The sequence below is a fragment of the Hibiscus syriacus genome, unplaced genomic scaffold (assembly GCF_006381635.1).
Source record: "Hibiscus syriacus cultivar Baekdansim isolate YM2019G1 unplaced genomic scaffold, ASM638163v2 tig00002840_pilon, whole genome shotgun sequence".
Lineage (NCBI taxonomy): Eukaryota > Viridiplantae > Streptophyta > Magnoliopsida > Malvales > Malvaceae > Hibiscus > Hibiscus syriacus.
In genome coordinates this window covers 7,624,826-7,696,914 of record NW_024061947.1, presented here as the reverse complement: position 1 = coordinate 7,696,914, position 72,089 = coordinate 7,624,826, and the positions used below count along the sequence as shown (strand labels likewise).

Here is a 72,089-nt window from a genome sequence, read left to right as displayed (position 1 = left end):
TAATCATCGGCAATTGAGAATTAACACTAAGATTGATATCATCTTCAACTGAATAATATTAAAAATAAAAAATGAAACAAGACAAAAAAATATTAAGAGAAAACCTATATTAATTAACTTTGTCAGAGCAAAGACATAAAATGCTTGAATTAAGTTTATTATTAAATTTAGTATTATATTTAACCATTCAATTACCTTCCCATAAATATGTATTTAAACACTCATTTATAATACATTACATAAATTTAACATATTAATAATTCGTATCATATATTTATACTATCATGTTTTATGTTATGTTTAATTATTCTTAAGGTCTCGAATTCGAACATCAACGATTGTCATAAAATTTAAACATGTATTAACAAATGGTTGAGACTCTTTAAAACATATACTGTCATTAATCACCTTAAATTATATAAAATTTATTTTTGGTTCAGCATGCGTACTTTCTCCAAAAAAAAAAATTAGAATCGAACAAAATGAAGGAAAAAAATAAAGCAAAATTTGCAGGCTTTTTTTTTCAATATACTGGTTCCTTAATTCAAGTGAGTCCTTGAACAAAATTGGTTGGGGACATTTCCATGTACCCCTAGGGATAGGTAGGATTATTACATACAAATACATGTGATTGTAGGCTCATTATTATTTTCTTATATTTCCTCTGTTTTATTGTCCTTTCCTGCAATCATGCCCAAATTTAATGCCTTAATCTTCTCATACAATTTTGACTTTCTTCCCTCAATTATCACCAGGAAGATTGTACCTCACAAACTCATAATTCCCATTAAATTTCAATTATTTGGTTTGTATTTTTAAATTTTGAGAATTTTGACTAGGTTAATTGTCCATGAATTATTTACCATATACTTATTTTTATTTATATATATTATTTTTTTGTCAAATCATATATGTATATATATATATCATTTGGTTTATGGTTTAAGCCCGCTTAATATGTATTATTCTTAGTTGTGCAAATAAACAAGAGTATTTTATAAATTGGTCGCTAATCGTTTGTATAACGTTTGTTTATTAAGTTAAATAAATGAGTATGAACAAAATTTCTATGCTCATTTAATAAATGAACAAACAATAAAATAAGTGTGTTGAATTTGTTTATGTTGACGAATAAACTAGTTTATTGGGTCGTTTATAAGCTAGTTTATCGACTCATCTATCAGTTCTCATTTTTCTTTTCTTTTTTATATTTTAAATATCGATGAAGGAAATGATTAACTTGAATACATGATAAACTTTAGAGTTCAAATTATGAAATCTAAGGAGCATAATGAATAATAGCATAATTTCCTCATTTTTTTCGTTGGTAAGTATAAGAGTAGAAAGAGAGAGTTGTGTGTTGGTTGCCAAATATTAAACAAGCATGAATGGACATTAAATGAATCAAGCACGAACATCTTCAAAAATAAATAAATGAACATAAACAAAAAAATTAAAAAAATTAAATAAATAAAATCAGACATGAACAACTTATTAGTTCAAACCTAATTATTTATATCCTTAATTATTTTTTAATCCACGTGTAAGAAAAGATCTGAATAATTTAAATGTTTTATTATAAATATTTTTTGAATCGATGAACAAATTTAGTTGAGGGTTTAAGGTTAGCTCGATTTAATTCTCTGACTATGATTAAAAGAAAATGACTTCTAACATATTTAAAATTTATAACCTGCAATTTATTTTGTCGTCCACCTGCTAAATGTTGAATTCTTTTGTATAAAAGATACACTTTAAAAATCAGAATTAATTATATCATATGTCTTCAAAAAAATGATTTTTATTTTAAATTGATCTTTAAACTTTTAAATATTTTAACTTCATCCATAAATTATGACTATAATTCTAAATTATTCCTCAAACTTTTGAACATTTCAATTTCTTCCTCAAACTATGATCTTCATCCTAAATTGGTTCCCAAACTTTTTGAACATTCCAATTTCATCTTAAACTATATGTATATATTAATTATATCCCTTGTTAATAAAATCGTTTGGTAAATTTATATTTTTATATGTTTGAAAAAAAAACAAAATTTAGGCCAAACTACGGGTGAAAATATTTATATATTTGGATGAATTTAGGGATAAAATTAGTTTACGGATTAATTTAGATTTATAGTCATAGTTTAGGGATAAAATTGAAACATTCAAAAGTTTAAGAATCAATTTAAAATGAGAGTTATAGCTTGAAGACATATGATACAATTAACTCATAAAATCAAAACATCAAAATATTAATATTTTTCATTTTTATGAGAGGATTTTCCAAATATTAATAATTCATAATAAAATATTATAACAATTTAACAGTGTGTAGGTGAAAAAGAAAAAAAAAAGAAAAAACCCGACTGCCCAGTGCCGATAATATTTTAAAAAAGTAACTTTTTTCCCTTAAATGACGAAACAACAATATAGGGGATTGTCTCAGGAAAGGCGGGTTAATATACGGCTAATATACAGCATTACCGGATACATTAAAATGTATTTAATAAATTCGGTTTAGCGGTACCTATTATGTTGACAACTAATAATGTTTTAGGTAGAAAATATGAAAAACTATTAAAAAATTTGGTAACCGGTAAACTTTGGTTATCGGTAAGTATCTATCCTTTTTATAAAAGTGTCCATACGTTTAACATATCAAGTAAATTTTACCGGTTTTGTCATAATGAATCTGGTTTTGTCATATTTTTACCTGTTATATTGTAAATTATCTATCCTTTTTATAAAAGTGTCCATACTTATTTCACTGTGAAAATATATTTATTATTATCTTTAGTTAATATTGTTAAATTTAAAATCTAAATAATATTTTATAAAATATCAAAACAATCAAATAATTTTTTGTGTAAATGAAATTATTAAATTAATATTGTAGGTGGAAAACATGAAACACTATTAAAAAAATTGAAACATAAATTACATAACTTTCAAAAAAGTATATATCATTTTTATAAAAGTGTCCATACTTATTTCACTGTTGAAAACATATTTATTATTATATTTGGTTAATATTGTTAAATTTAAATTCTAAATAATATTTTATAAACTATCAAAACAATCAAATATAATTTTGTGTAAATTAAATTATTAAATTAATATTGTAGGTGGAAAACATGAAACACTATTAAATAAATTGAAACATAAATTACATAACTTTAAAAGCAGTTTTAAATCCTAAAAAGTGTCGATACTTTTAAAAAATATATCGATCCAAAACGATATACCAGGTAAAAATATGATAAAACCGGTAACAAAATGATAAAACCGGTAAATTTAAAAGTGTCGATACGTTATATAAGGATCGACACTTTGTGAATTTAAAAGAGAAGCAGTTATAGCGCCTATAATGTGTCGATACTTTAAAAAAATATATCGATCCACAACGATATAACAGGTAAAATTATGATAAAACCGGTAACAAAATGATAAAACCGGTAAAATGATACCGGATATATTGAAAGTGTCGACACTTTCGTAAGTACGTGTAATAAATTATCGACACTTTCAAAGAAATAGGTAATTATCCTTTCGAAAGTATCGACACCTGACATAAAAGTATCGACACTTTTGTATTTGTATCGATTAAATATAAATAACATATCCGATGAAAATATAAAGGCCATAGCTAAATATCCTCTGAAAAAAGATAGAACGGACGAGTTTTTGAAATCGAAGAGTAATTGTTGCTGCATTTCAGAAGGCGTTTCTAAAGCGAAGTTTGTTTGTTTGTTGCTGCAGTCGAATCGAAAAGTATGTTGTCGAAACCCTAATTTTTTATTATTACAGTAATCGCGATAGGGTTTTTATGTGTTGTTTGGGGTTTTGGAGTAAGGAAGCATTTGGGACCGATTGCAGGTAGAAATAGATATTCAAGGAAAAATATAAATGTCGATACTTTTATTAAATATTATAGGTAGAAAATGATATTATAGGTTGTATAAATGTGCCGACACATTTTGGTGTGGCCATTCAAATTCTTTTGAAGAAAACCGTTTTACCACAAGAGTAGTTATCTATATTTGTATATTGAAAAGTGTATGTAACAAAATAATTTGATTTGCGTAAACTGATATATGAAGGAAAAATGGAGTCAATGGGTTGGAAAATTGTTGGTGGAGCAGATGACTTTGAAATTGAGGCCGAGACTCGAAAGCAACCAAAGGGTGGATATATGTACTTCTAGTAAGTATCAATGTCTTTTTGTTATTATTGTTGAAATGATAATTGGATTAAAGTATCGATAAACTTTAAATTGATTACAAATTTTAAATGTTAACAGTATGGCCGAATGCAAAAGGATGAAGGGAGATGGCACACAGAGCGGTTCGGTATGTAAAATGAAATTGACATTGAGTAGTATTAGTATTTAGTGTTAATGTATTGATTAAGAAACGTTTATGTTTAATATTAGGTGAAAAAAGATGTGAGGTCCAAATGGAATTCAATGAGTGATGCTGAAAAGGAACCTTACATCACACAGTCAAGGAATGATAGTAAAGAATACAAAGAACGGAGGAAAGCACATGAAAATAAGGTATTCATTAAACTTGTAAATACGTTGATACAAAATATATAAGAACTATAACATTATATATTGTTAAAAAATGTAGGAAGTGTCGACAAGGTGCAGCATTAAAAGGGTGAATTTATTAATTAAACACCTTAAGGAGAAGGGTCAGTTGAATGTGCTGGGAGAAATAGGTTTTGGATCGTTGATCGGAGTAAGGGATCGACCTATTCGGAGGGAATTGTGTCGATCCTTGATGGCACAATTTGACGTCAGTCAATGTATGGCTAAGTATGGTGATTATTCATTCCCTCTGGGGGTATCGACTGCTGCAGCCGTATTGGGGGTACAAAACAAAGGCAAAAGTGTTATAGAAGTCTGTAGGAGTAAGAACTGGAAAGCACTTGCCTCCAAATATGGTTTGAATCATAAGGTGACATATACTGAAGTTGAAGAGGATATCAAAAGTGGATCTTACTTGGGGGATGAGCTGAAGGCCCGAGTTCTATTGTACCTTGTCGGGATATTTCTTTGTCCAACGGGTGATACGTCAACGAACAAGGAATATATGAAGCTCATTTGCGATGAAGGCTTGAAGGGTGAATTCAATTGGGCTGAATATATCCATTCGAGATTGATTGAATCAATAATCACCTTTAAAAAGGGCAGCCAGAGATACCTCAAAGGGTGCATAGCTATCTTAGAGGTAAATGAGTTGAATCACTTTTTTGTGTTTTTATATAAAAATATAAATTTTATTATAAATGCAGGTTGCACTGTTCGATTTTTGGTCGGGCTGTGAGGCAGTGCCGGCTTATGAAAGAACCGGAGTGGCACGCATCCGTGCATGGGGGAAGGAAGAGGTGGTTAGAGTGATGGTGAAGTTGAAGTTGGATAGAGAGAAGAAGCAAGAAATGGTAATAAATGTAATTAAATAATATTAAGAATATAATCAATGTCTTAATATTGTAATTTAATTTTTTGAAGGTTATTGGCAAGGATGTAGAGGAGGCAGTGGAGGCAGAGGAGAAGAAAGGAGGGATGGTTGTATTGGGGGATGAAGGTGAGTGGGACGACGGTGAAGCAAAACAGAGTAACTTCGACATTTTGATGTCTGAATTGGCTGATATCAAAAAAATCCAATTTGAAATCATGCAAAGACAATCAAGAGTCGAAGAGAAACTTGATCAAGTCGTAGAGAAACTCGAGAGAGTCGAAGATACACTCGAGAGGAATAAGGGGGTAGTGGAAGGAAAAATAGATGGAGTGGTGAAAGAAGTAGAGGTGTTGAGGGGTGAAGTGGTGAAAGAAGTTGGGGTGTTAAGGGGTGATATTAAGATGGTGACACTAATATAGTTTGTGTCGATACTTTTTTCCCAGAATGAATGGAAACAAGGTGCACCCATAAAGTGTCGATCCATATATAAAAAGTGTCGATCCCAAAATCATCGAACCCAAAAGTATAATGTAATATGTAATTTTTCAATCTAACCGGTACAATTATACCGGTTTTATGAGAGAATATGTCTAAATAATGTGTCGACACTAATATAGTTTGTGTCGATACTTTTTTCCCAGAATGAATGGAAACAAGGTGCACCCATAAAGTGTCGATCCATATATAAAAAGTGTCGATCCCAAAATCATCGAACCCAAAAGTATAATGTAATATGTAATTTTTCAATCTAACCGGTACAATTACACCGGTTTTATGAGAGAATATGTCTAAATAATGTGTCGACACTAATATAGTTTGTGTCGATACTTTTTTCCCAGAATGAATGGAAACAAGGTGCACCCATAAAGTGTCGATCCATATATAAAAAGTGTCGATCCCAAAATCATCGAACCCAAAAGTATAATGTAATATGTAATTTTTCAATCTAACCGGTACAATTATACCGGTTTTATGAGAGAATATGTCTAAATAATGTGTCGACACTAATATAGTTTGTGTCGATACTTTTTTCCCAGAATGAATGGAAACAAGGTGCACCCATAAAGTGTCGATCCATATATAAAAAGTGTCGATCCCAAAATCATCGAACCCAAAAGTATAATGTAATATGTAATTTTTCAATCTAACCGGTACAATTATACCGGTTTTATGAGAGAATATGTCTAAATAATGTGTCGACACTAATATAGTTTGTGTCGATACTTTTTTCCCAGAATGAATGGAAAACAAGGTGCACCCATAAAGTGTCGATCCATATATAAAAAGTGTCGATCCCAAAATCATCGAACCCAAAAGTATAATGTAATATGTAATTTTTCAATCTAACCGGTACAATTATACCGGTTTTATGAGAGAATATGTCTAAATAATGTGTCGACACTAATATAGTTTGTGTCGATACTTTTTTCCCAGAATGAATGGAAAACAAGGTGCACCCATAAAGTGTCGATCCATATATAAAAAGTGTCGATCCCAAAATCATCCAACCCAAAAGTATAATGTAATATGTAATTTTTCAATCTAACCGGTACAATTATACCAGTTTTATGAGAGAATATGTCTAAATAATGTGTCGACACTAATATAGTTTGTGTCGATACTTTTTTCCCAGAATGAATGGAAAACAAGGTGCACCCATAAAGTGTCGATCCATATATAAAAAGTGTCGATCCCAAAATCATCCAACCCAAAAGTATAATGTAATATGTAATTTTTCAATCTAACCGGTACAATTATACCGGTTTTATGAGAGAATATGTCTAAATAATGTGTCGACACTAATATAGTTTGTGTCGATACTAATTTAAATATCAAGTGTTTTCCACCGTTTACGATATATAGTACTCTTAATCGAGAAACCCTAAACATAAATGCAAGCAAGCAGATCTTCCTCTTTCTTCTACCGTTATCATAAGTGACGATCAGATATTCAGGTAAATTTATCGATATTCTATGGGTTTGATTGATTTCTATATTGGAGTTTTTATCCTGAATGTGTTTGTGTTCCATTGTAATAGGGGTAGCATCCAACCAAAATGGCTCCAAAACGTCAGCGTCAGAAGCGAGGTCTTTCTCAAAGCTCTTCTCAACCCAGTTCTTCTCAACCACCTCCTTCTGTAACAAACGATTCTTCTGAGGAAATCAGGTCCTTCGAAACTCTGAACTTTAGATCCGACATGGAGAAACAAAGATGGCATACGAGTTTTAAAGTAAGGAAGATTCGTCCCGAACGTGTCATTGACCTGGGTTTCTTGTTTGATGATAAATATGCATTTAGTTTTAAATCCACATTTACATCTTGGGGTTGGCTTGAATTCCTTGGTGTAGAACCAAGATATTATCCCAACCTAGTTAGAGTCTTCTACAACAATGCTTCCTTACAGCACGAGCCTAATAAGACTAATATAATAGGAATTAATACACATGTCATGGGGAAGGATATATATATCTCCAGAAACGATTGCGGAGGGTTTAGGTGTAGCGAATACAGGGGATTCAGATGAAAATGGTGTAGATTGGTCTACAATTAAACGGGTTACTAGAAATAGCCCAATTCACCTCGATGTAGAGTCGAGAGTGTTTCACAAAATACTCACATGGTATATCCGGCCTAGTGGGGGAAAACATTCAACGCTTCGAGACAGCGATTATTGGTGGATAGCAAAGTATAAATCCAAAAAGGCTCCAAACATTGCAAAACTCATATTTAATACAATTGTATATATGGTCACAAAGGGAGCAACAATTTCAACTATACTACCATATGGATGTGTCATCACCCATCTGTTGAAGAAGAAGGAAGTTGATTTTTCGCATGACGCCCCTGTTCGATTAACCCGCAAGATTGACATGGTATTTATTAAAAAAACGGGATATGATTTTGTTGAAAAACTCGGTTGGAAGCGTGTCAAGGAGGTCGGATTAGATCAAGAGAGGGAGAAAATGGACCCCGTTGGCCATGAAGAAGAGCAACCAAGTGGAGACGCAATGATGGAAGAAGCTCCAGTTGCAGAGGATGTCACAATTAAGACCGTGATGGAATACATGATCAATTTTCGGGAGCATATTGATTCCCTTGTGAGTGGAATGCGATCCGATATTTCATCATTGCAACGTGAAGTCTCCATGTTGCGTAACGAATTACGTCAACGACATCAAACGAGTTAGGTAATTCATTATCTATGTTTCTTAACATTTACACGTTCTGAACTTTATTTTATTTTCTTTTAACAGATGATGATGATGACGATGAAGCTGGCGATGAAGATGATGACGATGATGATGATGATGATGAAGATGATGATCCAAACAAGTATATCGTGTCTGCAACGCCGCCTTCAAGAAAACTTTTAATTTTTGATCTCAATGGTGTCCTTGCCTACATCCCAAGACTGCCGGCAGGTTTTAATTCTATTCTTTTGTATCCATTATTTTAACATATAAGCGTAGAACTTTAATCTCATTTTCTTCATGTTGTAGATGTTGTCCTCAGAAGAGGATTATTTGAATTTATGCAATTTTGTGTCGACAATTTTGTTGTTGCCCTTTGGTCTTCAAAGATGAGGTTAGAACATGTTTGAGGCAATTGAATTACTGTAGTCAAAATCGTTAATATACATTTGAATGTTAACATTCAAACTTGATTACAATCTCAGGCATAACGTCGACCGTGTACTTGAGAAACTACCTGTATTTTCCGAGCATTTTCTATTCGTGTGGGTAAGATGAATGTCATTACAGTTTTCTGACTTTTCGTTGTCTATGATTCCTACATATTTATGTTCGACTGTTTGTGAACAGGATCAAAAAAAATGCAAAACATACGATTCTGTTACCTACTGTAAAGATCTCAATGATGTTTGGAACGCGTGTCCAGATTTTAACGAGCTAAATACACTTTTGGTCGATGATTCAGCGGAAAAAATGATTTATAATCCGGTAAGTTGCATTTATGCAATATGTTTTTCCAGTTGAACAGGTGTTCAGACATTGATTATTTTAACAACTTATGTGTTTATATAGAAATACAATTACATATGTCCACATACCTTTGACGCTGCTTCCCATTCGAACGACAAAGCTCTAGGTATGACACAAATTTATTCATGCTTATGCGAATTTAATTTATTGTTAGTAAAATTGCACCTCATTAGTTTGATAATTGAAATTATTTATGTATGTCCTCAGAAAAAGGCGGAAACATACGAGAGTATTTGGAAAATTTGTTGAAGGCCTCTAATGTTCCGGACTTCGTTAGAAACAACCCTTTTTCATCGGATTAATTTTGTTTGTCGGTACATTATTTGAACATTCTTGTGTATTTATAATTTGGTGTGATTATATTGTGTGTATATTTTCATTAATTATTCCATATTCGCTTCTATGTGTACATATACATTTGAGGATTGTTGAAATATCAATACTAATATATTTTACATCTACTTGCAAATGTATCGAAACACATGACTATAGCATTGTTTTCGATATCCACAACAAAGTTTTCACACTTTTTAATATTGTGTCTGTACTTTATGTCCAGAATGAAAGAAAAATGTGTCGATACCATTTAAAAAAGTGTCGATTGAAAAAACATCGGAACCTAGATTTATAATGTAATAGATAATTTTGTAATATAACCGGTATAAATATACCGGTTTTATGAGCGAATAGGTCTACAACCTATATCGACACTTTCTAATATTGTGTCGGTACTTTATGTCCAGATTGGAAGAAAAATGTGTCGATACCATTTAAAAAAGTGTCGACATTTACACATCGGAACCCATATTTATAATGTAATAGATAATTTTGTAATATAACCGGTATAAAAATACCGGTTTTATGAGCGAATAGGTCTACAACCTTTATCGACACTTTCTAATATTGTGTCGGTACTTTATGTTCAGATTGGAAGAAAAATGTGTCGATACCATTTAAAAAAGTGTCGACATTTACACATCGGAACCCAGATTTATAATGTAATAGATAATTTTGTAATATAACCGGTATAAAAATACCGGTTTTATGAGCGAATAGGTCTACAACCTTTATCGACACTTTCTAATATTGTGTCGGTACTTTATGTTCAGATTGGAAGAAAAATGTGTCGATACCATTTAAAAAAGTGTCGACATTTACACATCGGAACCCAGATTTATAATGTAATAGATAATTTTGTAATATAACCGGTATAAAAATGTGTCGATACCTTTTTATAAAAGTGTCGATACTTTTTTCACTGTGGAAAACATTAATTTAAGGTTATCTTTTGAGTGAGTTTTAAGATATTAATTTAGTAATTATAGGCGTCTAATGATTAATTTTTTACGTTACGGTATATATTATTATTAAATTAAAAATTCTTAATATTATTTTATAAAATATAAAAACACTCAACTAATTTTTTGTGCAAATGAAATTATTAAATTAATATTGTAGGTGGAAAACATGAAACATACTTAAAAAATATTGAAACATAAATTACATATCTTTAAAAAAAAGTATCGATCCTTTTTATAAAAAGTATGGACACTTTCAACATATTATAATAAAATAGGTCCATATTGGAAGAAAAATGTGTCAATACGATTTAAAAAAGTGTCGACATTTTACACATCGGAACCCATAATTATAATGTAATAGATAATTTTGTAATATAACCGGTATAAATATACTGGTTTTATGAGAGAATAGGTCTACAACCTATATCGACACTTTATAATGTTGTGTCGGTACTTTATGTCCAGATTGGAATAAAAATATGTCGATACCATTTAAAAAAGTGTCGGTAATTTGAAGTAACGCGGTTTTTCTTCCTTCATTCAAAATATTTATATGTACATACAATAGGAGTGATGTTGATACTTACGATATATTATATGGAGATCGTTGTCATTCCATTCCGTCTTCGAAAAAATCAGTTGATGTAGGCTGTGTGCTTGTCCTCAAACTAAGCTTGACTTGAGGACATGTTAGTTTGTTATGCCCCTCACCGTTGCAGTACCCACATCGCCTAATTTTCTTCTCGACATTGTTCTTCGGCACTTCTTTTCGCTTGCGTTGTTTTCGTTGAGGGTCACGAACATTGTTTACTACAATGCTCTGGTTGACTGAATGATTCAAACCAAACGAGTTTTCTAATTCTTCTATTAGTTTTTTCATCTCATCTCTTGCGGTTTTGAAAGACTCGTCTGTCTTTGATGCAATGTAGCATAACCTACTTGACGTTGAACGTAGAGCAGCGAACCTTGCCATTTGCATCACTTCTGGAGACACATTCAAATCAACATAGCTGGGTGCAGAAGCCTTCGCATCATTAGTCCACCTACTTTGAATCAAACTCCCGGGCAAATATGTGTAGTCCAATTGCTTCAAAATGTGAAGTTGATGGCGACACGGAAGTCCAACGGTCTCGAATTTTTTGCAGGAGCAAATTAGAGTTTTCGTACGAGAATCAAAACTAATTTCAAATTTCCTATTTTTTTCTGCGTACTTTGACAAAATATAATGTTGACATTCATCTGATAAGGACTTAATCTCTGCCTCAATCCGGTACAATGTCTCCCGTATAAGTTCATCTTGGAACACACGAAAAGATTCGCGGGTAAAAATCGCAGCGGCATGGCTTTCAAGGTCGACCAGTTTTGTGATCTGGAAGGGCTTCGTATGGGAACTTAAGTAATCCGCTTTCAACTCGTTCATACGCATTCTACTAATTCCATCTTCAATTGCACGAACAACATCTAAATATGTCTTCTTGTGTTTCAGTGCAATAGCTAGTGAAGCATTCATAGACTCGCACCTTTGTGTTGAGCGAATATTGGCAAAGAAATGACCGGTTAGATATGCTTGTGCCCATAAGTGTCGTGTATTTCCCTTCTCAATCACCCATGGATGCTTTTGGACGTTGAATTCTGAAACAATCGAACGCCATTGAATATCAAATTCCTTGGTTGTCCACCAGGAAGCCATGCATTTTGAGAATGCTGCTGTAAACTTTGGGTCACCAATGTTAGCTTGTGCATTGCGAGAAAGATGCCAAGAACATAATCTGTGCTTAGCATAAGGGATAACAGATTTGATAGCCCTCTGCATTGCCCTATCCCCATCGGTTACAACAGAAATAGGTGATTTATTCATCATGGCTTCTAAAAAATTCTGTAGCACCCACTCGAAAGATTGAGACGTTTCGTCAGCGATTATGGCAGTGGCAAACACAATTGTGTTATGGTGATGATTGACACCAACAATAGGCATAATTGGTCGACCATACAAATTATCTTTGTACGTTGTGTCGAACGCAATTACATCACCGAAGCATGTGTAATCCGATCTCGATGTAGAATCCGACCAAATAAGATTATACAATGCCCCCGATTCGTCTACCGAGTATGTCATAAAAAACCCGGGATCATCATGTTTCTTATAATCAAAGTAGGCAATAAGCGCATTCACATCCCCATCGACGATTTCCTTTGCTTTACCTCTTTGAAGTGCATTGTAGAGGTCTTTATGTGTAAATCCAACATTATGATAGCCCCCTGCCTGCTGCGTTAAATAGTTCATTACTTGTGACGTGCCAACACCGACCTCTTTCAATGTTGTTGCCTCATCGATATCAGCCTTACTTACAGCTCGATTAGAACGCATAAATGGTGTCATAGCAGATGTGCACAATGCATGATTATGTTTCTGATCAGACTTACTTATAACCCACTGATCGTTTGTATTTGTTGCTGTAACTACGACTCTAGCCTTACATCCTGTTCTTGTGACTGGCGTATGAGCACGTTGACGATCAACAGTATTGACTTTTGATACTCGAAACCCTTCTTTGGAACAACAAAATTCTTGTGTCTTCACATTCCCTTCCACGTCAAGCCGTGTTGTTCCCTTACGTGCACTAAACCCATGTTCCCGTGCGAATCCCTTGTAAAAGTGCCAAGCTTGATCACGTGAACAGAAGAGCTGACCAACCAATCTGTCAGATTCATCAACATTATGTACTTCATGGCATTCCTCGGTTGGCTTAACATTGTCTACATCAGTATTATCCATGGCAAAAATTTTGTTGTGCAAGTTCAGTGCTCCAGGAGTTGATGGATATGTAAACGAAGGTTCATTTTGAACATGTTTCTGTCGTGCTGCTTTCAATAGGATGTGGCATTGGTAGTGGTAGTTAAAGGGTGGGTACAACATTAAATTCGCAGTACATATTTAGGTATGTACAATAACTACAAGTATATTATCATTTTAAATTCGCAGTACACTGTTAAAAAAATTGAAACATAAATTACATAAGTTTTAAAAAAAGTATCGATCCTTTTTATAAAAAGTATGGACACTTTCAATATAATAGGTAAACATATGATGTAATAGGTACCCCTTATATAATGTAATAGGTATCGTTTATATAATGTAATAGGTAGTGGTTATATTGTAAAGTGTCTATCCTTTTTATAAAAGTGTCCATACTTTTTTCACTGTGGAAAACATTAATTTAAGGTTATCCTTTGAGTGAGTTTTAAGATATTAATTTAGTAATTATAGGCGTCTAATGATTTATTTCTTACGTTACGATATATATTATTATTAAATTAAAAATTCTAAATAATATTTTATAAAATATAAAAACAATCAAATAATTTTTTGTGCAAATGAAATTATTAAATCAATATTGTAGGTGGAAAACATGAAACACTGTTAAAAAAATTGAAACATGAATTACATAAGTTTTAAAAAAAGTATCGATCATTTTTATAAAAAGTATGGACACTTTCAATATAATAGGTAAACATATGATGTAATAGGTAACCCTTATATAATGTAATAGGTATCGTTTATATAATGTAATAGGTAGTGGTTATATTGTAAAGTGTCTATCCTTTTTATAAAAGTGTCCATACTTTTTTCACTGTGGAAAACATTAATTTAAGGTTATCTTTTGAGTGAGTTTTAAGATATTAATTTAGTAATTATAGGCGTCTAATGATTTATTTTTTACGTTACGATATATATTATTATTAAATTAAAAATTCTAAATATTATTTTATAAAATATCAAAACAATCAAATAATTTTTTGTGCAAATGAAATTATTAAATTAATATTGTAGGTGGAAAATATGAAACACTGTTAAAGTATCAATCCTTTTTATAAAAAGTATGGACACTTTCAATATAATATAATGTAATAGGTAAATTTGCAATGCTATCGGTATAAATATACCGGTTTACTTATAAAATAGGTAAATATAAGCGCTACCTATTACATTATATAAGCGCTACCTAGTATGTTATTGTACTTTATAATATTTCCGGTTAAATAATATAACATAACCGGTCTAAATTTTAACCGGTCACTTGTTTAACCGGTCACGCCGTATATTAACCGTTTTTTAGGCGCCGCACCACAGAACCACCCTATCATTGTGTTCCAGGAGAAAACGAGATCTCTATATTTCATTTTCATTTTCATTTTTAATATATATATATATATATATATATATATATATTAAATACATCTTAATAGAGGAGTATCTCCGCTTTGTTCATCTGTGGCTATAACACCAAAAAGAACTGCAAACCCTAGTCTTGATCTTTTGTCTCATACAGAAACAAAAGTTGTAGATCTGAGCCCAGGTTTGTGGATTCTTTTTTCTCCTTTATAATTATTATTCAGATTTATTTTATATTATTTTTAAACTTGTTAATTAACTTCATAATTTTTATTCTGAACAAAGTCTGGTCGATTTTGTTTATAATCTCAAAATGCTCCAGTTTGGGTTTAAAAAAGTTATCTAGGTTTTAGATAGCATTGTTATCATAAAATAGCAGCCTTCAATGAAATTCCTTTAAAATCTTTGCTGTTTCTGATTTTTGGAATGATGATTTCTCTTCAAGATTTTGATCAAATTATTCGTCTTTGTTGCAGCTGTTTAGATTTTGTTTTGTACGGGGACAAATAAAGACAGTGGATCGTGTACAGAGTTATTAGTGTCTTGTTTTTTTTAATGTGAGGTTGAATTTTTTCTTTTCTGATTGTACGAGAGTCAAAAAGAAAGTAATGTTGTTTTGAGGAGGACCGTGGATTTTGCTACTTCAGTGTGAGAAAAGAAAGAGGGATGCAAGATTTGTTGACATTTGATTACATATGTTACGACGTATTGGGTGGTTAATTGGGTGGAATAATAGAGTTGAACAAGTGAAGAAGTTACCTGATGCAAAACCGCTACCGGCTCAAGTACAGCCGGCTGTCATGTTGGACACTGTCCAAGAGATTGCAGTTTACATCCATAGGTTTCATAACCTTGATCTTTTCCAGCAAGGGTATTGCGATTTTTTGTATTTTCAGTTTAATTTGAATTGTGCATATCATCCTTATGTTTTGTGTTTGTTTAGATGGTATCGACTTAAAATTACTATGAGATGGGAAAATGAACTGTATACTTCTATGGGAGCACCTTCAAGAGTCATGCAATATGAAGGTAATTAGTATAACTTTTAGTGCCTTTTTTCTTTCTAATGTTTGTTATCCTTTTGCCTCCACACTGTTGTAGGAAAAACTATTTCATTATTCTTAAGGTTAGAAAGTTTCTATTTGTGATTCTAGTAACATTGCACATGTTGATACATTCTGACATTTTGTATTTAAAGTGGTCGCTCTAGAGACCCAATCAGGAACCTTGCTGTGTGCTCAATTGGGAAGTCGCACTGCATGATAGCAGAATGTGCATTGTTGTCCAATTATTTGATCAAAATATTTTTGATGCGGTTGAAGCAAATACATTTGATGTCTGTTATATGCTTAATTAAAACTTAACCATTTGTCTTTGCCTTCAGATAGCATTTTTTTTCCTTAATAAGACTACAAATATGTTGCAGCTCCAAATGTTAGTTCTGATGATGTATATGGAGTGTGGAGGATCGATGATAGCGACAACAGTTTTTCAACAAGGCCTTTTCGAATAAAATATGCCAAACAGGATGTTCTTCTATCTATCTTGGTTGCATTTAGTCTACCCCTTACTGTCAATGAGGTAGACAATCTCTACTTTTATCTCTTTGCATATATACTCTATTTGCACCCAACACACTTTTTACTGTGGAGAGAACAACATACATTTCCAGAATTACACAGCTGTAATCCTGCAACCTGCCTGTACCACCGATTCACATATTTTCATTAGTAAATATTTGACTTAATGTTAGTGCGTTAGAGGTTTGATGCTTTGCTCTTTTGGTGTTAAAAGATGGCAAAATCTGTACCCCCAACCACATCTTAAAGAAAAGTGACATTGGATTTTCCTGAAAGTTATGACTTTCTCAAGTTTTCTGTTCATTTTCTTTTCATATTCACAGAGGAAAGGCGTAGATTCTTTCCTACATTGATTGGCCTGGCTATTGCTGAGCCATGAAAGGTCAATTATATAATTTTATATCCTATTATGGTGCTGATGAGGTAATATCTAACAGGGTCCTTTCTCATCGGCTGTCATTTTGAAGTTTGAGCTTCTCTATTCTCCTGTAATGGAGAAAGGGTAAGTTGATAAGTTATCTTTTCATATGACTTCATGATTTAAATTTAAAGTTGCACTTGTATTATTTGTGTGTAGATATTTGCATTTGTGCTTAATTTCTTTCTTTTCTTTTTTCAAGTTAAAAGTGCTCATAAATGTCTGAAAAGCACTGCATTCAGTTCTGAGTTTCAGGCTTCTTCAGATGGTAACCCTGCTGCTGTCCATGAATTTCGGATCCCTCCTAAAGCTCTTTTAGGACTACATTCCTATTGCCCTGTTTATTTTGATTCATTCCATGCTGTTCTTGTGGATGTAAGTGTTCACACCTGTCTTCTAAAAGTTGGTTCTCACAAGGGTGCAAAGAAAATACCCAGGTTTGTCACAGATTCTAGAAAAAGCATTGCTAACTTTGCATGAAACATTCCTTTCATCACCCCTTTTGAATGTTCTTTTGGGGTAGGAGTGATTCTTGGTGGAAATGAAATAGAAAGGGAGGGGTTATTTTGTTTATAAAGTAAATTATGTTATGTAGATATGTTGTAGTAACTTGAACTGTTGAATTATGTCTGGGTTTCTTACAGTGCCCCTGGTGCCATTGCTGGTGGAACTATCTATGGATCTAGTCAGGTTTGTTCCAAACATTGGATATTAATAAGTAGTAACATATCTATAATGACTTAGTCTATTCATTTATGTGGTGGAAATTGTGGGTGTAACACAGTGAGTGGAATTTATGGAAATTATGAGGCTCTATCATCTATGATATGTTAAAGTTTGATATAGCTGGTTTATTTTTAATTCTAAGTTTAAATGTTTGATAAAGGTGTTTTATTGGTTGGGGTTTATAATCATTAGAATTTTCTGATGATTTACTTGAGCAATAGTGTAAATTCATCTTATGATTTTATTGTAGTTTATTATCCTTGATATACAGTATTCTATGCACTGACAGTTCCTTTTACATTATTCACCAGGCACTAGAACGAATGGCATCTATTGACTTGAAACATACCACGCTTGTTAAGGCATTATTAGATGCTCGTGACACGCTACTTGCAGAGCTAAAAAGAATTGGCGATGACATTAACAAAGGGATTGATTTAACTGACTTTACATCCACAATGGATGACACAAAGCTATCTGGTTCTATTCTGCATGCAAATCTGGGTCATGCTGAAGTTTCCGGACAAGGCAAGCCACAAAATGGTCTTGAGGTCCTTGCTTTATTTTAACCTGCAACATACACTTCCTTATTCATTTGTCCTTTTTTTGTGATTTTATAGATTTTATTATTTACTGAAATTATAATACCTGTCACTCTCTAACAGGGAGTCAATAGCAATTTAGATGTTCAATTGCTCCAGAACTTATCCAAGGATGATATAATTAAAATGTTTAATCTGTGGGGTGAACAAGTGTCATATTTGTGGAGCACGTTTCTGAATTTCCACAGGTCAGTTTATACATTTTCACTTGCAGTTCTTGTAAGAATACGTAGTGTATTGAGGTGTGTTTAAACTCAAAAGTATTTTCTTGCAGATAATCTAGTAGAACAAGTTCATATTCTTTATTTATCTTCAAATATTTACTTGGACCTCCTAATATTAACCGTTTCCTAACTACTAATCAACAGGAAAAAATGAGTTGATCCTTTTATCCATTTAATGTAGCTTTCGTCATTTCTGTGCTTGAGGTGTTAAAATTGCATTTTATTCCAGGGATAACAGAACACAGATATTGCAATTCCTTTTTGATGCATGGGCTAAGGATCGAAGAGCTGAATGGTCAATATGGATGGTTTATACCAATGTTGAAATGCCTCATCATTCTATAAATGGTGGTTTTGACGAGCCTTCCCATCATCTTGTGCATAAGAGAGGTCCAAGTTTGTTGAAGTTAACCGATGATGTAAATACTTTTTTTACATTATTGTTGTATGGATATATTGCTGTTGGCTTCAGTATTCAGTTATCAGAGACAATAGTTCTTTCACTTAGTTTCTAATTTGAAATTTTCATCTTGTGCAATGCAGCCTGCAGAGTTAGCAACTATGCGGGCTGAGCTTCATCGGCGAAGTATTGGACAAATGAGGGTATTTTTGTGTTTATGCATTGTCTTTATTTCTGTTTACTTTAGTTTACCGACACAATTGTTTGCTCACAGATTAACAATCGATCGATCCAAGACATGCAATTATTTGGAGATCCTTCAGGAGTTCCTATTGTAATTATGGAACGTGTAATAACTACACCTCGTCGTTCTATCAGTGATAACTCATACTTGAGGAATTTAGATGTAATGAATTTAGCTACCACAAGCACTTTTCCTGAAGCCGGAAAGAACCAATCAAGTACAAGTGCTGGAGAGAGTGGGCATGACTTGAAGATTGTTGTCTTTGTGCATGGTTTTCAGGCAAGTTTTGGTTTCCCACACTTCTTTCTTTGGTTGTAGTTTTGTTGCCTTAATTTGATGTGAATTATTTGACCTGGAGTATCTTTTAGTAAGCAACACCTGAAGTAATTTTTTTGCACCTCAAGGGAAAATATGATTTCTAATCCTGACTTGAATATATAGGGTCATCATCTGGATTTGCGACTTGTTAGGAATCAATGGCTTTTGATAGATTCCAAGATTCATTTTCTTATGTCAGAGGCAAATGAAGAGAAAACATCGGGAGATTTCAGAGATATGGGACTAAGGCTTGCACACGAAGTGATTGCTTATGTTAAAAAGAAAATGGATAAAGCTTCAAGAAATGGAAACTTACGAGATATCAGACTTAGTTTTGTCGGACACTCTATTGGAAACATTATAATAAGAACAGCATTAGCAGGTAGTTGTTATTGTCTAAAGCTTCTTCGGCATTTTTATTAATTTTGAAATTCCTACTTGATATGTGCTTTTGTATGCAGAGACTATCATGGAACCTTACCTTAGGTTCCTCCATACATACGTATCTGTGTCTGGGCCACACTTGGGATATCTATACAGTTCAAATTCTTTGTTTAATTCCGGGCTGTGGCTTCTGAAGAAGCTCAAGGGGTCACAGTGCATTCATCAACTAACTTTCACAGATGACCCAGATATCCGTAACACTTTTTTCTTCAAACTTTCTAAGGTATTGTGAACGAATTTGCAGTGAGGTTTGCATTTGCTGCCATTATTCCTTCCATTACTTACTATTGTTTTGATTTACCATTTATGCTGAAGACATGTCAGAAATATGTAATTGTTTTTATGCTCTGAATTTCTGAAAGTCTATTTTCTTCTATCAGCAAAAAACTCTGGATAGTTTCAAGAATATAATCCTCCTTTCGTCACCCCAGGTATTTGGCGTCTCTTTGAATTCTTACCGTGTTGAGCAGTTTGGCCTTAAAGTTTTGAGTGATAATGCAGTAACTGTATCATTTAAATGTTTTCCCTTCAACTCCTAAGGTCATTAACAGATGACATGCCTCGCAGGATGGTTATGTCCCGTATCATTCTGCCAGAATTGAGTCATGCAGGGCAGCATCATCCGACTACTCCAGAAAGGGAAAAGCTTTTTTGGAAATGTTGAATGAATGCTTAGACCAGATACGTGCACCTACCTCTGAGAATCGGGTGTTTATCCGTTGTGATGTCAACTTTGACACATCCATGTATGGAAAAAACTTAAATACTTTCATTGGACGAGCTGCTCATATAGAGTTTTTGGAGTCGGATATTTTTGCTCGCTTCATAATGTGGTCATTTCCAGAACTATTTCAATAAACATATTACAGGAGTCCGACTTTTATTGATCCGCCTTCTCAAGCCTGGTATCCAGATCAGTCGCTATTTGCGGAGCCTGCAATCAATGTTTCAAGTGTCCAAGCATCACAAATGAGCAAAATTTGCAGGAGGGACAGGTGCGTTGACCGATTGTAGCCCCTGTAAAGTAGCATTGTTGAAGATGCTTCTGTGGAAAGGTTGTATCTTTGATCTAGAACAGTCCTTTTCCACTACCACGGAGTTTTGTTGGCATCAAAAATGCTGAGTTTAGAATGTGGAAGCTCTTTACAGTAGATATTGTTTAGAAAAAAACTAGCAATGTAGAAGAAAAATCGAATAGGCTAGTTTGTTGTTTGGGGTTGTAGTGAATGACCAAGTACTTTCCGATATTGGGGAATGATCATGTTTATGTACGTAAGCATGCAGACGAAGCATTCAGCAGACAGTTGATTTTAGCTTCTCAATATATCGTTTCATGTTTTTGGCTATATGGTATGCGATGAAATAATTGCAATTGTTTTATATTTGTGGAATGGAATGGAGTTCAAAAGTCATCAATTCAACATGAAATAAGCCAAAAGACACATGACGACGAGTTAAATTCACTGTATCAAATTATTACGGGTTTCAATCTTAAAATATTATGATTTTATTTCACTAGTTATAGTCATACGCCGGCATGTCTCTTTACTTACAATTTAGGGTCTGTTCGGAAAGTCAAAAATTTGTCTGAAACAATTTATCTCTTTAATTATTGAAGTCGTTTGATTCGTGTGTGTATAGAGAGATTTTTTTTCCTGTTTTACTGTTTAACCTTTCTTTATTTCCTTTGAAAGATCTTGTTTTTCACCTTTAGTAACTTCTAATCATATATATATATATATATATATATATAAATAAGGTTATTTTTTTATTAATATAAGGGTGATTATAAGGTAGTATATGTTTGAAATATTTTTAATTCATTTGACAATAAATACTCAAACACTCCTAAGATATCATGTGCTCGAACCCGAGATTTTTAAAGACAACAACTATCTTTTTTATCATTGAGATAATTTAATTCGTACAATAAAAGATAAAATTACTACCTTAACATGGGAATAGAAAAACGTAAAAACAAATAATACAGAATCATCTATTTCCATCAACTTTATTTCTCTCAAAACTTGTAATACCTTAACTTAAATAATGAATAATTAGAGGGCTATAATCTTCTTACCTTCAATATCGGTTTCTTCTCTAATAAGCTTTTTTCTAATTTTGCTTGAAATCTCCAAACTCGAAGAAAATAGAGACTAAGTTTTTCAAGTAAAAAGAGAAGATGACAGCGCTCGTCTTTTTGGCTGTTGACTTATATAATTTAAAGATAAAACCCCTTAAACTATAATTCTCATATAAAACAAAATTCACATTTTCATCTCAACACTTCATCCTTACCTTTCTTTCCAATCGGTCCACTTAGATTCAAAAATTACTACTCTCTCTCCCATTAAATCTATCCATTGTTGATTTTTTTAATCAATTTTTTAAATTTTGATATATTATTATTTCAAATTTATTATTGATAAGAATATGAAAAAATATATTTTAAAAATCTTAAATCAAAATGTTTTTAAATACATATTTTATAAATTTTAATTTTTTAAAATATTTAAGATAATTATGGTCAAAATTTAAAATTTTTGACTTATTAAAAATTAATAATAAACACATTTAGTATGACGAAAGTATAAAAAATCCTATACGAAACAATAATCTTCCATCGGTTCAAATTTAGCACTTTATGGAAAATTAACATTTTGCCTCCAATTCTTTGGAACTTTTACAAATTAGTCCGACACTTCCTCATTAAGAGCATACATCATACTTCATTCATCCAAATCTTATCAAGACCATAATCGAGATTAAAATATCAAATTTAAACTGTACACCTTTACGAGTAATACTGAGAAATTTGAAACTTAAACCAGATTGTTTCTACAATAGTTCCCTGTAAAATGGAAATAAAGGCCATAATTGAATGAGAAAATTATTCAGAATGATGGAAACTAAAATGTAATTAATGGCATCCTATACTTGGACCACCTCGCATGAGTAGCCTTTGCAAAGACGATGTTATCAATTTGTATTACCGTTTCAAACTGATGAGCAGCTTGAATATGAATATAGGGACCTGAAGTGTTATTAGACCAGAAAATTAGTCGATGACATTGACAGGCCAGCACATGCAAAAGGAAATCGACAACAATACGAAATACAAGCCGTAAGAAATTAAGAATCATTTTTGTAATTTACCCTATATTTTAATTAAGTGTTGGATCCGAATTAAAAAGCTCGCAAGTCATATGATTGGTGTTATGATGCAGTAAAATATGAAAGTACAACTCAAAATACGCATTTGCTGAGTAAATAAAAGACAAGCTGGAAGTGGAAGACGATGAGTACCCTCTCCTCAATAACATCAAAAATGATTTTCCATCTCTCCCCTCTCCCTTAATCATCCTATTATTTATTTATTTTTTTTAAATTTCTGTCAACTAATCGGATGGCTTCGATCCGTCGATCTCAGTCGCCGGCATTTCACAGCCGTTCGATTCAGAATGGCGCTGGCGGATTCTCCTCTTCTCCGTCTACCAAGCCTTTCCGTATCGGAGACACTAAATATTTCCCCTCTTCCTCTTCCTCCACTCCGTCAACGCTGTTGCTCACCGCCGTCGATTTAATTTACCGCCGAGGATGGCGTCGATCTTTTTGCCGCTGTCTCTTATTTTTTCTAGTGGGCTTGCTTGTAGGTATTTCTCAGTTGGGACACATGGATACCGATATCCGAGCCGAGGATTTAGCTCCTCCCGACCTCAGACCGCCAGATGTTGACCCCCAATTGGAGGATCCGATTGTTTCTTACGTCGCATTAGGCGTTAATACGCGATTGGAAGAACAAAAGGAAGCTGCCGGTTCAATAGAGCCGTTAAAGCAGTTAATTGTTGTCACGCCGACTTATAATCGGGCATTCCAAGCGTACTTCTTGAACAGGTTAGGCCAAGTTTTGAGGCTAGTGAAGCCGCCGTTGGTTTGGATAGTTGTGGAGGAGAAAACGGTGTCGTTGGAGACGGCCGAGATTTTGAGAAAAACCGGGGTTATGTACCGGCACGTGGTGTCCACGCACAATTCTAGTAACGTGAAGGACCGAGGGGTTCGTCAAAGGAATGCCGCTTTGGATCATATCGAACGGCAAAAGCTTGACGGCATCGTGTTTTTCGCCGACGACGACAATGTCTACACCATCGAGTTGTTTGAAAGCTTGAGAACTATCAGGTAATTTTGGAACTTTTTATTTTTGCTGGAATCTTGCTTTTTAGGAGAGTCGACGAGGCTTACAAATTTGGGTAAAAGTCGTCGTAATTAATGTTGGGAAGTTAATGGTTCTTAAATTGTTCTTATTAACATTCTGTTTTGATGGCAAGCAGTTAGAGATTTTGGTTTAGTAGTCGATGATTGACTATCTGAAAATTTATTGCCATTACCAAATAATAGAACTTCTTGTTTGTGGATTAAATCAGCCTGTTTAGCTCTTTGCTATTTGAGTAGCTGGATCTAGTTTCATTTGTTCAAGCTTTTCCTTCGTCTTCTGTTTTGTTGTAATCTTGATCTATGTTGCCCGGACTCTATTTTTCTCAAAGTAATCTTATCAGACTCGTGTTCGGATATAGGTAAAGTGTAATGATCCTCTCATTACATGAAAACTTTAAAAAGAAATGAGTTTGCCTCTGTCGGACTTGGTTAATTGACTTCAAACTTTTAGCTGCTATTTAGAAGTTTCCCTTTTCAAAAGGCTAATGAAGATCTTAATAACTATTTTGCTTAATGCCTAGCTTGGATTGATATGACTTGTCATTTGTTGAATTTTCTAGATTGGATTTTAAGTTCGTCTTGTTCATCTGTATGTTATAGATTGAGAGATCTCTCCGATTGTGCAATTGTAAAGAGATTACTATGAAATGCTTCTTCTTTTCCAAATCATGCCAACATACACAATTTCATAATATGCATCTTCTTTTGGTGTAGCCGTTTTGGAACTTGGCCAGTTGCCATGCTTGAACGAAGCAAAAACAAGGCAATTCTGGAAGGTCCGGTATGCAATGCGAGTCAAGTAATTGGATGGAACACAAATGAGAAAAGCAAAAGACTCCGTAGGTTCCATGTTGATATGTCAGGATTTGCTTTCAACAGCACCATCTTGTGGGATCCAAAGCGATGGGGGTACCCCTTCTCAAACCCAATTCGACAATTGGACATGGTGAAGGAGGGTTTCCAAGTATGAACCATACCATATTGCATTTTGTACTATTTCATTGATGTTGATGTATATTCTCTCTGAAAAGGTCACAGGCTCACAGCTTGATTCTAGCCTTTGCTCACTATTTCTTCTTCTATGCAGGAAACGACATTTATTGCTCAAGTAGTGGAAGATGAAAGCCAAATGGAAGGTATACCACCTGGTTGTTCAAGGATTGTGAACTGGCATCTCCATTTAGATACCGGCAATCTTGTTTATCCCAAAGGCTGGCAACTTCAGAAGAACCTGGAAGTTACCTTGCCTATCAAGTGATGAAAGCTCAGCTCCACAATTTTTTAATGCTGAGGGGATAAACAGGTAAGAGATTCATTTCTGGATTTCCTTTGTAGTAAATTTTACTTTTGTTATCAGAACTATTGGCCTGCCTGAGAATTAGGGATAAGAACTGATGACTGCGAAACAGCTCAAGACAATTGTGTATAATTTGCTTTTAATTTTAGTACAGATACCTAAATAATGTATTATGCTGAAGAGTTTCTGATTGAGAGCCATTTTTCTGTAACAGTTGGGCCCATGTTATGCATGTTGATTCTTTAGTTCAACTTATTCCTAGCCGATTTGCAGCAATGATCACCATATAGTAGAGCCATGTGCCTGTACAGTTATTCATCCGGCAACTACCAGGAGACAAGATTTGTGATTTTTCTTGTTCATAGAATTCTGTAACATGGAATATTCTTACAGAACATCTCTGGTATTTCTTTTGGGGAAATCTCCATTTACGAAAATGGGCAGTGGATTTGTTTGTGGATCCATGGTCCTTACACCATGCATGTAAGTCAATGTTCTTTCAATGTTTTCTCCCACCCTTCAGAATTGGGATAGTTAAGGGTAACAAGTTTGACAGGTTCTAATTTTACTGTTTTATTCTGCTGCTCTCTTTTATATATTATTTTGGTCAATTTTTGTTTTCACTACTATTTAACCTATTAGCTGTTCTAATTCTAACCGAGTACTGTAAAAATTCATTATGGTGGCGCAAACCAAATTATATATTAACCGAAATTTACACCAATAACATTTACAGATGTCGTCATAAATTAACATCAGTAGCAATTACAGAAACAATACAATAAGGCACAACATAAACAAAAAATAAAGACAGGCAGCAGAGCCGCTCCATTAGTGAACAAAAGTATGTGGGTGCAGATCAAGTAAGCAGCTTGCCTCGACTAGATAGAATCGTACAACGAATTGATCCGCATCATGATTGCTCCGGTTGACGGATCACATTGGGAGAGCCGCCCTCGACGATAACACTAGAAAATCCATGCGAACCCCGTGACAAATGGCGTGAGCTTCAATTTCGAATTGCATCTAACTATTGATATCTCGTTAATGAAAAATATTGCAAGAACAAAATCTCAGCTAATATAATACAATTTGCAAGACTTAAAAATGTCATGTATTCAGAATATTAACCTTACGTGATTTTTAATTACATGTCTCCAATGAATCATGCACGAATTTAAAGTAAATTGATTTGGTTGACTTTTCAAGTACAAATATAATTCGCTACTTTAAGTTCAACCAGTTGATCATATTCTATGAACGTAATAATCAATTCTAATATTTCTACTTAAAACTTTTAGGTGAATTTTTTTAATTTCGAAAAAAATAAACAAAATGTTCAGGGAAATAAAAATATATATCCCGTGGTAAATTTTTTGAATTTCGAAAAATTAAACAACAAAAATCTCACAAACAAGATTAAAATATTAGCTTTAAGGCACAACTCTTCCATGTAGGCTTGAGCCGTATTTGACATTCAATTCTCTTTTGCCTTTAAAATCAAAATGCCCCGTGACCTAAAACTCATTGAAACGGGACCCCTGAGCCAAAACAAGTGAACCCCTTGATAGATAAGAGAAACCTTATGCGGTTCATATGATGATACACATTCAATTTACAGATGCCAGAAAATTGGAAAGCTGGAGGTAACTGATCAATCCTCTTCATTGCTTATGCCTTCCCTAGAAATGCTTATTTCACGACCAATTGGGTATACGTGTTCCCATACCGAATCAAGCGATGCTCACATGTGAGGTTCATTCTTACGATCATCCCAAAAACCCTTGCACCGGGACTTTGTGTTCAGCTGGTCAATTAGAATCTGATCAACTTCGAAATATTATGTCAGAGTTGCTCCCTGAACAGAAGAAGTGTCTGAAGAGTGCAAGTTTGACATATGTGGTTGCTGCTGCGGCTGCATATGCTGCTCATTTGCAAGACCGAGAATCGCAAGCGTTGATCTACCAAAATGTATTAAGCAAGTTATAAATCACTAAAGCATGCCAGCATGAAAAGGCATGTGAACTCATGTTATAGAAATAAAAGACTTTTATAAAAGCTTGAACTATATGCAAATGATGCTTATGTTATTTTTTTACTTGAGCATTGTCCACAATGCCTTATTAACAGTAGATCGAATTTCTGAAATACTAGTTGAATCAAAAAGAAAAATCGAAGATGGTATTTTCTCTTTTTTTCTTTCCCAGTTTGCGGCACTGGGAAGGTTCTCGAGTAGAATCCAGAGAACTATACCTAGGCAGTGAACCTTTTATGTTTGGTTGGCTTGCATAAGAAGCTAGGGACCTCCTGAGGCTGCCATATTTATTCAGTGTGCTCTCAAGTTGCGACGGCGGCAACTGTAATCACCAAAACACAAAATGAAAGCTGTAAGCCTAAACATTATGACCAAAGAGTCAAAGGTTCTTTCAAATGCGCCAGGGAAAAGAGGGAGTTCATATGTAGTAGATCCTATTTTACCTGTAATAATACAGGAAATGAATGCGGTTGTGTCTGAACCACACACTTCAAGAACCCAACCCACAACTTCGGCATTCTCCAGATCTACACTCAACAAACAGACAATAATTTTAGTTGTCTTGCCCGGGATGCCAATTACCAGCCAGGGTATGCAGTTCTTTTCCGGGAGGCAAGTTCTTAATTAGACAGGTTGAATTACTAACCTGTTTACTCACAAGTTTGGATAGGATTTCCATGACAAAATCGACCTGGATACAACAGAAAATAGGTTCAGAAGATATGATTTCCAATTAAGTCAAGAAGGTAAAACTTGCACGAACATCCAAAAACAAATTGAAACAGACAGCCTAGTTTGTTACCCCGAAGTCAAACAAATTTAGTAGCAAAATGCGAATGAGATGAAAATATGGTTACTTACCAGGGTAGGAAAAGCATCAATTGCCTGAATAACAGTTCTCATGAAAAGTAACGGAAGAGGGACCTGATCAACCTAAATTGAGAAGGAAAGGAAAGCATTACTACATATACAAAGAATGGTATCAACCCCATATAAAATAGTGCATAACATACCAACTGATTCAAAGCCTTTACTAAGATCTGCTGTGTGAAAACTGTGCGCTGCTCGAAACAAGCTGAGCAAGCATCTGTTATCTGGAAAAATTTTAAAAGAACCACAGACATATCAGCTAGAGGGACCGTGTAGAAGAAAATACCACCACCTATTAACCTCTCGAAATGAAAATTGCTTTGCAGAATGTAGTGCTCCAAAGTTTACTTAGCAAAAGGGGAAAAAATGGTGGCCCGAGGTTTGATTACATCCTACTTGGTTAAATATTAAATTAATCTGCATGGGGAAGGGTGGAGCATACAATAAAATCAAAATAGCTCGTAAAACAGGAGAGAATAGATTTCTTTGATCAGGGAAACTATAAGATTCAATTATATAAACAACGCACCTTTTTGAGTGGAGGACCACCTTTTTCAGGAAGGATATCATGGATGGCTACCAATACTTCAGCCGGGGTCAAGGCAGGACCAGTGTGGGCTGAACCCTGAATGAAGGAAAGGAAAGGGAAACACTTCGAATTACAGTTTTGTCCCATCAATCAAAATTCTTTAAAGATAAGAAAATACATTGAAAAAGCGGCCATAAAACGAGACAACTTGTAGGCTACCTATACTAGTTCTTTTGCTTCCAATCTAAAGAAGAGACTGAATAGTGGCGTCTGGGTGCAGATGCAACAACATTGTGAAATATTTTTTTTGATAAAAGTTGGAGGTCTCATTAAAAACTCCCTTCGTATTCTTCCACATACTAAGTATGTTGAAGAACATTGGAAGGAAGAAAAGTGTCTCTCATAATTTATTAAATAGAACACCCATTACATGTGAAAACACAGAATACCCTCAGACGGGGATATACACCATTACAAAAAAACCATATCACCTAAAAATCAACCATCGTCAACCACAAAGCCCCAAAGACAATAACCCTATGTCTAAAATACACCTCAGTCAAAATGAAAAAACCAACGCAAAAGATCATAGCATAACAGAAAACCAACACTGTCAACAATGAAAACAAAAAGAAAAGCCTCTACATAGAGCTCCAGAACAGTTACGATCCAATTGAAGGAACCAATTCTAATGAATCATTGCAAACTTCAGGGACCCAAGAATTTGGTTTGAAGGAAGGATCAATTTCATGCACCATGATTCTGAAGGAATTAGTACCGACCTTCAACTCCAACGACTCATCAATTCTCAATTGAGACTTTGTGAGTATTTGAATTTTAGCCCGATCAAAAGACGATGGAAACTCGCAGCTGTCATCGATTGCTAATAATTTGCCCCACTTAGCTGCAATGTTTTTGAAAGTATCCCAATTCCAAGCGTGAAAAGGAATCCCTTCGCAAACTAATCACACTCGACGACACTCCACCACAAGACTCTCTGACCAAGCTTCAACTCTGGAAAACCATTTTGCAAGAGTCTCTAATTTTTCATTCTTCATAACTCTCAACGAAGCAAAGTCTTCAAAAACCATTAGAACTACATTTCCAGCAGCTCTCATTAACGTGAAACCAACGAGTCCTTTGAATTGCATTTGGCTAGCAAGATTACCGATTTTGGTAAAATTCTTGCACCAACCCACCAGACAGTTACTCAACACGTGAAGTTTATCTTCGTCCACAACACCCTCAACTTCACAGTGTTTAATCCTCGAAACAACTTCCATCCCAGACTTACGTTGAACAACTGTCGAGGACTTTCTCCAATAAGACTGTCGAGGATTATATTTGGCCAAAGAGACACTAATTTTGCTGCCGTAAATATGAGAACCATTCATCTTTGATATCGCTTTCCTTGCTTCTTCAATTGTTGCGAAGCGAATGAACCCAAAACTAACCCCTATGGAATTTCTTTTGTTAGGAATGAAGGCATCAATTACATGAGCGTGATTACAGAATAAATATCCAAGTCTCTTCCAATGGATCTTCTCTGGTAAGTTTTCAATGAATAACGTGAAGCATCCACTTCTGTACCCATTCCTAACATTTGTATGACCTTTCTTCCATTAATTACTAAAATTGATTCTCCCAATTCTTGCTTCTTCACCAGACTTGTTACCAGAACACCCCTTTGTGGTTCCAGCGTGGACAACATCTTCAGCAAGTTGAGCTGTTGATGCCTCTACTAAAGATAGATTTCCATTCCCATAATTCCTTCGTTGAGAAGGAGGCATACCTTCAGGCCTAGATTTATTAACCGCCTTTTTGCTGCCAAAAAAAGTCTCCTTATTCCCCGACGAAAAGTCCATTCGAGATCTCCTTATAAACCTGTCGCGGATGAAACGATCACGGCTCCCATATCTGTCATCCCTTCTGTCAAAACGGTCCCCATAACCAAAGCGTTTGCCATCATAACGGTCATCTATGTACTGATCACGATCTCTGAAACGATCACCACGGTCATCAACGACAGCACCTCTGTATCTTGAATGTGAAGAGAACATGGTGCCACTCCCACCTCGGCCACCACCATCTGGAGGACAATCACGGGCCCAGTGCCCGAAGCGCCCACAATTGAAGCATTCATCATGCGCAACAGGACTGTCTCCACCTGCATAGCGACCCCTGCGACTTGATGAGTAACTTCCTCTATAGCCATGATCAAGATCTTTACTCATCTTGGGTTGAGCCTTATTCACAGAGATTGTATGCTCTCCCAAGTCTCGCTCATGCATCTCCCTGATAGCTTCATCCATGGACTGACGATCTGAAAATGTAATAAATCCAAATCCACGAGATCGCCCTGTATCTCTATGCACCATGATTTGAGATTCAATAATTTTTCCGAACTAACTAAACGCATGCTCAAGCTGTCGCTCGGTGACATCCCATGATAATCCTCCGACAAATATCGGTTCTCTTCTTTCCCTGCCATCATTTACAAACAATTCTTCTTCTTCTTTGAAAACCTCTCTCTTTTGGCTTCGTGGTAGGCTCCTAAAACTCTAAACCAACACTCGAGGACGTGTTTTTGCAGCCCCACGAGCTTCAGTAAGTTTTAGACAAGTACATCAACAAAACTGCAAGCTCAGCCCCACAAATAACCTTGTAGTTTCGTCGGTCAACGGTTATCGTAGGTGGCAGTTGGCATAGCGTCTGTAGACTATACGGCGAAAGAGAACAGAAAATTTGGAGGAAAGGGTACTTGTTCTTGTCGAAACAGTTCACTGCAATTTCATGGAGAATAGGACAGTAGGAGGCGGCGATAATCGACAGTGAACGGCGTGTAGATCTGCGCCGATTGAAAGAATTTATGGCAAATCTAAGTCCAGATTTGGAATCACCGTGGGCAGATGATATTCCCAGGAAAAAACGGCGTCAAACGGAGGTCGGAGTGTTGCGGTGGACGGTGACAATGGACAACGGCTGGATGACGGTGGATAAAATAATTTTCAAAAACGCCTGGGCTCGGGGCTCTAGAGACATGCCAAAGTCAAAAAAAGCCTAGAAGGGATCCAAATTGAAGGCCTTACATTGTGAAATATTTTAACTTTAGAATTAACTTGTATGGATAGGTTCTCTTTAATGCACATCTATTATGTTTCAGTATCGACATTCTTTCTCATTTTCATTAATGAAATATGATTTTATTTTATTTATTGTAAAATTTGGTTAAGGCAAGGCAAAATACAACCACAAGACCATAAATCCGATTTTTTTATAGGAAGTGGAGGCCTCGTTAAAAACCCCCTTCATGATTAACGAAACACCAATCGGTGTCCCTTAATCAGCGAAAGGAGGAAAAGAGTGCCTCAAAATTCATTAATAAGAAAAAGATTACATAAAGTTTAAACCAACAATCCCCTTACAATAACAACCCAAAACACACCAAACAACACATCTTTCACATAATTAAACAACCTAATCCAACCAACAATAACAACCCAAAACTAACCTAAGCTAAGCTATCAGCTTCAATATTAGTTGTTCAGTTGACCCTTCTGATAGAACCCTCCCAAACTCTTATCAACAGCAATATCTATCACTAGATGGAGAAAAACACCAGGACAACTTACTAAATTCTTAACCCAATCCACAGCAAGATGCTTTCAAGAATCAACGATCCACCGATTCTTAAACCTCTGAAGAATGGCTGAAAAGAAGTACACCCCTTTTGATAGCATTAAGCTCCAGCTTAGACGGAGGGCCTGGATTTGCAGATTCTATGAAAGAACCCAGCATCTTGCCAGCCTCGATATCAACTGACTCATTCCATAGAAGCCAAGTTCTAACACAAAAGCCATGAGCTTCCACACTATAAGATTACAAAAAGCAAGCTTCGAAAACACTCTATCCGCCTTTCTACCACTTATTTCTCGTCTTGTCATTGGAGACCATCTGAACCTCCAACTTCATTATCAATAATCATATGCAAAACTCCTGAAACTTCCAATTCTTCCACCGCTATAGTATTTCGAAACCAAAACCACTTTTGAGCCTTCAAGTACAGTAAATTCTTCATCGCGTTGCACCTTCTTCTGAATATTCTTGCTTCGGCAGTATCTAGTCTTCCTTTGGGGAGCCGTATAATTCTCTTGAATTAATTGGACAAAGCTAAAATTTTTGTTTAACCCCTCCTTTGCTCTCTGGTTCTGCCTGGAATTGTGCGTGAAAAAATCGTCCCTTAATTGTGTTGACAAGCAAAGGCTCTGGTCAAAATCCTCACTTACTATCCCCGATTTGGGTTTTCCATCCACCCGGTCAACCACAACATCATCCTGTTGGACTTCCTCTCCCTTTGATCTTTTGATTGCACAAATATTTGAAAGGCCCATATTAATCGCATCCTCCACCTCCTTTGACTCTAAACGACCATCCAAGATGGGCAAATCTATTAAATTATCCTTCATCCCCTCATTAGCACGTGCAGTCTTACATATTTTACTGTTGTCATCTTCTGATTCTCTCTCCGCCTGGTGCAGCACTTCCTCATGTTCCCCCGCTTCCTCGATTTGCGTTTGAACCTTCCCTTGACCAGCAATATGCTGCCTCTAGCTTTGTTCCCCATACAACATAATAGATTGTCTTCTTCCTCAGAACACCGCTCGGATTTCTTCTCCTCCGATGAGTCCACGCATCTTCCAGCTGGTGAATCAGAAAAGACTACAACCGCACCACCTTTTTCTTCCCACTTTCGAACCAAAGAATCACTTCTAACTGTGGGAAATTCCACTATTTTTTTATCAGAATGTGGCCTCATTAAAAAAACCCTTCATAACCATCAAGTTCCGAAAAACTCAATAGTCATAGGAAGGAAAAGAGTGCCTAAATTTTATTACCAGAAATTAGGATTACAACCAGAAACAGAATAGATAGAGTACATAGGTTCCCGTACAAACACCCAAAACAAGACTCCTAAATAACCGAAACAAAAACGACTCCTGACACTATCCTATACCAGATTTTGCTAAGCCATCAGCTTCATCATTAGTACATCTCTTAACCAGGGTAGTTATAACATTGAATTGCAACATAGTCTTCTGAATAGCTCTAACCAAATCAGCATAGTGAACCGGACTAGTCTGCGGGTTATTTATCCACTTTAAAGCAGTAGATGAATCACTCTCTAAAATCAGACTCCCCTTATCCCTCCACTCTGAATTAATAAACAAGTTTAAGACTTCTTGGATCACAAGAATCTCTGCTAGGATCGGGGGGCCTGGACCAATCGCTCTTGAGAAAGAACTCAACCTATTATTTTCAACATCCCGAAGTACACCCCCAATACCACTACACCTCCAATCAATTTTGGAGGGGCACGGTTATAATCTGCCAAGGTTAAATCACCCACCAGACAGTCAACTTGGATATTGAGATCATTGAATTTAGCCAAGAACCAAGAAGCCACCCTATACTTAACCAAGAAGAAAAGATTAGCCTTATCTAGTCTACCATTCTCAAACACAATATGATTCCTGCAATTCCAAACAATCCACAAAACAACACCCGGAATAAGTTTCCAAATATCAGAATTTGGATTTAACTGTAGGAATTATAGAAATGAGATGTCAAGAGATTCTGTAATTATTTTCTGTTTTTCAAATCCCTTATTTCAAGGTATTACATCTCCTAGGATTAGTATCTTTCCTAACTTAGAGTTTCCTAGTTTAGAGGCATAATTTGTATATAAATATGTAATATGTTTCTATTAAAAGTAAGCACGAATAAAATAACAGACTTGATTGTTTCCTACAGTCTGTTTTCTACTATACAATCTGTTTTCTTTCTATAGTCTGATTTCTACATGGTATCAGGTTAGAGTGATCAATCCGATTTCCGCTTCTCTTTAAATCAATTTCTGTTCAACTCTATTTTTTTTCATGGCTAATCGGGATCCCTCAGCATCCGAAATCACTTCCCAGACCAACCCATCTCAATCTGTTTTTTCAGATTTCAGATTTTCAGTGCAGCATAGGCAAAATCGCCTCTGGTGTGAACATTGTAAGAAACCAGGCCATATGATAGACCAATGTTGGAAGCTGCACGGAAAACCAGCCGACTGGCAGCCCACACAGTCCAGGTTTCAAAAGGAGGCCCATATTCTGTAGGAATTATAGAAATGAGTTGTTAATCCCTTAAGTTAAGAGATTATGTAATTATTTTCTGTTTTTTCAATCCCTTATTTCAAGGGATTACATCTCCTAGGATTAGTTTCCTTTCTTAGAGTTTCCTAGTTTAGAGGCATAATTTGTATATAAATATGTAATATGTTCTACTGAATGTACACAAGAATAAAAATAAATAACAGACTTGTCTGTTTTCTACAGTCTGTTTTCTACATGGTATCAGGTTAGAGCGATCAATCCCATTTCCGCTTCTCTTTAAATCAATTCCTATTCAACTCTATTTTTTTCATGGCTAATCCGGATCCCTCAGCATCCGAAATCACTTCCCAGACCAGCCCCTCTCAATCTGATTTTCAGATTTCAGTTTTCAAATTTTCAAAGCAACAGAGGAAAAATCGCCTTTGGTGTGAACATTGTAAGAAGCCAGGCCATATGATAGATCAATGTTGGAAGCTGCACGGAAAACCAGCCGATTGGCAGCACACACGGTCCAGGTTTCAAAAGGAGCCTCATATTGCCTCTCAAGATGATTCCTCAAGCAGTTTTAGCAAGAAACAGATAGAGGAACTGCAGCAGATTTTGAGCAGTATGACAGCCAATCCTACAAATGTGACTTATACTACTACTGATGGAAATAATCCATATGCTTCCTCGGTACAATGGATAATAGACTCGGGTGCATCAGATCATATGACGGGAAATATTAATATCTTGGAGGAATATAGTGAAAGCAGCTTACCAGCTTCTATCAAAATAGCAGATGGTTCTCTCACTACAGTCAAAGGGAGTGGTTCTGTTACATTAAACAAAAATCTACTACTTCATAATGTCCTCTATGTTCCTAGACTTGCATGCAATCTGTTGTCAGTCAGCAAATTAATTAAAGATTTTGGTTGTAATGTTGTGTTTGGTACTGGTGGTTGCATTTTTCAGACACAGGGCTCGAAGAGGGTGATTGGCAGTGCTAGGTTGGGCAAAGGATTGTACACCCTTGGAGGTAAAGCATCTCATAATCATGCCTTATCTAGTGCTCTTAGGAAATCAATTTTATCTTCTGATCTCAATACCAATAAAATTATGTTATGGCACTCTAGATTAGGTCATCCTAATTTTTTCTATCTTTCCAAAATGCTACCGAACTTATTCATTAATAAAGATCCGTCTTTGTTTTCCTGTGAAATTTGTCAAATGGCCAAACACACCAGAAAACCATATATTCCAGCCAAATTTGAACCAACAACACCTTTTTCCATCATCCATAGTGACATTTGGGGCCCTTCTCCTGTCAAAAGTATTTCTGGGTATAAGTGGTTTGTGTCTTTTATAGATGATTACTCTAGGATAACATGGGTTTTCTTAATGAGAGAAAAATTTGAGGTTGAGTCTCTCTTTAAAAGTTTTTATCAAAAAGTTAAAACCCAATTTGACACAAAAATCAAAATTCTAAGGAGTGACAATGGGAGTGAGTATTTGAATAAAACCCTTGGGTATTTCTTTAAGGAAAAAGGCATTGTTCACCTTACTTCTTGTGTCAACACACCTCAACAAAACGGGGTAGCAGAAAGGAAAAATAGACATCTTCTAGAGGTTACTAGGTCTCTTATGTTTGCTGCTAATGCTCCTAAGTATCTTTGTGGGGAAGCTCTTCTTACAGCCACTTACCTCATCAATAGAATGCCAAGTAAAACCTTAGATTTCAAAATTCCTACTAAGGTTCTGTTTCAGCTGTATCCCCATTTTAAACATTTAAACTCAAGTCTTTCTCCTCGGGTGTTTGGGTGTACAGCCTTTGTTCATATCCACAACAGAGGGAAATTAGATCCTAGGTCCATAAAGTGTGTGTTCTTGGGCTATTCTTCGAGTCAGAAGGGTTACAAGTGTTACTCACCTTCCACCAAAAAGACCTATGTCTCCTTTGATGTTACATTTTTTGAAAACCAACCTTATTTTTCAGGAACAGAAATTCAGGGGGAGAGTTACAAGGAATTTCAGCCTGTTCAAACCGATATTTCTTTACAGCCTATTAGTTACAAGGAATTTCAACCTGTTCAAACCGATATTTCTTTACAACCTATCCTTTCCTTACCTATTACTGTCTCTCCAAAGTCGGCTAGCACTGTCCCAGTTCCTAGGGAGGGTGATGGGAATAATCTAAATAACTCTGATGAATTACCTTCCTCCTTATCTCAGCACTCTAGTCCGTGCAAAACACCTTCCACCACTACCAAAAATGCACCTAACAATGACCCTGAAACCATAACTCCCCAACCGAAACAACTCAGTGTTTACTCAAGAAGAAGGAAAGATGTTGCTGAAGAAATCAGTCAGCCTAGCATTTGCCAAGAACCAGATTCAGATCCTGTTGCAGCTGAAACAGAAGGTAATGATGGTTACCAAGAGGCTACTACTGTTGATCTTGATGACTTTCCTATTGCTATTAGGAAGGGGGTAAGAAAATGCATTGCTCATCCCATAAATAAGTATGTTGCATATGGGAAATTACAGTATAATTTCAGGGCCTTCACTGCCAGTATTAACACTGTGAAAATCCCAAGAAATGTGACAGAAGCATTTCAATCTCCTAAGTGGAAAAAGACTGTGGAAGAAGAGATAAAAGCATTGCAAAAGAATAAAACATGGAGTTTGACAGATTTGCCAAAAGGGAAGAGAGCTGTTGGATGTAGGTGGATATTCACAGTCAAATATCATTCGGATGGGAGTGTGGAAAGATACAAGGCAAGGCTGGTTGCTAAAGGTTTTTCTCAGTCCTATGGCATCGACTACCAGGAGACTTTTGCACCGGTTGCAAAATTGAATACCATCAAAATATTGTTATCAGTAGCTGTTAACATGGACTGGAAATTGCATCAGCTAGACATAAAGAATGCTTTTCTGAATGGGAACCTTGAAGAAGAGGTATACATGGAGGTCCCCCCGGATTAAAAGGAAAAGTCACTAAGAAAACTGTGTGCAAGCTCAATAAATCCTTATATGGCTTAAAACAGTCTCCCAGGGCTTGGTTTGATCGATTTGCTAAGGCTATGACACATAATGGTTTCAAACAAAGCCAAGCAGATCACACATTATTTAGAAAAATTACACCGAGTGGTAAGATAACCCTCCTAATTGTCTATGTAGATGATATGATTATAACTGGCAGTGATATAGAAGAAATAGAAAAGCTAAAGATGAATCTTGCAACGGAGTTTGAAACCAAGGATTTAGGGAGTATGAGGTATTTCTTGGGTATGGAAGTTGCAAGGTCCGAGGAAGGGCTGGTCATAAACCAGCGTAAGTATGTTTTGGATCTTCTTGCAGAAACTGGGATGCTCGACTGCAAACCAGTTGAAACTCCAATGGAGCCAGGCTTGAAATTTTGCAAGGAGAGGACTGGAAATCCAGTAAACAAGGAATCCTACCAAAGGTTAGTTGGGAAGTTAATCTACCTATCACTGACCAGGCCTGATATTGCATACTCAGTGAGCATTGTCAGCCAACATATGAGTGATCCTCGAGAAGAACATTTGGAAGCTGTTAACAGAATTTTAAGGTTCTTGAAATTTACCCCAGGAGCTGGACTTATATTTAGAAAAAATCAAGACAGAACAGTGAAGGTTTATACAGATGCAAGCTGGGGAGGTGAATTAACTGATAGAAGGTCAGTTAGTGGCTACTGTACCTACGTTTGGGGTAATTTGGTGACTTGGAGAAGTAAGAAACAAGCTGTTGTCTCTCGAAGTAGTGCTGAGTCAGAGTTTAGAGCAATGGCTCTCGGAATATGTAAAGGAATGTGGATTAAAAGACTGCTCACAGAACTGGACTTAGATGACAAGAAAAATTTTGAGATTTTTAGTGACAGTCAATCAGCTATGAGTATAGCAAAAAATCCAGTGCAGCATGATAGAACGAAACACATTGAGATAGACAAACATTTTATTTACGAGAAGGTCAACAATGGAGTTGCAAAACTGCAGTACATTCCGACAAAGAAACAGCTGGCAGATATCTTCACCAAAACCCTTCCACGAGTGACTTTTGATGAGATGTCATTCAAACTGGGTATATACAACATATATACACCAGTTTGAGGGGGAGTGTAGGAATTATAGAAATGAGTTGTCAATCCCTTAAGTTAAGAGATTATGTAATTATTTTCTGTTTTTTCAATCCCTTATTTCAAGGGATTACATCTCCTAGGATTAGTTTCCTTTCTTAGAGTTTCCTAGTTTAGAGGCATAATTTGTATATAAATATGTAATATGTTCTACTGAATGTACACAAGAATAAAAATAAATAACAGACTTGTCTGTTTTCTACAGTCTGTTTTCTACATATTCCCTCTCAAGATGATTCCTCAAGCAGTTTTAGCAAGAAACAGATAGAGGAGCTGCAGCAGATTTTGAGCTGTATGACAGCCAAGCCTACCAATGTGACTTATACTGCTAATGATGGAAATAATCCATATGCTTTCTCGGTACAATGGATAATAGACTCGGGTGCATCAGATCATATGACAGGAAATATTGATCTCTTGGAGGAATATAATGAAAGCAGCTTACCAGCTTCTATCAAAATAGCAGATGGCTCTCTCACTACAGTCAAAGGGAGTGGTTATGTTACATTAAACAAAAATCTAATACTTCATAATGTCCTCTATGTTCCTAGACTTGCATGCAATCTGCTATCAGTCAGCAAATTAATTAAAGATTCTGGTTGTAATGTTGTGTTTGGTACTGGTGGTTGCATTTTTAAAGCACAGGACTCGAAGAGGGTGATTGGTAGTGCTAGGTTGGGCAAAGGATTGTACACCCTTGGAGGTAAAACATCTCATAATCATGCCTTATCCAGTGCTCTTAGGAAACCAATTTTATCTTCTGATCTCAATACCGATAAAATTATGTTATGGCACTCTAGATTAGGTCATCCTAATTTTTTCTCTCTTTCCAAAATGTTACCGAACTTATTTTTAAATAAAGATTCATCCTTGTTTTCCTGTGAAATTTGTCAAATAGCCAAACACACCAGAAAACCGTATATTGCAGCCAAATTCGAACCAACACCACCTTTTTCCATCATTCATAGTGACATTTGGGGCCTTTCTCCTGTCAAAAGTATTTCTGGGTATAAGTGGTTTGTGTCTTTTATAGATGATTACTCTAGGACAACATGAGTATTCTTAATGAGAGAAAAGTCTGAGGTTGAGTCTCTTTTTAAAAGTTTTTATCAAAAAGTTGAGACCCAATTTAACACAAAAATGAAAATTCTGAGTGACAATGGGAGCGAGTATTTGAATAAAACTCTTGGGTATTTCTTTAAGGAAAAAGGCATTGTTCACCTTACGTCTTGTGTCAACACACCTCAACAAAACGGGATAGCAGAAAGGAAAAATAGACATCTTCTAGAGGTTACTAGGTCTCTTCTGTTTGCTGCTAATGCTCCTAAAGTATCTTTGGGGGGAAGCTCTTCTTACAGCCACGTACATCATCAATAGAATGCTAAGTAAGACTTTAGATTTCAAAATTCCTACTAAGGTTATGTTTCAATTTTTTCCCCATTTTAAACATTTAAACTCAAGTCTTTCTCCTCGGGTGGTTGGGTGTACATCCTTTGTTCATGTCCACAACAGAGGGAAATTAGATCCTAGGTCCATAAAGTGTGTGTTCTTGGGCTATTCTTCGAGTCAGAAGGGTTACAAGTGTTACTCACCTTCCACAAAAAAGACATGTCTCCTTTGATGTTACATTTTTTGAAAACCAACCTTATTTTTGGGAACAAAAATTCAAGGGAAGAGTTACAAGGAATTTCAGTCTGTTCAAACCAATATTTCTTTACATTCTATCTTTTCTTTACCTATTACTGACTCTCCAAAGCCGGCTAGCACAGTTCCAGTTCCTAGTGAGGGTGATGGGAATAACCTAAATAACTCTGATGAATTACCTTTCTTCTTACCTCAACTCTAGTCCGTGCAAAACCCTTTCCACCACTATAAAAAATGCACCTAACAATGACCCTGAAACCATAACTCCCCATCCGAAACAACTCAGTGTTTACTCAAGAAGAAGGAAAGATGTTGCTGAAGAAATCAGTCAGACTAGCATTCGCCAAGAACCAAATTCGGATCCTGTTGCCTCTGAAAGCCAAGAACCAGATTCGGATCATGTTGCATCTGAAACAAAAGGTAATGATGGTTACCAAGAGGCTACTACTGTTGATCTTGATGACTTTCCTATTGCTATTAGGAAGGGGGTAAGAAAATGCACTGCTCATCCCATAAATGAGTATGTTGCATATGGGAAATTACAGCCTAATTTCAAGGCCTTCACTGTCAGCATTAACAGTGTGAAAATCCCAAGAAATGTGACAGAAGCATTTCAATCTCCTGAGTGGAAAAAGGCTGTGAAAGAAGAGATAAAAGCGTTGCAAAAGAATAAGACATGCAGTTTGACAGATTTGCCAGAAGGGAAGAGAGCTGTTGGATGTAGGTGGATGTTCACAGTCAAATATCATTCGGATGGGAGTGTGGAAAGATACAAGGCAAGGCTGGTTGCTAATGGGTTTTCTCAGTCCTATGGCATCGACTACCAGGAGACTTTTGCACCGGTTGCAAAATTGAATACCATCAAAATATTGTTATCAGTAGCTGTTAACATGGACTGGAAATTGCATCAGCTGGACATAAAGAATCCTTTTCTGAAATGGGAACCTTGAAGAAGAAGTATACATGGAGGTCCCCCCGGATTAGAAGGAAAGGTCACTAAGAAAACTGTGTGCAAGCTCAATAAATCCTTATATGGCTTAAAACAGTCTCCCAGGGCTTAGTTTGATCGATTTGCTAAGGCTATGACACATAATGGTTTCAAACAAAGCCTAGTGGATCACACATTATTCAGAAAAATTACACCTTGGTAAGATAACCTTCCTAATTGTCTATGTAGATGATATGATTATAACTGGCAGTGATATAGAAGAAATAAAAAAGCTAAAGATGAATCTTGCAAAGGAGTTTGAAACCAAGGATTTAGGGAGTATGAGGTATTTCCTGGGTATGGAAGTTGCAAGGTCCGAAGAAGGGCTGGTCATAAACCAGCGTAAGTATGTTTTGGATCTTCTTGCAGAAACAGGGATGCTCGACTGCAAACCAGTTGAAACTCCAATGGAGCCAGGCTTGAAATTTTGCAAGGACCGGACTGGAAATCCAGTAAACAAGGAAACCTACCAAAGGTTAGTTGGGAAGTTGATCTACCTTTCACTGACCAGGCCTGATATTGCATACTCAGTGAGCATTGTCAGCCAACATATGAGTGATCCTCGAGAAGAACATTTGGAAGCTGTTAACAGAATTCTAAGGTTCTTGAAGTTTACCCCAGGAGCTGGACTTATATTTAGAAAAAATCAAGACAGAACAGTGAAGGTTTATACGGATGCAAGCTGGGGAGGTGAATTAACTGATAGAAGGTCAGTTAGTGGCTATTGTGCCTACGTTTGGGGTAATTTGGTGACTTGGAGAAGTAAGAAACAAGTTGTTGTCTCTCGAAGTAGTGTTGAGTCAGAGTTTAGAGCAATGGCTCTCGGAATATGTGAAGGAATGTGGATTAAAAGACTGCTCACATAACTGGATTTAAATGACAAGAAGAATTTTGAGATTTTTAATAACAGTCAATCAGTTATGAGTATAGCAAAAAACCCAGTGCAGCATGATAGAACGAAACACATTGAGATAGACAGACATTTTATTTACGAGAAGGTCAACAATGGAGTTGCACAACTGCAGTACATTCCGACGAAGAAACAGCTTGCAGATATCTTCACCAAAGCCCTTCCACGAGTGACTTTTGATGAGCTGTCATTCAAACTGGGTATATACAACATATATACACCATTTTGAGAGGGAGTGTAGGAATTATAGAAATGAGCTGTCAAGAGATTCTGTAATTATTTTATGTTTCTCAAATCCCTTATTTCAAGGGATTACACCTCCTAGGATTAGTATCTTTCCTAACTTAGAGTTTCCTAGTTTAGAGGCATAGTTTGTATATAAATATGTAATATGTTTCTATTGAAAGTAAGCAAGAATAAAATAACAGACTTGACTGTTTCCTACAGTCTGTTTTCTTTCTATAGTCTGATTTCTACATTAACTCAAACCATGATAGCAGAAAACCTGTAGGATTATCTGGAAAAACAGAAAATAAATTCCACATTCGAAGGATGCGCATCCAAATTTCCCACACAGTTTGACACGAAAAGAGCAAATAACCGACTCCTGCTCCAAACCACAAAACGTGCATAGAGAATCTTGAATTCCTTGGACACCCCTACTCAATAAATTAGTCTTAACAGCCAGCTTCTGATGTACCACCTACCAAAGAAAAACCTCAACTTTGGGAGGTAATAACCCACTCCAAACAATCTTTGACCATGACAAATCTGGTTCGGACAAGCTGGAAATTAGGCTACTGCATGACTTAACCGAAAACACACCCTCACCATTTCCTTTCCAAATGAAACAGTCTTTAGTCTCTAATTCAGGCTGAAATGAATCCAACAACGACATCAGTTCAATCCATTGATCAATTTCATTATCCATCAAATTTCTCCTCAAGTGAATGTCCCAACTCCACCTCCCATTGCTAACATTTTTAAATTCTGCAATGAGCCCATCCTTTTTAACCGACAAAGAAAACATCCTGGAAAATTTGGTCTTCAAAGGGATGTTGCCTAACCAACTATCATGCCAAAATCTAATTGAATCTCCCTTTCCCACCTGTAAAATATGGTGATTACGAAAGCATAATCCGACGGTGTCATTCGACAATAATTATTGATGACTCCTTTCCAAATCCAAGAAGCATTGGAAGGCAATTCCTTGTTCAAAACAATAGATTTCCTATCAACATTATATTTGCAACATAAAATCTTTTTCCACCAAGAATCCTTCTCTGTCCCAAACTTGGAAACTCATTTTCCCAATAGAGCCCTATTCCGCAATTTTAAATTTGAGATACCCAAACCCCCAAATTCTTTCTTTTTGCATACTAGCGACCAATTAACCCAGTGGATCCTTTTCTTCTGTACTGTGGTCCCCCACTACTCTAATTCTAAAAATATCTCTACTTGCTTCCAAGTCTACCACTTCATCAATTAATTCTTTTCTACTTGTTGCTATCATAATAGACATCTCCTCGTAGCCCAATTCTTTAAGTGCGCTTTCTCCCAGCACTAAGCATTCTCCCCATTGTTGTGCTATCCTCTTAAAGGTGCTATGATTCCAGCAGTGAAGCGACATTCCAAATAGTTTAATCCATGTTACTCTTTCCGACGCTCTGTAAGATTCTGACCAAGGTTGAACTTCCTGGAAAACCTCATTTAAAATCGACCAATTCTGCTCCTTCAAAATTCTGTATGACTCTTCATCATCTATTTGCAATAAGAAATCTCTCCCTCCTAGGAACTTGGTCTTAATTCCTCCTAGACCTCTTGCTTGTAATCTGTCTACCACCTGACTCAGAGCAAAATGACGCCATCGTTCCTACGAGGCACTTCTGGAGCTTTCGAACAACTTCCTCATCTACATCCCCCTATATTAGCCTAGTCCTCCTTGCTAGATCCTCCGAACTATCTCCACTAACGCTTTTTCCTTGTTCTACCCTGGTAGTAGCAATGGAAGTTGATGGATACTGCAGTTTCCAGATTTGATTCCTAGCTCCATACCGAGCTTCTTTGACTGATAATCGATATCCTAATAACCAGAATCCATTTAATCTATGGACTGCTCTAACTGAGTCATCTGTGTTGGAAAATCTAACAAACCCAAAGCGCTTTCCTGTTCTATCATTCTTCCTTGCTATATAAGAACTAATTAGGATTTATTGATTCTAGAAGTGTCTTGTTTCTTCCTTCGGAATGATAAAGTAGGGTAGTGATATGAAGCAACTTCTAAGAGTACACAAATAAATAGAGCAATCTTTTCCCGAAATTTCATATCTAGGAGTTTAAGGGTAAACATTATCCTATTCAAGGCAAAAAAAGATATTAAAATTGAAAAAGAATAGCATTCACATGTACCTGCAATATGTGAGCAAGTAAATTGAAAAAGAATAGCATTCACATGTACCTGCAATATGTGAGCAAGTGCAAGCTGAAACTTTTCCAATGGAAGGTCAACAAGCCGAGGAAAAATAGGTAACACCTGAGAACAGTTAATGGTTATACTCAACATGATTAAAGCTACATTTTCAGCTTTAAGATATTTAGCTGAGCATATGAAATCAGATCAACACCGCTAATAATTCACCATTTCTTTGTTTTTCTAAATGCAATGAATGCACAATCAGGCTAAGAGATTGAACAAACAAAGGAAAATTCAGAACAAACCTCATTCTTGGAAAGTGAAGATAGCATTGGAATGAGAATGGTAGCATCCTGCAAGTAAACAGCCATAAGGGTGTTCATAAGGCAAAATCATAATCATTAGGAAAGATTGTAAGAGGCAGAAATCATATGAGCTAAAAAAAGAAACCTTCAACTTAGTCTCATATAAATGCTTCACACTGGCTACTAAATCAGGAGAAGGAGCTGTCTCTTGGGTCAATACTTGCAGCACCTTGATAGAAAACAAAAGCACTATCAGTGTAGTTCAAGAATGAACAGAAGAAATAAAGTTCCAAAGCTGAAATAAATTTAAGAATAGAAATGGAGATAGAGCCCACCAATGTTAACAGATTTTCACTTCCTTGGGGTGGGTCAGATATTATTTGGAGCAACTGAGAATAAGACTGACCCAAGGCTCTAATTACAATAGGTATATGGCGATGAAAAGCCTACACCAACAAGAAGTAGAGTACAAATGAAGATATCAAGGTACCAATAGAAGTTACATATATGATAATACAAGGTAACAAGTAACAACAATAGTAAAGATGAAAGTTCAAGCATCCAACAAGAAAGTTCTTGGTCAAGAAAGGATCCTATATCCGGAAAAGGTTTAAAAAGAGGAATTGAGACAATCTAGATGGCATCTGGCAGAATCTCTCAAGTTTTCTTACATTACTGCACATATGGAATTGGTAATTATCAATGGCTCGCACCTTCCCCATGCAAAGGCAGTCATTGATTCTCACAAATTGTTTACAATTACGTGCTGAAAGAAAAGTGAATTCCACAGTGCAACCTGCAATTTTAGTTGGGACTCGGGCCTATATTCGATAAGGATGTAAAACTTGCCTATATTCGGCAAGTATGTAAAATTTGCATCAACCAAGGGCCACAAACAAAAAGATAGAATCTCATGATAACTTGATCAAAACTAAACTCGGCCTTGACTAAAAAACAAAGTGCTAACCTAATGAAAACAAGTAATAGATAACAGATTGATCAAGATTCGTGGTTTACTCAAATAAGATAAACTAAACCAAGTAACCAATTATTAGCTTTAGAACTTGTTCTTACCTACACAATTTATTTTCATATTTGTATGATACATACTTGAAGATCACATTCAAACTTTAAATCAACCTAACTGCAGGCAGCTTAGAAAACGCCTACATTATGAATGCCCGACAAGAGTCACCTTAGGCTTTCAGAAGTTAGATATGTCATTAAAACCAAATCACTACAACTTGTGTTTTTTTCCAGGAAACATAAGCTCTTATTTTATTTCTATCACTGAAACAGATGACAAGTTGCAAACCATGCAATATCTGTGTGAAGCTACATCAACCTACACCAGCAACCATGTTACAAGGACATGCAGCCTAATCTAATCTATTCCTAATAATTAAATGATGAACAATACAGAAAGCCAGAAACAGACAAGACATACCTGCTTTACAACTTTTGGTGCTCGCCCATAAATATCAAATAATAGTTGAAGAAGACTAGGTTTCTGAAAAAGGAGGGAAAATCAAAATCAATTATAGGCCACAAATACACATAAAAAGACAAAGGAACAACCAACAGAAGCAAACCTTTGTGCATAAAGCAAAAAACAGAGAAATGAATCGCTGAGCTTCAGGAAATGACACTACTGAAGAATTATTACTCGCTGATTCTGTATTTTCGGGGTCAATTCCATAAGCTCTGGGCTCTGAAAGTTGGGATCCACTAGTAGATGCATCCCCCCTTCCAACCTGAAGAATTTTCAGCAAGGAAAATTAAGATAAAATTTTGAAACAAATTAAAGACTGACAACATTCTTCACTTTTATCAATCAGGACATGCTGAAATGCACGCGTAGGTACTTGTACTAGACTGACAAAAGGTGATATACACTGAATATGGCTCAGGTTCTCTGTCAAGGCATACAAGAGAGCTCACAATTTTTTTTGATAGGAATAGGAGGTCTCATTAAAAACCTCCCTCATAGTTGACTCTTGAAAAGTGGCAACTAATTGAGGGAGGAAAAGAGTACCTCAATTTATTAATAGACCAAAATTACATAAGATACACAATACATTCTAGCCCTGAATAACATAAGATATACATAACACTCTAAACCTCGATAATAAAACAGGACATTAATACAAATAGCGTTGGGAAACAAAGACCCCTTAGCCTAACCCATCCTCAGCTAGGTCATCAGACTCAACAGAAAGCCTGCAACACTCAACCGATCCCCTGCTTAGCTAATATGTCGGCCTCCATATTGCAACTCCTAGGAACCCATCTAAGAACGACGCCCTTAGCAGTAACAAGAACTCCAATTTCCTCCACCAAATCACTGAAAAAAGTAGGAGCAGGTTGTAGCTTTAAAATCCATTCCACTACACATTTGCTATCACTTTCCAAAATAAGTCTACCCTTGTTAGCCCAATTGGAAGAAAAGAAAAAAACCAATCCATTCTTAATAGCTTTCAGTTCAATCACTATAGGGAGACCCGGCCCTACTGCAGAAGAAAAATTAGCTAAAGAGCAACTAAAGGAGTCTCTCAAAACACCACCAATACCACCCTGCATCCCATCTCCAGTCACTGCCCCATCAACATTAAGTTTGAACATATCCGATGGTGGAGGAGTCCAGCCAATAACCTTCTTAGTAATCGTACTATGGAGGAGTTTATCAGCCCGCGTAGGATCCCCTATTAGAAGGTCAGTCTGAATCCGAACCCCAGGGTATTTAGTTAAGAACCATTTCGCCAATCTAAATTTAGTGATAAAGAGTTTTATAACATATGCAAATACTCAGCAAAGCTAACAAAGCTTAATATTGACGTTTGACAAACTTTTAAAAACAAACAAGCAGGGGCCTTTAGAAAATATCCCTAACCTCCCTTTCAACTCTTTCATCAATGGATCCAGACTGCATAAACTCAGCACCTGCAGCACGTTGATCCACAGCACACAGCATCATATTTGTTGCAAATTTCTCAATTTCCCCCGTTATGTAGTTTAGTTGATAAAGTTTGTTTGCTACCTGTAAAGTATAAATTCAGGAAAGTGAGAAAAGACTAATCTTTGCAACAGAGTCAAACTCTTTGAAGGCTTGATAACATGAAAAGATGTTATAAAGAAGCAAGTTGATTACCAGCCGGATAGCTTTCCCTCGAATATCATCTTGAGAATGAACAGCACACTGCCATCGGGAAGAGTAACAAATATAAGAAAGCAGGCAAAAATAAATCATGCATAAAACACAAGAAGAAAGCTGGTCCGGGGCCTCCAACTTTGATGGAATTGAAAGCTATCCTAAAGGGTATAGATTTTTATGAATCTATTCGCCATAGGTTTAAAGATAGATTGATTATCGAGAGTGATAGCAAGGTGGCAATTGGCTGGGTTAAGGATGTTGTTTCATGTCCTGCCGTTTATGTTCAAATTGTTAAAGTCATTATTCAGAAGCTTAGAGTTTGTGAAGGTCTTATTAGATGGGTTAGTAGGACAGCCAATATAGAGGCGGACGTCCTAGCTAAGGCTGGTATTGGTTGATAATTATGTTCTGTTAAGGGCTGCTTCTTTTTGGTTTTCTATCTCTTGAGGGAGATTAGACCTTGTATTACTTTGTAATTATTTGAGGTTAATGAAATCCTAGGGTTCTCTTTTCCTCCTTCCGCTGATTAAGGAACTATTTTCAAGTTCCATTAATCATGAAGGGGTTTTTTAATGAGGCCTACTATTCCTAACAAAAAAAAGATAGAATGGGACTAAAAGCATTATGATGCTTCTCCACTCCATGTTGAAAATAATAGCCTAGGAAAACTTAAAGATATTTGTCATGTAAGAATGGGCTTTCTCACAGGTAAACTAAACATAATATTATGGAATAATTATAAGACAAGAATTCAACAAATGTAGATTTATGCATGAAACCAACAAACAAATTCTTATTAAAATTGTCGTAGCGAACTTACCTTCAGTACTATACCTAAGCAGGCTTGCCGATTATTTGGACGTCCCAAAATTAAACTCCAGACCACACCAAGGCCCTGTGTCACACGTTCAGCATCACGAATCTCTTTCCCAGTAATATCAAACACATCAGAAGAGCAGAGATCATCTAATAGTTCCAAGGCAGAGTCAGGCAGAAATGGAACTTCACCAAGAAGTCTGCTAAATGATTTATCCAAGGCTGGAAGAGTGTCCAGCAAAGATTTGGACTGCAGAAAAGTAAACAAGATAAATCCATTATTTTTTTTTTGGGTGGGGGTGTGTGGGGTGTTGAGTAAGAAGTTGGTTCACTTAAATACTTTGCTTACCACTTCCAGGATAAAATTTTCATAAAGAACAGCAGCATATGAAGAGTTGTCAACTGAATTTGCAACTGTGAGAGAATAAAGATGGTAGAGAACTTGCAATACAATCTCGTGACCCTGAGAAACACCAATATAACACAGCTTTATACAACTTGCAATACTATCTTTGAATGTCAAAACAACAATCCACCAAAATTAGGTCACACAGAAAACATCTACTGCAGGTAGGCACTGGAATCCATCAAGTTAGAAATTGAATAAACAAGAAAATGGTTTCACATTTCCCTTCTTGGCCAAATAAACAAGAAAAACAATCAAATGGAAGTAATGAAAACCTGAGATTAAGCCATACTGTATAGAACAAAGATTGTATCCCAACCAAATAATCAACAAGAAACAACCATCATACCAGTAGGACGAAAACATTGTCAAATTGATCAAAAGAAAACTATTTGGCTAAAGAAAATAATGCCGCAGACACCAAAGAAGTGTAACACTAGAATTGACCAAATGAAATGTAAATCATGTTATAAACGCTGAGTAGAACTAAACAAAAGGAAGAGAGTCAAAAATCAAAAGCAGCAAAGAAAATATTACAACTAGAATACCTTTTGTTGTTGGTAATCCTCGACAATTTGTTTCCCCAACGTGACGACAATGTCATCATCGGCATCAATCTGATAGGAAACATAACCACATGATATTTTGAATGTCATCTAGCATAGGCACTTATAGAACAAGAATGAATGCTCATAATCTAAAGGTCTAAAATTTGAGTAATCATCCAACATAATTCTAGATTCAAGTATGCAATTTAGTAAAATATGAGGCAAGACCATTTTGAAAACTTGTCAAGTCCAGGATATGAAAGGGGAAAATATGAACCCCACACATTGAGAAAAGGAATAGAACATTACTTCAGTAACCCATTTAGACTTTCAGTTCGAGAAAAGCTATACCTTCTAAAGAAGACTTTGATACATGAAACAATTTTGTTTCATGTAACCAAAACATGGATCTGTCTGCCTTTTCCCCTTCATAAATAGATCAAATCAAACCCATTTATCCGCAACCATATTTTCTCAGATCTATTCAGAAAACCACACTGGTGGTTTGTCAACCTACCCACCCACCCCCCAAAAAAAAGTAACACTTTCCCTAAACCTGTCCAATATATTAGTTGTCAATGCCCAGTGCATAGCATATTTGCCAAGCACTTCAACAGCAGTTCATTAAGAAAAATGGAAAAGATTATACTATAACCTGAAAATTGCCCACTGGCCTTTGAAGCAGACTGCTTTTCTGCAGAACCACTGACACACTATCATTTATATTTGACTCTCTATTGCTCTAAAAGTGGTGGTTGCCTTTGTTCTCAAGTAATTAGATGGAACTAGAAGAGCTTTTAAGGCACACAACCAAGCGGGTGAGTTCAGAAAAAAAACTTTAGGCATTCATCTAAAAATCTATATCTATTATGCAGTATGTAAGCTCTGAACTGATGTTAAGGCATTACTCTTGATTTAATCAGCAGCAGTTTCCAAGATAACAAATGCCAAGATTTAAAACAATACAACGTTAAGACAGGAAAGAGAAAAGGCAGCAGCAAACATTCAGAGAAAATCATAATGTATACATATATAAATATATGTAGCATGTCACCTGACCAACCAACCGGGAAAGTAAAGCCATGCGCGTTTCATTACAGTCTGACCAATAAAGATGCAGGTATGATTCAGCGATCTGTTGAACTGCTGATTTTCTCACATTTCTTTTCTGCTCTTCAGTAAGCTCAACATATAACGGTAGCACCGGTAAATCCCGAACAGCCTCGTCCAAAGAAGATATGGTTATGGAACCTGGGAAATTCTGATCAGAATCTGGAGACAATGATTCATCGGTCTCAAGTTTCACTTCGGCATCTGCTTTCAATTCAGCTGATTCTACATCATCCATATATGGAAAAACTGTGCGATTGGAAGTACTATTGACCTCTAGAATGGGAGAAATGTCATCCTCACCATCCCCTTCAGGAGATGGTTGCTCAACACCAACAATTGATGAACCTTCTATTATCTTATCATTGCTTTGAATGTTATGCATAGAACGCACAGGAGGGATTTCGAGAACTGGCACTGAAAGAGGCTTATTAGAAACAGAACCATCAAATTCAGACATTTCAGTTCCACTGTCCTCCAGAACATGTGTGGATGACATTCCAACAAACACAGCAGCCCGTCGTGGATCTAGGCGACGGGGATCCTGAAAAAGTTAGTGTTAACTTCCATTTGACGAAATGCATTTATAACGATCCTAACCTGGGAAGGTTTAATCATTTTGAAAAGAAACATATGATGACAGAAAAAGGCAGTTACCCTTCTTGGGTCACGTTTCGCATCTGCAGCAAAATTATTGACAGTAGATGTATCAGATATGGATGAACTGGTTGTAGCAGCTGAAGTAACAGGCAATTGGGGAGTAGAAAGAGGAGTGTGCAAAGGATTTGTTGGAACAGGAGGTGGGACAACTTGAACCCGACTATTTACGTTAACAGTTTGCTGAGTTGTAGCCAATGTCCCAACCTTCGATAATGGAGGAGGACTTTTAGGCAAGTGCCTCATATTTGTGATGACAATCTCAGCCAGCAGATCAGGATGGATTTTTGAAATAAGAATTTCAAGAGATTCAGCACCTCTTTCTCCTTCTGCAAGTAAAGCACCAATCATTGAAATCATTTGCTCAACAGGAGTTAAATTATCATCCGAAAGTGGTAAATTAGGAGATGCTCCATTAACAGAAGAAAAATCGTGCCCCGAATCGCTAATTTGAGTGGGTGGTGTCGAGTAGGAATTGGGACCAGAGCGAATACGCTTGGAGGCCATCTCAAAGCTATTTGTTAGTTCTTCATTATCTTGAGGCATGGATCTTTTCTTTGACACATCCCCTAAAATATATGCTTGGCTTGATGCTTGATCATCCTGAAAACATGTTCTATTTACCATGAGAAAGAAAGCTAACAAGCAATGAAACATGTTACTCAAATTATGTAGTGAACAGTTTTCTTAACGAAAATCATTACCCTGACTGACTGAATTTCCCTGGAAGCACGCTCACTATTTTTTATCATCTTTTCAACCTGTCTGATGACTTGATCAGCAGCATCCCCTGCATTCATTGCTCGTAGAGCTCTAAGCAATCTCTCTCTCGACTGGTCATTAAAATAAAATACCCAACTTGTCAGGTGCAAGAACACTGAATAACCCCTAAAAGTCAAAATTACTAGTTACAATGGCATATGTTCCATTTTTACATTCAACAGGCCAGGAGTTGTCAAAAAGGTAATTGTGAGACCTTTCAGCCTTTGAATAATAATTCTACCAAGAAAGTGATCAGTCATTTAGGGAGAGAATAATAAAGATAAATTTCAAAAAAAAAAAACTAAGTTCTAGAAGACATTGATAATCAGCAGCCAAATTCTAACTGATTTGTGTACATATTAGTTACACCCAAAAACATCGTTTAACTCTAGATTCGGTATGTGAATAGCACCCCCACCCAAAAAAGAGAAAATCGCCTCAGTGACCAAAAATGTCTTATAATATACAATTTTAACCATTTTTTTTTTGGATTTGCCAAAATGACCAACAAAATCGCAATGCGATCTCTAATTCGCAACGCGATATCCAGTATCGCAAATTCGCGCTGCATTTCGCGTTGCGATAGTTGAAAATCGCATTGCGATTTTCTATTTCGCGTTACGATTTTCCTTTTCGCGTTGCGATAATCTACAGTGTCGATGCGATTTTCCATTTCGCGTTGCGATAGTCTATAGTGTCGTTGCGATTTTCCATTTCGCGTTGCGATAGTTGAAAATCGCGTTGCGATTATCCATTTCGCGTTGCGATAGTGTACAGTGTCGTTGCGATAATTTTCTCTAAAAAGATAGTATCCGCGCGGACGTGTCGAAGACACGTATTACCACGACCACGACCACGACCACGACCCGAGACGAGACAACGGCGGCGCGCGAGAGTCCCCCTTGTTCTCTTTCACTCAACAAGGAAATGGGAAATCCAAGCCTTAAATACACTTCCATATAGTGTTTCCAATACTATGTGGGATTGAGCATTACTCAACACTTCAAAGAAAATATAGTAATTTTTGTAGCATGTTTCCTACTTAATCCATATCTAAAAATATTAAAACATTTTATCATATTAAAACTATATGTATAAGTTTGAATTGAAATGTAGATATCTACAACTCTTTTAATTCTCTTGATAAAATGATAAAATGTTTTAGATATGTGGATTAAGTGGGAAACATGTTACAAAAATTGCTATATTTTCTTTGAAGTGTTGAGTAATGCTCAATCCCACATAGTATTGGAAACACTATTGGGAAGTGTATTTAAGGCTTGGATTTCCCATTTCCTTGTTGAGTGAAAGAGAACAAGGGGGACTCTCGCGCGCCGCCGCCGCCGTCTCGTCTCGGGTCGGGTCGTGGTCGTGGTCGTGGTAATACGTGTCTTCGACACGTCCGCGCGGATACTATCTTTTTAGAGAAAATTCTTAAGAAACAAAATCTTTTTTTAATTTACTATAGACTATCGCAACGAATTTGGAAAATCGCAACGACATTGTAGACTATCGCAACGCGAAATGGAAAATCGCAACGACATTGTACACTATCTCAATGCGAGATGGAAAATCGCAATGACACTGTACACTATCGCAACGCGATTTTCAACTATCGCAACGCGAAATGGAAAATCGCAACGATCGCAATGACTGTACACTATCGCAAAGCGATTTTCATCTATCGCAACGCGGAATGAAAAATCGCAACGACACTGTAGACTATCGCAACGCGAAATGGAAAATCGCAACGACACTGTAGACTATCGCAACGCGATTTTCAACTATCGCAACGCGAAATGCATTGCGATTTTGTTGGTCATTTTGGCAAATCCAAAAAAGTTGGTTAAAATCGTATATTATAAGGCATTTTTGGTCACTGAGGCGATTTTCTCCCCAAAAAAAACCTAAAAAACCACACACACAAAAGAAAGAAAGAAGTTACCTCTACAATGGGAGGGTAAGTACACCTCAGGAATCCCAAAAACGAAGTTCTCACGGAATACTGAACACTGGCTTTATGGCATTCCCTCACCGTATCAAGGTTCGGATTAAAATCAAGCAGTGCAGAAAGAACAGTGGCATAGTGTTGGGGCCTCTTCCTCGCTATGGCAGCAAGACTGCCAAACAAAAAAGGGTACAGATTACAGAAAGATAATATAAAGCATCTCTAGGATTGGGAAAAATATTCTTGGTCCACACAATCAAACAACTACAAGAATGAACGAATAATTGCTGAAACTTAAACCTATTTCTGGACAAGATAAAAAGGAAAGATAAATTTGTGAGACATCTTATAAGTTGTAACAATTAATCTAAATTTCAGATCATGGTTAGCATTTCATTCAGATATTAAGGATGAGAGTGGCACGATAGAACAATTAGAAGAAGCTCATTTCTGATTCCTTCATCCTAAGAGCCCCACAATAATTTAGCGACCCATCCCCTAATCCAACACCCTTCTATCACTGATGAAACTTTAAAGCAGTACGTAATCAGATGAACCCAAAAGAAAACCAAAAAGGCAGTTTGCATATCTTAAGCTACACATTGTAATGCCAAAACAATATTTCTAAGCATGGACTCAACAAGTATACAAAGACCTTCAAAACAAACAAGAGAAAAACCCCAGATCAACCATCCATCATTGACAAAAGTCTCTGATCACTAGCTTTTACCCAAGAGAAAAATAATCTTCCCTGAAATCAACTAATGTTCCCTATCTCCCCAAGACTTCTGTAATTTGCTCGGCACTGTAGTCAAACCGAACTTTCTACTGACGTTACCAATATTTCCAATGAAGCTCTTTATAGATCAAGCTAATTCCCACATTCCAAAGCAGAGTCAAAATTTCTCTAGAATCTTTTTAAGTATCATCAATGAACCACCAATTTCGCAACAAATTCTTAACTCTTAAGCAGGATACCCAGGAACAATAAACAGCGGAAAATTGACTCTACAAGAAAGGTGCACTTTCAACCACTTTTGGTTTCAAACATAAAACAATTCAATATTAGAACTTGAGCATATTTTATGACTCATGGACACACCAATATCTCATAAAAATTAGTCAAATTTCTCAATTCAAATCTACATTCTAACTCAATTGAAACTATAGCAGAACTCAAGACACATGCACGTTACAGACAATTAACTAACATGCAGAAGAAGGTAATACTGTACCCAACAGTATTACCAGAAAAGAACATTAAGTAATCTGAGTGCTTCCACGCAAGACACCCTTTTAAATACAAATGCCAAGAACAATGGTTTTAAAAAAAACACACACACATTTAGTTTTTCTCCATATATTCTGTATATAGAGAGAAACAATTCAAGTTAACTAAAGATGCCACCAATAATTCAAATTGAACATGCTCTAACTAACCATGTGAAGATAAAACTCTGAACAAAATCTGCCTCACAAACGTTCCTATATTTTACAGGTAACTAAAATCAACATGATCCTCCTGGAAGAATTTATTTCAAGCAGTTCTAAAGTGCGAATAAATCTTTAAACAACAACCCTTCGTTAGCAGTAAAACAAATACATTATGAATGTCTCTGCAATCACTAAAGGATTGGCTCCTATCATGCTATTGAGATCAGTTCAACATATTCAACAAGGCTTACATTTCAAGAGCTTTGTTGAATTTTCAAATAGAACAAGTGTACAATAGTTAAAATCACTTCTCAGAGAGAAATCTTTTATGGAATGCCATTCAAAACATCAATGACTCATGCAACTTCAGACTTGGAACTATAACTAAAATAAAAGTAATCTCAGAGATGTCTGGTCAGCACTGTTGAAACATACATACTCAAGGTACTATGGCAACCATTACATCTACTCCCTCAAGGGAGTCAGGTAAAAAAAGCACTACTAAGAAATCAGATAATCATATGTATTACTCTGATTTATGAAAAAGTTCCTCAATGGATGCAACCACTGAAACCAGGAAGAATAGCCTTTACGAACCCAAGTCAATATAGCAACTAGGCATGCCTACCAACAACACCAGTCTTTTGTATACAATGGCCAACAGACATTACATAAATAAAAAACAATTGGAAACCTTTCAAAAGTAATACTCAAAATTTGACATTTCCAACCACCTTCAAAAATCTAAAACTATTTCCATGTTGAAACTGCAATAAGATGCCTTTAAAATTTTTCAGGTTCACACAGTCTACACTCGTGCACAAGTATATCATAGAACCTAGGTACATATCATGCAGGGAATAATCCTACAAAGTGATGGAGTTTAAGCAGTTTATCTTTTCAGCATATAATATTTTCTGACATTTAAAATGACAGTATTTGGCTACTTATAATCAATAATATTAACATAATAAAGGCTTTAATATTGCAAACAATATTCTTTGGCCATTTTAAACCCAGTTTATTCTTTACCATTCCGGACAGTTTACTCCACCAGATATCCAATATATGAGACAATACCACCCATCTTCCCTGCTGCTAAATATCCTATAGTATACACAATTTTGATCTTCATTATAATGAAGATGCTATCTGACAGAGAATGCTCCTGCGTCACTATCCTTTATGAAAACAAAACAGAGAATGTACTTCTAGCACAACCACCAATTATGTGGGCAAACCTGCTAAACATACAAAAGATGGTGCAACCTGCAAACTTAAATTCACATTGTTCTTGCAATATGAGTATTTACATCCAAAGAAACAAATTGTATATTATTAACGGTGGACCGATGAACAAGTTTGAAGAACACACCATTTCATCATACAAAAGTTCTGAGCAATTTTCTAGACATGCTTGCAAAAACATTGAGTATTATCTTCAAAATTCTGAAATCTTTTGTTTCTGGCCAAAAACATTCCCTCTAACTGCAAGTTGTAATAAACACTATATGTTTTGGACCTATACGATAAAGATGGGCGGTTAAAATAGTAAGGTAAGAAGCTGCTAAGATAAAAGCTCAGAGGAAACTAGGAAGTTATGATGATAATGGTACAAAGTTTATGATGATGCAGTCTCCCATTTGAAAGTGAAAAACCTCCCTACAATGCCAGCCAAAGTATAAAAAAAGTACATTTTAAACCAAGAGAGAGAATATATATAAATATATATCTGATCATTTGTTACCATTTGTTAAACAGATGGTTCCAGTGGTTTCAGTGGTTGCATCACAAACATAGGCATAACGATAATTGTAAACCATAGAATGGAAACATCAGATAGTAGCAGGATAATCCCCAGTTAAAAAGAATTTTGATTATTAAAATACTTAATGTGCATCAACTGTTGTAAAATAACCAATACATTTTAAGGTAGCTTGCATATTTTCAGCTGTACAATTATACAGCAGAGACCAAAAAAATTATATGATCCCCCTAATAATTTACTTCAAAGCCTGATCACCAAGTTTCTCAGCATGAGTTGACTGATGATTATGTCCATTGCTTAACCATTCCCATCATTGGCCAATGGTGCTCCACAGTACAGATAAATGTGAACATTATCTAGCCCTGTAACTCCCAATATCTGCAGCAGCATCCGGGGCCATTAACTCCACAAAAGAGAGCTGAACAACATGCTGCATTGGTATCACAAACATGCACTTGAACTTGTACTAAAACCTGCTTCCAAGCTTTCAGCAATCCCTCCAAAAGTTTTAAAGATGGTAAAACAGAGGGAAAATGCTACAACAGTGCAGTTCCCATATTATAAAATTTAATATTGATTTATCATATGGACAGTAAACACAATTGATAAGTATGCATAAACAGAACTGATAAGTATGCATAAATAGAAGTATCATTACAAAACACTCGAATCTTCTAGCTTGAAAGTGAGAACTATTCAGTTATGACAGGATATAATTCCTTAGAATAAAAAGGAAAAAGGTGAAGATGCTAATAAAGCGCCCATAATGGGAAAAGAAAAGGGCAATCCATAGCATTCTTGAACAAGTAAGAGTTAACACCAACGCTGATTAACCCCAAAATCAAAAGAAAAATTTGTTTCACATCCTCACAAACAATTATATGTCCTAATATGGAGCTTAGGAGGGGGGAGCAAACATGTACAGCTTTATAATCCCCTAATGATTTTAAACTCCACATGTCCAGATTTTATCATGAGAACTGTTCAAAAAAATGACACAAGAAAGAGGAAAAGATAGCATACCATAAATTTGGAATAAAAACAACTCACTACTGGTTACAAAAAAACTCACCAATTGACAATATTGATTGTTACAGCTCCAGGTAGACTACTAGCTGATTGCAACATGTCAATTAAAACAAAAAGAATCGTGTTCGCATTTGATGTTAGGGCAACTGGATCCAAAATAGGATGACAACCACTTAGCCATGATATATTAAAAGTCCGACTACTTCCTCTGGTAGCTGTAGAAAAATTAAAAGGGATAAGTTTCCATATATATCAGTAACTGTAGAATATATAAATATGGAGATACTGTGAATGACAAACAAAACAGAAGACCTATGCAAACCCAAAAGGTTAAACTATCCCTTAAACCAAACCATGTCCTAGTGAAGCCCTTCACAATTGGAATGCAATACCTTCAAACTTTTCATAATACACATTGTCGGGTGTAAAAAGTAAGATGTATGTCTCCAAAAATTTCAGTGCCAGCAACTTTATCCCAACTGGACCAGGCTACAAATATAACCAAAAAAACATAGATTAGACATGATTAGCGAGTTAATAATATCAAATCACTGTAAAATTAAATAATTCTCATAAGAGAATGACAGTAGTGAAGGAGAAGAAAAGAACATAAATAAGTACAAAAAATATCAAACAAATAGCACTACCCAATGCAACATTAGACCTGCAGCACCCACCTAAACCCCTTAAGGGATCCAGAATAGCAATTTTTCACATTTTTCTGTCTCAAGAAAACAATCTCCCACAAGAATTTTCAGAGCCAATTGCTCACATTGAGGTATCAAGTTAAGAGCCTTATCCATGTATCGCTGATACTTTGGTGCATAAAGGTTCCCCCAGATATGTATTTTAGCACACAACTTTACTCTAGGATCAATCACCACCTCAAGATAAGTATTTGTTTAACTCTCATCTGATAATTGTCATCAGAGATACCCAAAACTTATGCTGTGCCATTATGATCACATATCACATTGAAATAAAAAGCTTTGTAACACAGTTTCTCTATTGTGTAAAGATGGACATAAATGAAACCTAATATCCAATAACCGTTTCTTATAGTTAACACTAAGAAGCTACTCACTCCAAAGCTACTCTTTTGTACATGTCCACCAATCATCCAGCCTTCCCCAAGGGAAGGAAGGAAAAAACAGAGAGAGAGAGAGAGAGAGAGAGAGAGAGAGGGAGAGAAGTATTTGATAAACCAGTAACAATTTTCAATTAATTGAATTTTTTTAGTTTGTGACCTTTTAAAAATTCAAATTTGTTTGGTCATTCATTCACACCACCACTTCCTCAAAAATACTACATGAAACATATGTAGTTAAAACCTACCAGTGTCATCTATCTGCAACTTTTTAAAGTACCACTTTTTTTACATGGCCATATGTTTTAGCTAAATTTTTCCAATATGCTATTTTTGAAATTTTTGTTAGATGAGAAAACTCTATTAAATGATATGTCTCTTTCTTAAAGAAAATCAACCAAAATCTATTTGGTATATACATTTTCAACAATCAACCAACCAGATCTCCTAGAATTAGCTCAATCGTAGAAGGTCAGCATTTAACTTAGCATTTCAATTTATCAAACAGCACCTACCTTGGTCAAAATAGTCAAACATTGAAAAATAGCCCATATTTGTTAAGAGCTTGGAAAGCCAAAGTGAATATGACATACCTGCAATGCAATGGAAAACACACCTTCCTTGAATCTAATCATCCACATCCATAGTTCCTGAACCCACTGGTCAACTTTTCCATACTGCTGAAACTATAATTTCCAGGGAAAGAAATGTAAGCATAGGACTGAATAATAATTTTTTGACATAAAAAAGAAAAAGCAAGATAATAGGACTGAATAATAATTTTTTAGAGTAGTCCAAAAACTAATCCAAAGAAACCATCATCTAGTGGTTAAAATATCACCAAGCACACAATCAGATAGAACAGTAACTAAAAACCAGCAGCAAACTTCAAAGATACATAGCACAATAGCACATACATTGAAAACCTAAAGTAGTGTGCTCCAATTGTACATGGTGGCATAAAACCCAATTACAAAAGGGAAAATCACCAAAAGAATATCTTATTAGGTTCGGACTACAGGTTTACTTAAAAAGGGAGAAAGAACCTGTAGTGTCATTTCTTCCAGAACACTGCAGAAGAAGTGCGTGCCAGTAACAATAGATTGTTTAACAACATCTGAGTCAACATCCCTCAAGAACGCTACTAAAATTGGTACAAGTACAGCAGAATGCTCTATCGTCCTCAATGCAAAATCTTCAATTATCCTGCAAACCATTGACCAAAAAAATTACAAAAGACATTATAACTGTAAAATCAGAGGACAAATAAAAGCAATTCTTCCTAAGAAAATGGATCAGTAATTTGTATATCTTAAAACTAAACATTTCGAAAAAAATGCAGCTCATTCATCACCGAAATATCAAACCTAAGAAGCAGTTAAGCATAAAGCGCCAGGATATAAAACATTTAAAATACACTTTTATATATAGAAAATAAAGAATTAGGGTTTGAAACTCACTCGAGAATAAATTTCCTGACGAGAGTATGAGGAGAACGCTGGAGGTCGGCGACGTAGGGGAAGAGATCGGCGGCGGATGAAGAATCGAGAGAGGAAAGAATGTCCCTGGCCTGTTTAAGAGAGGAAAGCTTCACGGCCAAATCGGAGTGGTTGAGAGCGGCGGTGAGGAGAGAGAGGGCTTGGTCTCTGGAATCTACAACGTTCATGGCTCTTGTCTCTCCCTCAAAAGAATTTTGATAGATTTTTTGTGGGAATTGTGAAGATAGGGGAAAGGAGTTAGGGTTTTGAAGGACTTAAAAGTGGAGGGCGGATCGTATGAAAAATTTATTAGGTTGGAGAGGATGGAGGATTTTTTCCGGCAAAACTTTCGAGATAATGAAATTCATAGTGTTGGTCGTAGGTCGTCATGTCTTTCGGGCGACCTACTAGGTCGCCATGTCTTCCCGACGAGTTACAAGAGATTGCATGTGCCATGCACGTCCCAATACACTGGGCAACCGAGACCATCTGAGAGCATCTGAGGTCATCAAAGAGCATCCGAGGCCATCCGACCGAGGCCATCCGAACGAGCTATCCGAGGGCAACCGAACGAGCTATGCGAGGGAATCCGAGGGCAGTCGAACGAAGGTAGGTCGTCCGGAGTGCATGGCGACCTACAATGTCGCCCGGAGGGCATGGCGACCTACAAGGTCGCCTTGAGGGCATGGCGACCTATGTGTTGGGACGTGCATGTGTCATACAACACGTTCATTCTCTCTGTTTGAGCAAGGGTAGGTCGCCCGGAGTGCATGGCGACCTACGGCCACACTGTTGATTTCACCCTATTTCAGCAAATAATATAGGGAGTGCATTAGATCGTGAATTATTTATTTTGAGTGCATTATATCGTGAGTTTAGGTGATTTCTTTTTCTTCATTTTATGAGGTCAAAGTGGAGATTTCATTTGTAAGTTTGTCGTTTTGTTTATTTACGTCCCATTTTATCCTAATCATTTTCGTATTTTACAATTTTATTATATGGTAAACAGTAAACAGTAAACTAAGGAGTGTCTGTCTTCGACAGCTTGTCTCGCCGGTCGTTCTGGAATCTCTTCAATCCAGAACCGGTCATCTTCTTCAGTCCTCAATTCCTTTGCTATCACATGTGCAGCCTTGTTCCTCTCTCTCGGAACCCATCGAAAAGTGCAAGTAAAAAACTCTCTTGCTCTTTGCTTTGAGGCCCAAATATAAGCACCGATTGTCGAAAGATCTGATTGTGTGGAAATCAGTTTTTTAGTGACTTTTCGTGAATCTCCTTCCACGATGATGCGATTGAAACCTAGATTCTTGCAAACTCCAATGCATGTTCGACAGCAGCCGCTTCTACTGGGAAAGGGGAGTGAACTCCGGTTAGTTTCCTTTGACAAGCCCCTAATTCAAAACCTTCATGATTTCTGATTATCACACCTGACCATCCGGTTTTCGCCCTTTGTTAAAACATGCATCATAGTTCACTTTTACTACGTCTGGCGCAGGTGGCTCCCATTTTATAAGGCTCGGATGCCTCGGTTGTTTGAGCCTGCTATTTGCCAAAGAGAAATCTCGACACTGGCTTTTTATCAATGTAATGACTTCTTCACTTCTCATCAATTTCCCATTATGGATACGTTTGTTTCGAGCTAGCCAGAGAGCCCAAATACATATTAAGACTTCACTATGTTGCGAGGAAATTGTTCAAAACCCAGCTAAGCCATTCTTTAAAGGTCCATTGTTGATGTTGATCGGGACACAGGTAATGCAACTCCTGCCAAACCTTTCTTGCTAGGTGTCGTAACCGTCTTTCGGTTGGGTCCCGGAATTGGGCTTCGACTTGAAAAATGTTGATTGGAGTCGCCACCGATCTTTTATTTTAAAACAAATAGGTAGATCAGATACCTTATTTCTTACCTGATCTGCGTTTTACCAGAGACGTGTCGGATTCGGGAGTCGGTTACAGTCAAGGAAGGGTTAGCACCCTTGAACTGCCCTTTCGGTACTACGTAATTTCTAGTTGTCTTTAATTAAGAAAAAATAAAAATTTAAATTAAAAGGTAAAAAGACGATCCCACACTTACCCCTGATTAATTAAAAATATAACTTTTAAAAGTCAAAAGAGATAAAAAGGAAAATAAATAATAAAGAAAGATTAAACGAGTAAAATAAAAAAAATAATAAAATAATAAATTAGATGAAAAAAATAATAATAAATGAATAAACAAATAAAAACAAAAGTAAATTTGATGGGAAAGTGGACCCATATGTGAAAACTGGAAGCAAATGTAACTTAAAAACAAATGAATTGTCGGTGGGATTTTTGAACTGCCAATCCAAGTTAAAGAGCAAAGCAAAGTTAAAGAACTTAAACTAAAAGTCTACTATTTTCCATTTATTTATTTATTTTCAACGTTAGCCTCTCATGACTCTTCTTTCATACGCTACACTTCATCAGAACCAAATGGCCATGTTCGGCCTCTCTCCTGCGGCTATTCACTCGCCGTAATTTCACCATACAACCATCGTCGTTTTTACACTAAAGAAACCCCAAACGACATGAGAAAGGTCGAAGAAGCTTCGTCGGGAAATGGGTCTCTCTCAGGTAAATAATCAAACCTTTATTTGCTTTATGAAACTCGATATTTCGAACATGCAAAATAAAATGAAAAATGATGTTGTAAAAATGGAGGATACCTTGAAAGTTATTTTGTTCTTCGTCCGAATACTACAAAGCTTTTCTTGGATTTCGACGTGTATTACATGCGTATTCCTCGGTGATTTTTGTAAATCGTGTGTGAAGTACTTGAGCGTAAATCCCTTCTGATTTCGTATATATTTTTCGTGTATTTGATGTAAAAAAAACCCTCCCCTACAATGGGTGATTTTACATTTATTTATAGCAGAAGAAAAATCATATTTTTAGATTACATCTTTAAATCCTAATAGAAGTCTAATGTTGGGTTGATGCTTTGGTTGTTGGTGATAGTCGGACGTTTCGGAGACTGTTGGAGAGGCGTGCACGGTGAGGACTGAGGCGGCTGGAATGAGGCGTGAAGCAAATAGGGTCTTGCGGCGCACTTAGGGTTTCTGGAAGAGATGGGGCATGCAAGAAGCGGCGGCGCGCTTAGCGTTTTTTGGAAACCCTGACTTTCGAAACGGGTCTTGGGTCCTCATTGTCGGGCTTGTGATTCCTTGGGCCTGTATCATGTAAAAACAAGAGAAAAAAACGTGTTATATAATTATAATAAATCATATGTATATTATGCAATACATATATATATAAACAATAACACATAAGCATGAATTTATATGGTCGAAATTGAGTGTCTTCAGCTGCCCCTCTTTGCTCATTGTCGTGTAACAAAAATAGAGCAAAGATTAAAAGACACAGATTTCGTCCACATCGACTATCCTCTGTTGTAGAGTTGAAACCCGATGTTGAAACTGGTTTTTTAATCACGAAATAACTCCCTCGTCGTGAGGTTGAGTCAAAACTCAGGCACGAAATCCTTCGACGTGAAGTTGAAACGAGCTAAAATCTTTTGGCAAATGGCCTCTGAATCGATATTTGATCAAGATACTTCGTTGTGAAAGTGAAACTTGAACTGAAGACTTTGGTGTTGTTGTGTATGGCCCCTTCGTCGTGAAGTTGAGCCTGGGAATTGGATATTCTTCGTTGTGAAGTTGAAATCCAATATAGGTTGCTTTGTTTTGAGGCCAATATCCTTCGCTGCGAAGTTGAAATTGGCTCTAAAATTGGGAAGTTGTTGTTGACAACCAGCCGTCCCTTCGTTGTGAAGTTGAACTTGTGTTGTATCGGGTAGCACGATATCCTCCGTCATGGAGTTGAAATCGGCTCTGAAATTGGAAAGTTGTTCGTTGACAACCAGCCGTCCCTTCGTTGTGAAGTTGAACTTGTGTTGTCTTGAGTGGCACGATATCCTCCGTCGTGGAGTTGAAATCGTGGATGTTTGGCTTCAAGCTAGATATCCTTCGTCGTGAAGTTGAAATCTGTTCTCGAGCAAATTGTGTCGTTTCGAGAGAAACTGTCTCAAGGGAGACAAAATTTGTTTGAAGGAAAACATATTCAAAGATTTCGTTAAATTGTTTTCAAAGTTTATGTTTGGAGAGAACTGTCTCAAGGGAGACAAAATTCGTTTCAAGGGAAACTATCTCAAGCGAGATAAAATTCATTTCAGGAGAAATGTTTTCAATGTTTATGTTTCAAGAGAAACTGTCTCAATGGAGACAAAATTTTCTGTTTCGAGGGAAACTATCTCAAGAGAGAAAAAATTTATTTCAAGGGAAATGTTTTCAATGTTTATGTTTCAAGAGAAACCGTCTCAAGGGAGACAAAATTCGTTTCAAGGGAAACTATCTCAAGAGAGACAAAATTCATTTCAAGGGAAATGTTTTCAATGTTTATGTTTAAAGAGAAACTGTCTCAAGGGAGAAAAAATTTTGTTTCAAGGGAAACCATCTCAAGAGAGACAAAATTCATTTCAAGGGAAATATTTTCAATGTTTATGTTTCAAGAGAAACTGTCTCAAGGGAGACAATTTTCTGTTTCGAGGGAAACTATCTCAAGAGAGAAAAAATTCATTTTAAGAAAAACAATCTTGAGGGAAATAAATATTCTTTCGAGTAAAACAGTCTTAAGTGAGACAAAGTCTGTTCTAAGAAAAACAATCTCAAGTGAGATAATCATCTGCATTAAATGAGACTGTCTTAATCAAGACAATCACATCTTCTCCTGAAAGATCTGTAAAATGTATCGGGATGTAACTATCATGATGATGGATGTTTGATGTATGCCAAGATGAAATTTATTTACTGTTGAATTTACCCTCAAGAGAGGAAAAAAAATCAAGGTTTTTATCGCTCATGATGATGAATGCAAAGATGCAAATTTCATACGTCATGTATATATGTGTTGATGTATATGTTGAGATGTGAGGGGAATGGTTGCGTGTGTAGTCTTCATTCTATCTCTAACTCAGTTTGTCTTCATTTCCACCAGGGTGTACTCTTGCAGACCTCAAGACAATTTTTCCTTCCCCTATCAAATTTTGCCCCAAAAATGGTTTCCTTTGCCTCATTTTCGATCTTGAGCTTCGGAGCGATATTTGTTGAATTTCAAGATATGCTTCCAGAGAACTTATCTTGTTTGAAAATGCTTTTCTTCTTTCGAATTTTCAAAATTTTAAAAATATCAAAAGAAACTTTTTGAAAATGTTACCTCTTTCTAGGTTTCACAATTGAAGCAAATCATAAAACATGAGTTCATTGGATATCAAAAGAATCAAACACTCTTTTAATCTTTGATAGCTGCAAATCTTTGACAAATATCAAGATCGAAAAGTTGGTTTAGAGGTGGGTTTGTTTCATCGATTTGGTTATCGTGAAGATCATGACATGCCCCTTTTTCTTGATTTGGTATTTTGATCGGAGGCGAACAAAATGACACAACTAGCATAATCAATGACTAGACCTTTCAGAACACTTCTGTTTCAGTTCTCTGAAATCTTCCATTTGTTCAAGTTTCGTAAGCTCTTCTAACAAAGGTAGTGCAGAAATATCGGTCTAAAAATGAAATTCTTGAGTGCTCGTGTGAATTTGACTGTAATAGGTGTTTCTCAACTCCCTTAGTCTATTATTACCGAAAATTTCTTTTTTAGATAAATTTGATTTATTTTGCCATTGTCTGGCTAGCCGAATCCATAAAGCCGGGGCGTTCAACCAATTGCTTTAGAGGACAGCTTATTATTATAATCATTTTTATCAGGTTTAACTGAAGGGTTCATCTCATCACAACGTCTTTGGCTTGACAAAAGCAGTGGAGCAAACACCGAATTGCCAAGTGTCCGAGCAATGTCATGGTTTGAATGTAATCTATTCATAAAGCCAGGGCTTTCGAGTTTCCTCTATAACCAATTGCCTTAGTGGAACAGCTCAGCTTTAGAGGGACAAATCACTGAAGGGTTCGTCTCATCACAAAGTCTTTGGCCTGACAAAAGCAGTGGAGCAAATACCGAATTGCCAAGTGTCCGAGCAGTGTCATAGTTTGAACATAATCTATTCATAAAGCCAGGGCTTTCGAGTTCCCTCTATAACCAATTGCCTTAGTAGAATAGCTCAGCTTTACGGATTTAATTTCTTAAGATTGTCAAGAAGAACCTGTTATAGTCTAGGTGTTTTTTGAAATTCAAGGAATCTCATCTTTAGAGTTCAATTTCCAAACAACTGACCTAAACTAGATTTGCTTACTCGACTATTACATCTATGAAGATCATTATCATCACTGAACATCATAAACAAAGGCATAAACCAATTAGTTTTGCAATCTCATGTGTTAGTTGCCCCATTCTGTTCGCTCTTAATACATGTCTGAATGCCAGACCTTGGATGGACTCTTCATGAGAAGAGAAAACTTAGCTTGGTAAGAGAAAAACATGTAATCTGATGTATCTTTTAAATAGGACCAAGGGGTCTTTGTTTTGCAGGGTTCAATCTTGTCATTTGTCAAAGATTTGCAACCTCAATTGTTAAACATTTTTTAATTGAGGTGATATTCAAGGAATTCAAGATTAAAATTTGCTCATTTCTTAAGAATGGAGCATTTTGTTTAAACGTCAAGTGACTTAAAAATGTTTACGCATAAGAAGTACGAAAGAAAAACAAGTTCAAACAAGATGATATGCTTGATAATGCTACAAAATTCCTAATGGATGCCCCATATGACTCTCGATCAGAATGCCCCATTACATATTGAAAGTGAAAGCCCCTGAATCGATCAGATCTTGGACCTTACGTTTCAATGCCCCACAATTCTTAGTGGTGTGCCCTGAGCTCCCAATATGATAGTTGCATACGATGTTAATATCATGGCCTTCAGGATATGGGGCCTCTCTAGGTTTGGATTGGACCGGGGTCACAAGATTTTTCTCAACTAGCGTTGGGAGTAACTCCTCATACGTCATTGGCATTGGACTGATGCAAATCTTTTCTTGCCTTGGTTCCTTCTGAGTTCGTTTAGAAGTACTGGATGGTACAACAGCAGTGGAGACCGTAACACATTTGTTGGCGTTGTAGGTGCTAACATTGTTGATATTCTTCATGAGAGGCTTCTTACTGGAGTCATCTCCCTCAATTTTTCCTTGTTTTATAGCTAGCTCGATCATCTCTCCAGCCATAACTAGATATGAGAAACTTCCCGATGTGATTGCCACTAGGTGCCTGAAGTAAGGCGCTTTCAGGGTTTGTACGAATAGCTTCCTAGTTTCCTTTTCATCCAAGGGTGGATGAACTTGCACAGCCAGATCCCTCCATCGTTGTGCGTATTGTCGAAAACTTTCATTGTGCTTTTTCTCCAGGCTTTGTAGCATAACCCGGTCTGGTCTCATATCGTTGATATGCTTGTATTGTTCTAAGAAAGACTTGGCTAAGTCTTTCTATGTCTTGATATGAGTTCGGCTGAGCTGGTTGTACCACCGGATGGCTAAACCGGACATGCTCTCCTGGAAACAATGGATCAGGAGTTGGTCATTCCCTACATATCCTGTCATCTTCCGACAGAACATAGTGATATGGGCTGAAGGGCAGCTGTTCCCATCGAACTTCTCAAACTCAGGGAGTTTAAACTTTGGTGGAAGCACCAGATCTGGAACCAGGCTCAGCTCCATTGCGTCCACTCCATTATAATCATGGTCCCCTTGGACCATCTTCATTTGATCTTCTAACATCTTGATCTTCTCTTCCATCTTCTTTGTCTTATCATTCTCGTCAAAATCCGGGATGTGATAGTCTTCCGGATGAGTGTTGGTCGCAGAAGCTTGTATATTTGCACCAGATATGGCTTTTCCCTTGACAACATATGAGTCCCCTTGTAATCCAGGTAAGATTTCAGGTGAGACAGCCACTTGTGGGGTAGGTGGTATAGTTACCCCTTCCGGTGAACATGCCCCAGGCGCACTGGTCTGTTGTAGGACAACTAACTTGGCAACGATCTGATCAACCAGAGATTCTTGGTTCTTCATGATTGTATTCAGAGTACTCATACTACTCTGGTTTATCTTATTTTCAAGTTCTTTTTGCAATTTCGCCATGTTCTCCTCGATTTGAGCAATTCTGGCCTCCATTTGTCTTTTCTTTTTCAAGCGGGTGTTATGCGAATGAGGTGTGTCCAACGCTTGAGGCGGTGTATCCAGTATTTATTCCTTCATTGAGACATTCTTCCGTTAGTTGATGTGAATGCAATGAAAATAACGAAATGCAAAAATATGTCTAAATGCATGATGCATGAAATATCCGAGGCATTAATCCAAAAAAATGTGTCTGTTATTATGAATAATCCTCATTGGGGACAAAAGTGTTTTATCTATTAAGAGACAAAAATATTCTGACAGCTTTTGACATGTTGACTAGTCTTCTGTATTCGTATGTCACTGGTTGAATAACATGTCGAACCACTCCGGCTTCTCTGGATGGGTACTGGCCCAAGAAGTCTTGAATGACTGCATCTCTAGCATCTATCTTTTGTTGAGCTTGTCCCCAACGAATGCGTCATTGGAGCCCTCGATTGATAGGAAATATGTGAAGTCATTAGTTTGTTCATTGAATTCGTCAGCTATGGTTTCCAATTTCAGCTATCGTTTTGCCATTGTTGTCTCTGAAGGGACTCCTAAGATTAGTAACCTTCATCTTGCCCCTGCAACCTCTGACAGTCAGTTTTTCCAAGATAATCTTTCATTGTGCTTGATGCAGACCCGATTCATTCTGAGTCCTTTATAACGCAGCAAAGTGATATATTCCTCAATTGTGGGCACCACGCATTCAGGATTGAATATGACACATAGTCGCCTTGTAGACTGTCCTCTGCATTTTTATCTCTTGTATTACAACCCCTTTGTCCATTAATTCAGATTATTTATGTTTAACAAACACACTTTTGGTGGATCAACACCTCTTTTAAATGATGCAAGTGATGAAAACAAAATAAAAGAGAACAAAAACAAAAAAGAGTTAGTGAGGTAAATCAAAATAATAATAAAAATGAAAAATCCTACCCCACATGATAACTACCCCTCATGCTTATTATTCCTACCCGGACATGATCTCTATCCCGTAAGTTGGTTTTGAACAAGTCCTAATCGCATAAATTTTTAGTTCACATGCTTTGAACAGAAAGTAAAGCAGGAAATAATTCCGGCATCCTAGGGTTTGAAATGAGGTTTTAGGGTGGGCCCTAACTCCTTGTACTCTCCGGGTTTAGGTTCTAAAAGAGGTACCCGAGTTCTCCTTGCTGGTGCCCCCTTGGGCTTGCCAGACCCTTAGTCCTAAGCCCATTACAAGCTTATGTGGACTAAGTTAAACTCGAGAGGAAACATTCCCTTATTCCCGCACGGTGAATAAATTCACACGAAGACATAAGGTATATGAATCCCGAAGGCTACTTGCTAGGCATATGCGGTGAATAAATTCACACGAATGCGTCGCTTTCACCCCCACTTAAAAGGGTTTGGAGCTCGGGTATAGAGCCTTAGATGAAAAATACTTGAAAGGCTAAAATAATTGAGAAAACGGTTAGTACAACTATTTACTCGGAAATATAATCAAAAGCAAGTAAATTGGATCGAAATGTTACCTTAAAATTTAAACTTACCATTTTCGTTAAAAAGACAACTGGAAATTACCTTAGCCTGACTCACTTACCGGTCCCCAACGGAGTCGCCAAGCTGTCGTAACCGTCTTTCGGTTGGGCCCCGGAATTGGGCTTCGACTTGAAAAATGTTGATTGGAGTCGCCACCGATCTTTTATTTTAAAACAAATAGGTAGATCAGATACCTTATTTCTTACCTGATCTGCGTTTTACCAGAGACGTGTCGGATTCGGGAGTCGGTTACAGTCAAGGAAGGGTTAGCACCCTTGAACTGCCCTTTCGGTACTACGTAATTTCTAGTTGTCTTTAATTAAGAAAAAATAAAAATTTAAATTAAAAGGTAAAAAGACGATCCCACACTTACCCCTGATTAATTAAAAATATAACTTTTAAAAGTCAAAAGACATGTTAGATAAAAAGGAAAATAAATAATAAAGAAAGGTTAACCGAGTGAAATAAAGAAAATAATAATAATAAAATAATAAATTAGATGAAAATAATAATAATAAATGAATAAACAAATAAAAACAAAAGTAAATTTGATGGGAAAGTGGACCCATATGTGAAAGCTGGAAGCAAATGTAACTTAAAAACAAATGAATTGTCGGTGGGATTTTTGAACTGCCAATCCAAGTTAAAGAGCAAAGCAAAGTTAAAGAACTTAAACTAAAAGTCTACTATTTTCCATTTATTTATTTATTTTCAACGTTAGCCTCTCATGACTCTTCTTTCATACGCTACACTTCATCTGAACCAAATGGCCATGTTCGGCCTCTCTCCTGCGGCTATTCACTCGCCGTAATTTCACCATACAACCATCGTCGTTTTTACACTAAAGAAA

The 72,089-nt window shown here is 36.3% G+C and overlaps 3 protein-coding genes across 7 annotated transcripts; 2 read left to right on the top strand and 1 right to left on the bottom strand.

The window, feature by feature from the left end:
• The first annotated feature begins 15,020 nt into the window (after positions 1-15,020).
• LOC120156245 (protein FAM135B-like) lies at positions 15,021-21,216 on the top strand. 4 transcript variants are annotated; one of them, XM_039167638.1, is made up of 17 exons: positions 15,022-15,131; positions 15,424-15,818; positions 15,891-15,976; positions 16,374-16,528; positions 16,965-17,029; positions 17,188-17,382; positions 17,578-17,635; positions 17,983-18,222; positions 18,337-18,461; positions 18,727-18,916; positions 19,041-19,100; positions 19,172-19,420; positions 19,583-19,841; positions 19,921-20,126; positions 20,284-20,334; positions 20,471-20,790; positions 20,822-21,216. In XM_039167638.1, exons 2-16 carry the CDS (start codon positions 15,643-15,645, stop codon positions 20,759-20,761), a joined length of 2,406 nt encoding a protein of 801 aa, XP_039023569.1. In that variant the 5' UTR covers positions 15,022-15,131; positions 15,424-15,642; the 3' UTR covers positions 20,762-20,790; positions 20,822-21,216. The 4 variants fall into 4 exon arrangements, with proteins under 4 accessions (XP_039023582.1, XP_039023569.1, XP_039023575.1 ...); XM_039167651.1 differs by lacking the exon at positions 20,822-21,216 and having other exon boundaries at positions 15,021-15,131; positions 20,444-20,550; XM_039167644.1 differs by having other exon boundaries at positions 17,590-17,635; positions 20,471-21,216.
• Positions 21,217-23,217: 2,001 nt separating this feature from the next.
• On the top strand, positions 23,218-25,956 carry LOC120156238 (probable beta-1,4-xylosyltransferase IRX9H). The gene is made up of 4 exons (XM_039167621.1): positions 23,218-24,079; positions 24,830-25,079; positions 25,203-25,418; positions 25,627-25,956. The coding sequence occupies exons 1-3, from the start codon at positions 23,310-23,312 to the stop codon at positions 25,371-25,373; spliced, it is 1,191 nt and encodes a 396-aa protein (XP_039023552.1). The 5' UTR covers positions 23,218-23,309; the 3' UTR covers positions 25,374-25,418; positions 25,627-25,956.
• Positions 25,957-26,867: 911 nt separating this feature from the next.
• LOC120156222 lies at positions 26,868-61,864 on the bottom strand. 2 transcript variants are annotated; one of them, XM_039167614.1, is made up of 27 exons: positions 61,579-61,864; positions 61,165-61,324; positions 60,712-60,795; positions 59,424-59,520; positions 59,075-59,246; positions 54,798-54,972; positions 52,795-52,923; positions 52,091-52,693; positions 51,378-51,977; positions 50,324-50,392; positions 49,719-49,832; positions 49,374-49,619; positions 48,551-48,598; positions 48,293-48,439; positions 46,995-47,156; positions 46,850-46,912; positions 45,738-45,848; positions 45,548-45,631; positions 45,403-45,450; positions 45,143-45,217; positions 28,847-28,942; positions 28,461-28,541; positions 28,309-28,380; positions 28,094-28,138; positions 27,891-27,974; positions 27,666-27,769; positions 26,868-27,373 (listed from the first exon to the last, which is right to left on the bottom strand). In XM_039167614.1, exons 1-27 carry the CDS (start codon positions 61,782-61,784, stop codon positions 27,253-27,255), a joined length of 3,996 nt encoding a protein of 1,331 aa, XP_039023545.1. In that variant the 5' UTR covers positions 61,785-61,864; the 3' UTR covers positions 26,868-27,252. The 2 variants fall into 2 exon arrangements, with proteins under 2 accessions (XP_039023545.1, XP_039023542.1); XM_039167611.1 differs by having other exon boundaries at positions 26,870-27,373; positions 60,712-60,804.
• Positions 61,865-72,089: the final 10,225 nt, after the last annotated feature.

Coding starts and splice junctions, on each gene's coding strand:
- LOC120156222 (XM_039167611.1), bottom strand. CDS start 61,784: ATGAACGTTGTAGATTCCAGAGACCAAGCCCTCTCTCTCCTCACCGCC. Junction 52,694..52,794: donor GGGAAATTCAGTCAGTCAGG/GTAATGATTTTC, acceptor ACATGTTTTCAG/GATGATCAAGCATCAAGCCA. Junction 50,393..51,377: donor TTTCCCGGTTGGTTGGTCAG/GTGACATGCTAC, acceptor GTTTCCTATCAG/ATTGATGCCGATGATGACAT.
- LOC120156238 (XM_039167621.1), top strand. CDS start 23,310: ATGGCTTCGATCCGTCGATCTCAGTCGCCGGCATTTCACAGCCGTTCG. Junction 24,080..24,829: donor GAAAGCTTGAGAACTATCAG/GTAATTTTGGAA, acceptor CTTTTGGTGTAG/CCGTTTTGGAACTTGGCCAG. Junction 25,080..25,202: donor TGGTGAAGGAGGGTTTCCAA/GTATGAACCATA, acceptor TCTTCTATGCAG/GAAACGACATTTATTGCTCA.
- LOC120156245 (XM_039167638.1), top strand. CDS start 15,643: ATGTTACGACGTATTGGGTGGTTAATTGGGTGGAATAATAGAGTTGAA. Junction 17,030..17,187: donor TCTCCTGTAATGGAGAAAGG/GTAAGTTGATAA, acceptor CACTGCATTCAG/TTCTGAGTTTCAGGCTTCTT. Junction 20,335..20,470: donor TCCTCCTTTCGTCACCCCAG/GTATTTGGCGTC, acceptor CATGCCTCGCAG/GATGGTTATGTCCCGTATCA.